This window comes from Thalassophryne amazonica, chromosome 13 (genome assembly GCF_902500255.1).
Source record: "Thalassophryne amazonica chromosome 13, fThaAma1.1, whole genome shotgun sequence".
NCBI classification, from domain to species: domain Eukaryota; kingdom Metazoa; phylum Chordata; class Actinopteri; order Batrachoidiformes; family Batrachoididae; genus Thalassophryne; species Thalassophryne amazonica.
The window spans coordinates 52,090,506-52,162,594 of NC_047115.1; the positions used below are offsets into that span (position 1 = coordinate 52,090,506).

General features: G+C 41.7%; 1 long non-coding RNA gene across 1 annotated transcript; it reads right to left on the reverse strand.

The window, feature by feature from the left end:
* Window positions 1-46,574: 46,574 nt before the first annotated feature.
* On the reverse strand, window positions 46,575-59,751 carry LOC117522838. The gene is made up of 4 exons (XR_004564347.1): window positions 59,679-59,751; window positions 58,909-58,913; window positions 55,792-55,801; window positions 46,575-46,585 (listed from the first exon to the last, which is right to left on the reverse strand). It is a non-coding gene; the product is annotated as an uncharacterized LOC117522838 (long non-coding RNA).
* Between the last annotated feature and the right edge of the window lie 12,338 nt (window positions 59,752-72,089).

Here is a 72,089-nt window from a genome sequence, read left to right on the forward strand (position 1 = left end):
AATAAAAATAGACTGTATTTGACAAACACCAGTTCAGAAAAATACTGGACCTACATTTCAAAAGGATTATTGTGACACAGATCAATTTGCTGACTGTATGTCATAAGTTAACTTACTTACTTCCATGTCACAACTAAGGTTGTGACATGGAATTATTTTATTACTGCAGTAATATGCAGTTAAAATCACAATTGAAATGACCTTGTTTGTCCTTTTCTTTTATTTCCAAAACCTCAACCTGACACCTACCAAAGCCACCACTGCTAGTACAGTATGCCAAAATCCTAAAGGCACGGTAATGGTAGTTGTGTTGTTTTCCACTTCAGCTACACCCTTTTCATCTGTACATCAGTTGAAGACATCTGGTTTAAAACTCAACTGTAACCCAATAAAATGACAGCTGCAATGGTGTGTGCTGGGATTCAACAATGAAATGAATAGCTTGGAGCCAAGCCAATTAACTGCTGCAATTAAGCAGCGCTGCAGACTTCAGCAGGTGGACAGCTACATCATTTAGAGAGAGATTGCCACCGTCAGTCTATTCTCCCAGTTAAGGATCCCCAAGATAACTATTTGAGTCTGTAACCCTGCAACACGTCTGTCAATTATTTAGTTTGATGTGGTTGATAATGTGTCCCGTTCTCCAGTGTGTATGAAAGAGGAACACTCCCTGATATAAAAATGGGTAAAAGTATTCTGTTCCAAAATGAAATGCAACATGTGTGTATACAGTAATGGCCTCTTAAGCTCACCAGCTGTATAATTAGCAGTGTCCTTCTCATACCTCATGAGTTTTGCGAGTTTCATAAATTGATACGTAGGTAATGATACATTTTTAGGCATATGTGAATAAAAAAGTGATGTTACTTCATGGCTATTTTCTGCAGCTTTCCTTCTCTGTGCACACCTAATCCTCTCAGATCTTAAAGGTTGTGCAGAGTTGGCCCTGATAGGTACTTGGCTGTGAGACCACCTAGGAACACTTGGAGATGCACGTTTCTCCATGTACAACTGGAGTTGCATCATGAAGTGCATCAGTCATAAAATGTGTCAGATCCCCCCACAAATCTCTACTGTTTCCACTGTGGCGTCACCTTTGTGGCTGTTTTCTGATTAAATAGAGAAATTGTATTAAGCTGTGCCATGCCCTCTGATTAGCTATAATTATTTGGGCCCTGCCAAAGGCCCTGACCCTCTTTCTGAGACAGTTACATTGTTGTTGGCAATCCACTGTCGACAGTGGTAAGGAAAAACTTCTCAATTTTTTTTCTTTTCTTTTTATTATCAGACATTATCTACACCTGGAGTTGGTCCCCAGGCACCGGACTATGGCTGCACATCGGTCCTAGTAGTTGGACTGTGTCTAACTGTAACTAGGAAGGGTTAAATGCAGAGGACAAATTTTGTTGTATGCATGTACAATGACAGTAAAGACCCTTCTTCTTCATCATCAGACAACTGGAAGCAACAGAAATGAGTTTCAGATTTGCACATCAAAAGGTTAGCATTCAGAAGGAAACAAATAGCTGTTGAGTATAGACAGATGTCTGAAAGCATAAGAATGCAACACATTTTCCATTGAAAATGACTTTATGTGGCCACTGTCTCAGGGAAGCAATGGGATGCTTTCAGACCAATAAGAGAATTGCTTTGCGATCGGAAATGTGATTTGAGCAGATTCATGGATTGTGTCAGTTCAGTTGACATGAACATGATTTTCAGGACAGAACAACAGGAAGAATCGCGTCCAAAGTGGACATAGAAAAAGAGAGTGTCAATTGAACAATTTTCTGCTCTTTGTAAGTCTGTTTTATTCAAGTTTAGATGTATTTGATGGCACTGGCAAGAGGAAAACACTGTCTGATTGCATAATTCTCTGTGTCTGCACTGTGCATTTTGAAGCAATTTTAAATCTCCCAGAATAAGCGACTGAATCCAGTTAGTCTTTTTGTTTAGTTCTAACAAAAGAGCAACAGGACATTTCCATGCTGAATGGGAAAATTAGGCAAGATGGTTTTTTTTTTTAGTGTTTCCTTTGCATTTTCAGTTTTCTGGATATAAAATAACAGGACTTTTGGTGTAATGTGAGTCATCCTGTAATTAGAAGTAATTAGAAAACTAATTAGAGTTATTTTACTTTGTCAGTTCACACCTTGTGTCACATGCATGCAGGAAATGGTGTCTAAAAATGTATATGTGTGGGAGGTACACAAAAAAAAAAAATTGAAAAGTGACCAAAAACTATACTGCAAGTCACATGGAAATGTCCAACAAACAGATAAGCAGGGAACAATCTGGTATGATTCTCTTCAGAATTGTTTGTAGAATAAACAGATGCCTGTTATAATATATTCCATGTGTCCTGTGATTCACAGGCAACCTAAAAGCTCTGCGGCTGAAAAGTTGCAATGATTTTACAACATTAATAATGGAGTCTATAAGTTGACGTTCTGCTTTGTGTCTGCCTGATCTCTGAAGTGAAGACAAACAACAACTAATGCAGATCATAATATTTGTTTATCTGAACTTATTTAATAAAATATTTTACAAAAATGTACATTAAGAAGTAGAAGGGGTGGAGCGGTTCACAAAACCCAAGGTTTGGACGGAATCATGGTTTTTAGTCAAGAATCAATTCATTTCTCTGGAAAAACGGGAACAATAATATCTCCTTATCTATTCTATGAAAAACAACTTAATAAACAATGAAAACAAGGACCTTTGGCCTGGATGCAAAGGTGTGCTATGTTTAAGTATTTTAAAATGAAATGCCTAATTTCTGTATTAAATTGCAATATGCACTGCAGTATAAAAAATAAAAAAATCTTTTATCAACATACATCATAAAAACAAAACAAACAAAACTAAAACAATGCAGACCTTAGCTTATTACTTCAAATTCTTTTTCAAAAAGGCAACAAAATCCACATTTTTTGATGAGATGATGATGGTAATAATATTAATGAATAATAATAATAATAATAATAACAAAAATAATAATGATAATAATAAAAATGGATATATGCACGAGTCTTACCAATCAGAAACAGCACTTGGCAATAGTTGGGGCAAGTAGTTTTTTCCCTCATGGCGCTCAGTGGACCCCTAGTCACTTTGGTTCCACCTGTGCTCGGCTCAGGATGGCACTGAGAACTCACAGCACACACTCACTTATCTGAATGATTGCAGCACAATCAGTACACATACTCTGTCCTCAATTCCTGATATTTCAGAGTAATTGTTTCCTTGTTATGAGCATGGAGTTGGCTGCATTGAGCCTAGCACAAAGTGGAAGAGGCTGCTGTTTTTAATGTGCTGCAATCACATGTATGGACAAGTGCTCAGTTGCTTTGATTCCACTGCGACCCTGCATTGTGATTTACCTGGTTATTAGTTGGGGGTCGTATGGTCCTCTATACCAGTGATTCTCAACCGGGGTGCCGTGGCACCCTAGGGTGCCGTGATCGATCGTCAGGGGTGCCGTGGGTATTTTTCATATTCACGATTATTTTTCATATTCGTGATTACCGTGAATTATTTATTTTATCCACAAAGCATAAAACGACAGAATCTGACGTCAAACGTGCTGCAGCCTCGCTCTCGTCTTAAGGCAGGACAATAACAAGGAGGCCGACGGCCGATTAAAACAGTGCCGTCTTCTTCAAAAGCCGTCTAAAATGCGGAGCTGTCGGTGTGTGTGTCTGCGCCTGTGTGTGCGCGCGCGCGGAGTTAACAGGCTGCAGACTGCGAGGGAGGGGGTGGGTGAGGGAGATTCCTGAATGCAGGCGCGACACGTTCAGTGCGCAGCGAGCGCGGAGCAGAGAGAGGATTTTAACCCGAGTGAACGTTAACAAAACGGAAACGTGAAGCTGCCTTTACTTCTCTCTGAACTTTCTCTAAAGGTGTGATTCTGCCGTTACCATCCTGTTCACACCATGTGCGCATCGTATGCTGAATTTCTGAGATCATGAGATGAAATAAATGGTCAAATATCTTTAAAAACATATTTAAAAAATGAGAATATATGAATGAACTGAGCCACAAAAAAAAAAAACAATGTTCAGACGCACAGATCACAAAAAGCAGGTGAGAACTTTAACAGCTGTTATTTTCCAAAGGTATTTATTTGTTCAATCTTGAGCTTAATGCAGTGTTTAAGCACAAAACGTGACTGATGAGGAGAAACAATTTCAGAAATGCAACAGAAACAACCACAAATCAGAAAAAGTTGGGACTGTATGTAAAATGAAGATAAAAATAAAAATGTTGCACCATTCCCAGTTTCTCCACTCACAGAAGCCAAACGTTCTTCCAGAGTTGTGTAATTATACTACAATAGTAGAATATAAAGAAGGGGAAAAAAAAAAATAGACAATATATTCGTCAATTGCAATTATTTGTCTGACAATTAATCGTCTCCAGAAATTCCTAATCGTGACAGCCCTACTTATCAACTCAGCTCAGATCAGAGCGCAAAATGCTTGAGGATTTTCGAAATGCGGTGTTTTCTGTATTGATTTTCTATTAATAATAATAATAATAATGATATTTGGGTTTTGCGCAAAACCAGAGGTAATAGCATTATAATATTATTTTGGTTGGTGGTGTGCCGCAGGATTTTGTAAATATAAAAAGGGTGCTGCGGCTCAAAAAAGGTTGAAAATCACTGCTCTATAGCACTATAAAAAGGCTTTTTATTCCTTAGCTCCTAGTAAATAAATGAAAGCTTATAAAACAGTCCTTATTGTTGTGACCTTGAACTTTGACCTTATGAATCCTTAATCATTAGGGTTCTTGGAATTGGTCTATGTAACATGCATACAGTTTGCTGACAGTCAGTTACATACACAATATTTCAGTCACAAACAATTTTTGGTTGAAGGAATGCTTTTGGTGAGCATGACATTTTTATCTTTTGAGCCGGAAATCAACAGATTTCAACATTTATCTGGTCTGGATATATCCTGAAAACTTCTAGTTGAGTATCATCCCTTTTTCAGCACATATGCAGAAAGCCAGAGACAGGCAGAGGGACATATGGCGTACATAATGGCAGTACCCCTCCAGCCATGGTGGGCTGAGATGTAAAAAGTGTCTTTATGCTTGGTCATACTGTTATCTCCAGCTTACATCTAAAAGTCTCTGACTGCACTGCTCTCCAGCCATTCTTATGTTTTTTTTTTCTCTTCCCAAGTGGAATTGCAGTCTGTATTTATGGTGAACTGTGTGATAGAACTGATACAATAGAAGACATTTTCTGTGAGGTGCAAAATCATTTTATTGGCATTAGAAAATCTAAATGAGCTTCAGAGTGAGGGACTTTCATAAGAATTATTACAACTGATGCAATTAATGTTAATACAAGTTCCATTATTTATCAAATGTCCAACGAGGTTGAGCCTGTCTTTAGAATCAATTTCATTATGCACATGTCGATTGGACTGACTTTTATCTTTATTTAGTATACCAGTAACGAATGTTTATGAGTGCAAATTTAGAATATTTGCATGAGTGACCAGATGGAACACACCACTGAACGAGGCATCAGCTTAGTTTAATAAAAATTTTTCTTTCAGTTGCATTAACGGAAAATGTGCAGTATTTGTTTTATATGACACCTAAGTAGATCTGCATCATTTTATTTATTTTATTATTTTACTTAAAATTAGAGTTATGTTTCTCCTTGGAACAGGAATTGGAGGGCAGGTAGACCGAGTAGTTCATGCAGGTTGGCATACGGCTTGTGTGAGACACCACGGTGTGTGGAGAAACATATCTGCTTTCTTAAATTCAGTGAAATATTGCAACAAGAACTAGCCCAATTCTTCAACTGACTGAGCTTCACCAGCCAAGAAAGATGTCCCCATGAACACTGCGTCTGCTGGATTTAGCTTCCTCATATTATGGGATCATTTTACAAAAAGCTAATAGAAGTATGCAAAATGGAAGGGGCAGAAATGCTTGGCAAATAGTACCAAAAATACGCTCTAGTGACATCACCCATGTATTGGGTGTTCCAGTTTTGTTGTAGAGTTTTGTGCATGTTCAAAACACCTTAGAGTCTGTGTTGTGTTAATAACTAGGTTAAGTGTCCTGGTGCACTTTATAATTTAGTTCTTGTGGATGATGCATTCAACATAGAGGTGGTTTGCAAACATTATTTGAAGTACCTTTCAGAAATGTTATAGCATCTAGGAACATTTTGTCCATAAGATCAAAAACATATTATTTCTGCAAATGTTAGTATAGCTAGGTTAGTGTGGCTATTCCTCAGTGGCAATGAAGATCTTGTACATAACTTTAATGGTGACTGGCAAACCTGTTGGACAGGAGTGTGTACCAGCAGACTGACAAAGCAATGAACTGAAAGTCCTTCATTGAAAATATTGAAAATATTTTTTCAGTAAATCTACAGAAATATTGGTATCAAATTATGCTTAAATACAACAAGTAGGAGTAATCATTATGTAGAATTGCACTTTTCAAAATCATATATATTACTGGATTATATGTATTGATTGTTGTATTTTATCTTCATAATATGTGGCATTTCTCACTTGTGTTCACCATGTGTTCATTGACATTGCACAATGCAAATACCAGTCAAATAAATTTAATAGTACAAATGTAGTTTCATCACTGTTTAATTAACAACAAATCAAGCTTGCCATTCTTTACTAATCGTGACAGCGAGGGATGTTGGAGCAAAAAGCCACAGTTTGGATCATTTTTTTACACCCCCACCCCTCCTTCCCCAAACAACAACAAAACAGTGTGAATGCGCAGTGGCTGCCCCTGTGCATCGAAATTGATAGTTATAACTTGACAAGAGATCATACTTATGTAAACTTCGCAATTAATCCACGGTTCCATGCTTGCCGAACTGTGGGGGAGCAGTCTGTTGTGTAACGGATCAACTGTGATCCGTTACACCACGTGTGAGAGCTGCAGCATTTGTGTGAATTATTTTTGCTGTGGTAAGGTGGGTAATATAGAGTATCAGTTCTAAACTTTTGGTTGAGTTGTTCCACCCTCATTGCGCCCAGTGTTCCCCAGAGGTGATTCTGTGCGACATAAACTGAGAACGTGTGGAGCCAGCGCTTACTTCACACATCACCTTGACACTTAGTACACTGCTGTGATCACACACTGGTGGGAATGAATTCTCTTAAGTGCTGGTTAAGTGCATTTTGCAAAGGAAGTAAGAGAAGTTGAAACACATTTAGTGTTAAAAAAGACTATGCACTCTTCCTTAATGCAATGTTCTGCACTTAAGCTATACCTTGGACTGACTATAAAGGGCAACACCCTTATTTCCAGGCTTCTGTTTTCTGCTGGGAGAAAGTAGTGAGATGTAAAAAGGAAGTGAAATCACACTTGAGTAACTGACGGTCTCCAATTTAATGCTGTCTTGGCTCCTCCGTCTGGAGAAACCCAAGCCATGTTATTTTGAATATAGTGAAAGAACTGTCTGGATGCCTGATGGGTGCCTAGCTGGGGGTAGTGGACTGTGAAGGCCCAGAGGAACCATGTGGGTCGTCACCATACCAGTTGGCCTAATCACCAGCAGCTGTAAAGTGAGTCTGATAAATCCAGAAATGTAGCTGGATAAATCCGCAATATGTAGCTGCTGGCACAAATCCTGTCAGAGCTCTCTGACTCTGGGCTCTTTGAAGTGTGCAATTAACCTCTTTTATCTCAACCACAAAATCATCATGTTTCTTCAGAGATGGCACAAATGTACTGCGGTGTTTAATGCAAAATATTTTAAAGTGTTATGTAACAATATATTGTGCCCAATACGTAGTTTCACTCTTATATTTTTAATTTCAGATTGTTTTTCACTTTATTATTTATTTATTTATTTATTTATTTATTTGAATAGGGACAATGCACATTAATGAACATCAGTATAAAAACAAATGTAAATATGCCAGATTATAGCTACAAAGCTAGTTTTCATCCGTAGTCCCTAGGCAGGCAAATACATAAGAAAGAAAATATACAAAATAAACAACACAAGGGAATGTTAAAAGTCTAGTGGTCACATGACTGGTTTGTTTTCAGCCATAGTTTGAGTTGAGCTCTAAACCTAATCAATGTAGGGCTCTCCCGTATGTGTAGAGGAAGACTGTTCCAGATGTTCGTGGCCCTCACAGAGAGAGTTTTCTGTCCAAAAGTTGTTCTCCTGTGGGGGACCTCACAGTCTCCTCTGGAGGAGGCCCTGGTTCTCAGGCCACTTGAAATCTTAGGTTTAAACAAGGTAGACATTGGAGGTGGGGCTAGTCCATGTAGCACTTTATAAATGAAACATACATACTTAAAATTTATAAAATTTTCAAAATTGAAAAGATTGTACTTGTTTAAAATATTACATACATGAAAAGAATTAGGTTTTCTGTCAAAAACTTTGAGATTTTTTGTACAGAGATTCAATTAATTTCAAATTGGTAACTGTGGTGAGAGACCAACTTGTGATGCAATATTCAATATGAGATAAAATCATTGAATGGAGAAACATTCTGGCAGCACCAAGTGTTAGAAAAGACCTGATTTGTTTAAAATTTTTAAGGTTAAATTTGACAGTATTGGCAAGTTTTTTAATATGATTTTTGAAGGACAAAGTGGAATCAAGTATCACGCCGAGGTACTTGAATTCTGTGACAAGTTGTAATTCTTCTCCTCTCAAGAATACTCCGGAACTTTTTATTTCTTTTGATTGCTTTGAGAACATCAAACAGACCGTTTTTTTGGAACTGAGAAGCAAACATGATTTCAAAAGCCAGTCATTTACTTGCTCCATGGCTGAGGTCAGAATAGAAGCCGCCTCTTTAACGCTCCTTGCATGAGTATACATTACAGCATCATCTGCATACATTTGGAAATTCACGTTATTACATATTTTGGGAAGATCATTTATGTACAGGGAGAATAACAGGTGACCAAGTATTGATCCTTGCGGCACACCAACAGAGACATCCAGGACCGATGATTTTACACTGTCAATTTGTACACATTGTTTTCTTGAGGATAAATATGATTTAAGCCACTGAATTGCCTCTGGCCAAAAATTGAAGTCTGTTAATTTTGTTAGAAGAATTTCATGGTTAACAGTGTCAAAAGCCTTTTTAAGGTCAAGGAACACTGCACCAACACAAGGATATATATCCAATTTACTTTTCACCTTTTCTATAAAGAAGCTGTTTGCTGATTCAGTGGAGTGTGTTGTGAAAGTGTAGGTACACGGACCCACAACAGGGGGCGCAATGAACGGACAATAGAGAAAGGTGAATAACAAGTTTTACTGTTGTGAACAGGGCACAACCAATACAACAATTAATACTTTGGAGTTGTAAGTCGAAATCTGCTGGTGTTGTGTGGGCAGGCTCGAAGGTAGGAGACGTCCGTCCCCGTCGAACCGGAACCACCCAGATTTCCTCTGCCACCGAAAACCAGGAGTACTGGAACCGCCAAGTCCCGAATTCCCAGGTGGCCACTGCCTTCGCTCGTCGGATCCGGTACTGCTGGCGGGAAAGAGCACAAACACACAGGTATGGGTGCGACAGCACCCAGTAGACGGAGAGGGGAGAAGCCGCCTCCACCTCTTGAAATAATGAAGCAGGAAGGTGAGTACTTATCCAAGCAAGGTGCTTTCTGTAATCAGCTGTCCTGAAATAGTTTAGCAGGTTTATCAGAGTCCTCAAAATATATACTAGCAGAGTAGGTTACCTTAATCTCAAGGCGATATCTCGGCACTGAGGTGGAGACGCTGTCCTGCTGATATACTCCGTCCTGAGTGCAGTCAGCTGTGTCTAGTAATGGGTGACAGCTGTCAGCCTGACAGCCTTCGTCGGCGGCAGCGCCCTCTGGTGCCTGGAGCCCGCACTCCAGGCAGGGCGCCCTCTGGTGGTGGTGGGCCAGCAGTACCTCCTCTTCAGCGGCCCACACAACAGGAGTGGTTTGCTCTGAACCCAAATTGCATAGCATGTAGATTAAAGGGACTATAATTTAAATGTTCATTTATAATATTTGCTACCCATCTCTCAACAACCTTGGAAATGACTGGAAGTATACAGATTGGTCAATAATTGGATATATTTGAACTGTCACCAGATTTAAAAATTGGGGTGACTGTGGCCAGTTTCCAGGACGATGGGACAACTCTCTGTTTAAGTGATAAATTAACCATGTGTGTTATTGGTGCAACAAGGGAATCTTTGCATAATTTTAGGAGATGAGTATCTAGTCCATGAATGTCTTTAGCCTTCGAATTTTTTAGTGAACCAATAATTTTGGACACTTCCAGCCCTGTTATTTCACGTAAATTAAAAACAGGCTGTGTGAGATCAATAGACCTTGGTTTGAGATCAGGAGATGGAAATAATTCACTTATTTCCCTCACAGAATTGAGGAAATAATTGTTAAATTCATTTGTCAATAGATCTGGATCAGTCACAGCAATATTGTTCATTTTTAGCTCATTTCCTTGTTTTGCTTTTTTTTTATCCTTCCCCATTAATTTATTTAAACTTTGCCAGATCTTTTTGGAATTTCCATTTGCTTCAGAAATTATATTCATAAAAAAAATTGTTTTAACCTTTCGCATAATTTGAGTAACCTTATTTCTTAGTGAGGTAAATTTATTCCTGTCTGTGATGAGATGGGATTTGATATATTTTTTTAGTTGCTCATCTCTGTCTCTCATCCATTTCTTACATTCATCATTTATCCATGGAAATAGATTTCTCTTTCTTTTGTTGTGGCTTCCCTTTTTGGTAAAATTTAACATTACTTCGTTAATTTTCTTGTGAAATAGGCAGCTGCTATTTTCAACATCTTTACTTTGAGTGATTTCGTTCCAGTCACAACTTTGCAGAGCTGCCACAAGATTTGGTAGTAATTTTTTGGGAATTATTGTTTTAGGTAAGACTTTTACATTTGGCCTATACGAATCATCAAAACGTTTTTTTGTAAGTTTTCTTGAGAAGAAGATGGCATTATGGTCAGACAACCCAGTCACGTAATTAAACGTTTTGATAATTCTTCCAGGTTTATTTACAAAAAGCAAGTCTATCAAAGTTTTGGAATGTGAAGTTATTCGAGTAGGTTGTTCTATTAACTGTTTAAAATTAAAATGTTCAATAACTTGTTTCAGGTTCTTTCTAGCTTTCTTATCATTCCAGTTTACATTAAAATCTCCAATAATTATAATTTATTTATTTAAATCACAATGATTAAGAAGAAGTTTTAAGTTGTTATAAAAATCCAATTTAGCAGATGGTTTACAATACAAGCAAATTACAATGAAAGACATTGCAGGTGAGAGTGAAATTTCTACACCAACATACTCAAGCTGGATTTCTTCTGGCAAGTTTATCCGTCTACATTTTAGAGTGCTTTCAACATAGAGAAGAACACCTCCACCCCTCCCATGTGCCCTGTCATTCCTATAAACATTATACTCTGGCATAGTTACCACTGAATCTGGAGAGTTGTGTGATAACCAGGTTTCAGAAAGCCCCAAAAAGTCAATGTTGGAGTTACAGAGCAGATGTTGAAGCTCTTCATTTTTAGATGCCATACTCCGTATATTTCAAGTGTCCACCTAACAAGCCTTTTGGTTTGGCTCGCGGATCCCAGATTGTTTTTGCCTGATTAAGTGTATGGAAAATCTTAGATGTCCAATGTTTTTTGAAAAGAGGATTTCTCTCCTTTTTTTGTGGTGGTGGAGGCCCGGTTAGCTGTAGCCCGGATGGTGAAGGCCCGTTTAGCTGTAGCCCAGGTGATGAAGGCCCGATTAGCTGTAGCCCGGATGGTGAAGGCCCGGTTAGCTGTATCCCAGATGGTGAAGGCCCGGTTAGCTGTAGCTCAGGTGGTAGAGGCCCGGTTTGCTGTAGCTCAGGTAATAGAGGCCCGGTTTGCTGTAGCCCAGGTGGTGGAGGACCGATTAGCTGTATCCCAGATGGTATAGGCCTGGTTAGCTGTAGCCCAGATGGTAAAGGCCCAGTTTGCTGTAGCCCAGGTGGTGGAGGACCGAATAGCTGTAGCCCAGATGGTGGAGGCCCGAATAGCTGTAGCCCAGGTGGTGGAGGCCCGGTTTGCTGTAGCCCAGGTGATAGAGGCCCGGTTAGCTGTAGCCCAGGTGGTAGAGGCCCGGTTAGCTGTAGCCCAGGTGGTGGAGGCCCGGTTAGCTGTAACCCAGTTAGCCCGGTTAGTTGTGGCCCAGATGGTGGTGGGCCGGTTAGCTGTAGCCCAGGTGGTGGAGGCCTGGCAAACTGTAGCCCAGATGGTGGAGGCCTAATTAGCTGAAGCTGTAACCCAGGCAGCTGAGGTAGAAACCAGGGTAGCTGTAATTGTAGCCTGGTTAGCTTAGGGGTTGGGCCTGCTAGCTGTAGTCCAACCCGGTCTGTGCTCAGAACCGGTCCAGGATTTATTTCAATATCACCAGCTAAAAGTAATATTAACACAAGTTCCAAAGCCCCCAGGGATGATCTAGATGTGAGTGAACGATCGAGTTTACCTTGAGGTGGCCTGGCATATCCAGCATTGAGAAATCTTGTGAACAAGAGGTATTGATTCCTTTTTACTGGGTATAGAGTTGAGTTATCCATTTTCCGAGGGCCCGATAAACTCCAGAACAGGTAACAACATATAGCAATGACAAATACATATGTTGATGGCACAATCCAAGGGAAATTGATGGTTTTAGAGTCTTTTTTTGGCAAAAACACAGGACCTGCCTGGCTGTGTGTCTGTGCCCTGGCGGCCATCTTCCCTCAAGCAAAGTACTCTGCTTACACATTGCAATGTGTCCTGTACAGTAGATGTAGAAATGAAACAAACCCTTGGGTTTTTAAATACTTTTATTTTTTTATGACATCAGATAATTGAGAATCATGCTTCATTACATGATTTTTATTATTGCAGTGAAAACAAATTAATACAAGATCTAAATGAAACAGAAAGCCAAAACTAAAACTAATAGGTTACATAAGAGTGCAAACCCTTTGCTATAACATAACTATGTTATGAATTTCACAGCCAGTTGACTTTTGATATGAAGGTAACATTTCCAGGTCACTTCCTATATGCTGGAGCTAATAGAAATTAATCAATCTGTAGAAACAGGAGGTCACTGTATGGCATATCTGTCTGGAGCAGGCCGTCCTCAAAAACATAGTGACCATGCAAAAATGAATTTCAATTCCAATTTTTGGAACTATTGGTGAGAGGCTTGTTCCTGTTCTGAGCAGAAGAACAGGCCCCTCATCAACAATCAGCTTGTGTGGACCTGTGTAGTGGAGAGTAGCCACTGCCTGTATAATTGGTAACTTCAAAAATGTATTTACGTTTACTGAGGTAAACATGCCCTTTTTTAACTTCTTTATGGACCCTCTTCAAGCCACCAGACACCAGGGTTCTTCCTGCATAGATAACTAACTGTGAGGCAGCCACATCACTTGAATTTTGTGGCACCTCAGTCTTGGGTTGCTGTCAACACTTGGCTTTGCCCGATGTAATGGCTTGGGCTAAAATATGTTTTAAGACAGCTCTGCCCAACCCTGTTCCTAGAGGGCCCCTGCCCTGCATGTTTTCTAACTTTCCCTGTTCCACTCCCAGGCAGTTAACTCTATCAGGTGTGCTCAGCCAGTCAAGAGCTGAAAGACACCACTTTTAAAAAACAGGTGTGACTTGAGTAGGTAGATGTAGAAAAGTTGCAGGGCAGGGGCTCTCCAGGAACAGGGTTGGGCACAGCTGGTTTAAGATGTTTGCCCAGCCTGGCACAAATAACTCAGTCTTCCTCGTTGTTCGGAGACATTTTATTGTTTCATGGCTTTAACATTATTACGGTTTCTAGAGACATCAGAACCACGTGAACAGCGATCTTGGAACCATTGCGATCTTGGAACCATTATATAAATCTTTTGAAAAATCTCCTATTTGTTTTTTTCTTTTTAATGTAATTTCTAACACTCTTCAACCCGTCTTAAAGTCCACTGCAGAAAATACACTGTGCTTTGTAGCGGTTCTGACAATGTAGTGGCACAGAGATTGTATCTGTACCACTGTTACCGAGGTTGTTTGGTTCTGAGGTCTCCAGTTACCAGTGGTGGGCACAGTTCCGCTAATCTGCTAATTATCAAAGCTAACTTTTTTGTTAGCGGAAACAGTGCTTCATGACACATAGTGCTAGTGGTGTCAAAGCAGCAGGTAGCCATGATACATATGTTTTTGTTACTAATATAAAAGATCAAAGAAAAAAGTCACAGAGTAGTATTAGATATGACTAAATGAAACTGTTTTGCTTGATTGTCAAAGCGAACGTGAAACATACTAATGCATTCTTGTTCTCTGTGCATTGTCGACACAGCACCCCATCATCATCCAGACATCAATAATTTATAACAAACTATTATAATGTTACAATTAAAAGTAATTTCTTTTGGCTGTTCAGCAAGTAATATTCTAGTAATTATTGTGTAGACATGTACATAGAGAGCAACTCCAAGTCAAGTAGCACTTTAATTAACTGCAGTAGGCTTTTCCTTTATCTATTGAACAGCCCTGAAATAGCAAGCATTGTGTTAATTTCTCAGTTATCTTCTTCTTACTTCAATTAAAAATAATTATATAGTAATTTAAATAAAATAATGTTTTTAAATTGAGGTTTTTAGTTTGCCCTGTCAGCTTACTCTGTATAGCTTTTTAGCCCTCAGTGTTGTTTCCGTTCAAATGTTGGTATGAAAACAATATTTTTCTCTCCAGTGAAAAGTTGAACCACAAAACAGCTAAAAACAAAGCCCAGGTTATAAAAAACTGGATTTACCCTGTATAAGTTATTGACAGGTTTGTGGAGTATTTCTGTGAAAATATGCAGAGCATTGCTTTGACTTGACAGTTAAGTAAAAACAATTATTTTTTTATTAAACAAAAGAACCAGAGAAGTTTATTTGAAAAAGTCCAGTATTGTTGTGTTTACATGTTGCGTGTTTGTATGCCTTATCAAATCAAAAAAAAAAAAAAAAAAATCATTGTTTAAAACCACAGCTGTGCTTTAAAAAACAAATAAATTTGATTGAGCAAACAGATAATGTTTTGTTTTTTCAGAGTGAAATAAATCACAGCCTGTTGTGACAAGCGTGCTGCATTTGTGATTAAGTTGGTAGCAGTGGATCAAACAATATGTTGTGATAAACCTTGCTCTTTCCACATCCCCCCCCGGGCCCTGCATCTTTATTCCACAGCCCCTGCAGTGAGTCTTTCTTGTTAATGTTGATCTGCTGTCTTGAGTAGTGAAAGTAATAATTAAGTGGACCTTTAATAATGAGAAAGTCATTTTCAGTGTCTAACTTTGGTGGCAATGACTTTCTCTTGGTGTCAACTTCACAAGAAATACAAACGTTCATTTTGCATAGCCCACCTACAGCGTTATTTTCTTGTAATTTCTCCAAGCACCCTTGGTGGAACTGAGGGTTGAGCAGATGCAGGTAGATGTATATTTATGAGGGGGGGGGGGGGGGGGGTGTATTTCAGGGAGAAAGCAGTGTTGTGAAAGGTGACCTTGTTAGATAAAAGGAGGGTTTGGAAGCCAAATGATGAAAGAGAATGGGATCATCCTGGGCTTGTTAATGTGGATTTGAAGGTCAGGTAATTATAACAATAGATGTGTGGGCTGTCTTTGGCATCTGGTATTGTTGCATTGTTATGAAGGTGACAAGCCTGCGGAGGAAAGGGATTAATCACTGTGACACCAGCCTGTTGTCACATTGATACATTCAGACATCATAAGACTACTGCTCCACTTCTTGAAAGAAGCTGGAAAAACAACATAATTTCCACCGTCGCCACTGTATGACAAGTGCTGTTATGAATATGAATAAGATTTAAACACGGCCCACAATCTTACAGTCTAAAACTAAGCTGAAAATAGAAGTCACATTGTTATTACAGTGACGTTGTACTGTTAAGTCCTCATATATTCTTTTACGCTGATCGAAAATCAAATACAGGATGTTAGATAAAGACGACTCTGGATGTAGATTGTATCCAAGAGGAAGGTTTCTTGTCCTTCTACAGGTATAATGAAGACAGAAATGAAGGCATATTGGCATCTGTCTGTGTGCAACTACACACACACAAAACTAAAAATGAGTCCAGACATCACTTTGGTGACTTTCAAAGTTACAGAAAAATGTTATATTTGTAGGACCATTTCTGAATTCTTTGATAAGCCCAATTTGAAGCATGGAGTCACATGTTCTGAATGAGCCTGACTGACATAGATACAGAGGAAAATTATCTCAGTTGAACACATTCTGATCACATGAGACCGATTACACGTGTATATCAAATAGTACAGAACTTTATTAAGCGTAGTCGATACCCCTTTATGATCAAGCACTGTGTGATGTGCTTGATTTCCAAAGCATCATGACAGGGAGGGGGGTCAGCTGTGACTTGTGGAAACGGCCGTATGTGATCACTCCAGGATTTGTAGTCATCACTTTGTATCACGTAAGCATTTCCGTCTAAGTGGAGCCAGGAGACAGACATTTAAATTGTGTTAATAGCACCAGCATTAATCCTGTGCAGAAAATCGGCGTACGTTGACAGAATACGCTATGCCTTTGTGTCACGAGAGAACACACCATGTCGTCTTTAGAAAAGGATTATGGGAGCACAGACAATACCCTGACTATAGACATTAATTTTTTTTTTTTTCTTTCAGCACCAGTTCTAAATATCAGTCATGCTTTGGTCATCCAAAAATAGTTTCTATGATATTTGTGAATATTAACACACTGATTCAAACAGTAATCTCCAGGAAACAAACTTACAAACAAAAAAACTTTTTATTAAATCCAGCTGTCAAGCACAAGAAAAATGACGAGACAGCAGACTGTACTTTTCCAGGCACATGGATGAGTAAATATCAGGATTGCTGAGGTCAAGGAGTGATATTGCTCTATGGATCTTGCTACACAACAACTATTTTTGTGTTGCAGCAACCCTAGCTTCAATTGTTGACATATGCTGACAGCGCTGACATTTGTTATTGTTCAAAAGTACCTAGAATCACTATGAAAATATTGACTACCACAATGTAAACGAGTGCAGTGTTACATCTAGTAGGTAAACATGACACAAATCCAGCATTGCTCTGTGTAAAAAGTGATACCATAATTCTCGAAAACCCAAATTGCTGTGTCTGATACACGTTAGTTAGTTAGCCTGTTTCTTGAAAAACTTTTTCAGACATGTAAAATTAGCTGAAGCTGTGCAGTAAGATCCTTCTAGTGTGTTGCCCGTGGGGATCCATGGTCTCTAGATTGGGTAGTGTTTATAAAATACTTAGCTGACATTTTTCAAGGGTGTCAATAAATTATGCAGTTTCTATAATGAGTTGGAATGCTGTTTGGTGTCCAGAATGTTTTTAGAGTCTTAGACTGCAACAGTTTTTAGAAAACAACTCAACCCTTTTATTTCCTGTTAATTATGTAAATTTTAATTTTGCAGTCTTAATGTATTTAGAAATTGTTTAGGTTATTATTATTATTATTATTGTGTTGTCATTTGATTTTTAAATATATCCGTGTCCATTGTTCAGTGTTGTTAGCTAATATATACAGTTTCTCTAAAAAATATTAGTCCTCTCAATGTTTGGTTTTGGCACCGTTCAGCCCTGACTCAAAATTCATAAACATACCAGACTTCAAATGTCAACTCTCCACAGTTTGTACGCGATCAAAATTGGACGCACGCACGCTTGGATTTTGGACAGATCCAAAACTTGTAAAGAGGTGGAAAAATAAGTAATTACCCAGGAAAACAGAAAGGGATACACTAAAATACAATCTGTGTGATGCCGCAGCGACATTGTGCCATTGCTTAGGGAGAGCCCTGGACTATAGATGTTTAAAAATGCAAAAGTAGTTTTTATCCGATTACTTGATTAATCACCAGAATAATTGATAGAATACTATATTACTAAAATAATCGATAGCTGCAGCCCTAGCAGCAGAACGATATTTTTTTATTCTTCCTTAGGTTTATGGTTACCTACTCTGTGGTTCTCTATGTAATGCGTATGTATCTGTACTTGTGTTTTTTGTTTTTTTTTTACACTTAAACTAGAAGCAGCTTTCCCTATTGTTTCTCCCATAATCTTTATTTTTCCGCACCTATTATTTGGTGCTGTGTGCAATTTAATGTAAAGTGGATTACGTTTTCTTTTGCTCAGCTGTGCTATAAAACAGAGTTGTGTTGTGTTGTCTGTTGCTGTTATATTTTCAAAAAAGTAAAATAAAAAAGGAAAGCTGCACATTGTAATTGGCATGTTGCACATTACAGTTGAATATGAGCTGTAATATTTCAAGATCTAATGTATCAGGTAAATGTGCTTGTTTATTGGTGCTTGGATAACTATGGTGCAATTTATTTTCTCCATATTTCCCACTGCTGTGTGGACTGGGATCTTGTTGCTTGCTTGTTTTTACTCCACTGCATTTTATTCGACATGACTCATGAGCCAGAGTTTAGTCTTTATTGTGTGAATGTTCTGCTGGGATCGCGCCACCTTTGCCACAAGTTTGCGTGCCTTGGTTGGGCTCCTCCAGGACCACTAGAAGCTATAAAGCATAAAAATGCCAGCCAGTATTATCAGGCGATACAGGGTGTGTGGTGTAGCATGCATTTTTAATGTGCCACAAAATAAGAAATACCACTGTTGCCTCTCTTCTCTGATCCCGCAACTAGCAGCTCGTTTGTTTTATTTCTATCTGGGAGAACTTCTGCAGCTGTTAAAAGGAAAAAAGAGCCCCCATCATTAAAGTTTAGAATTGCATCAATTTAAGGCAGATCTCCTCAGATTTGATGGGATGCTTTAAATATGAAATCCTGGCTCGAAAAGTTGTGCTGGAGTGTGGCCCAGTGGCATTGCTTGTAATGAAGGATGGTGAAATGGAAAAATGTGCCAGCAGTGACAGCCCAAACAATATCCAGAGACTTCAGCATCTCTGGACGAATTTGTCCACTCTCAGGGACTTGCTACTGAGGAGTTTTGCAGAGATGACGACGACCACAGTGACTATATTAGTCTTACTTCTTGCATTACTGTAGTATGTACACATGGGCTAGTTTCCTGTTCCATTGTAAACTACGTTTAAATAGAGTTAGCAGTTGTGAAATCACTCAGATTTCTGTCTGACAGTTTGAGGTCCAAAATAAAACCTGAGGTAATTCTGCTAGGTAATACTATTAAATTTGCTTTAGTGAGTAGCAGTAAGATGAGGTAATACATCACACATGATTACATACCGGCAGGAACACAATCCATTTTGTGAAATTTAAGGTAAGGTAATTTTCCATTTAAAATCCACAAGCAGTCATTAAAGCGATGGAAATTCATTAGGCTGGATAACAAGGCAGACAGTATGATAATTAGCATGCTAATGTAAATACATTTTTTTTCCTCCCTCCATCACTAACTTTGGTTTGTATTTATTTAAAAAAGTCACAGAGCCAGCAACAAGCTATTTACAAAATCAGGAAAGAGTCCTCAAATCAGCCAGTGGATGATGTACCGTATAGTGAACCTAAGATCGTTGATTTCTTTCTTTCTTTCTTTCTTTCTTTCTTTCTTTCTTTCTTTCTTTCTTCTTTCTTTCTTTCTTTCTTTCTTTCTTTCTTTCTTTCTTTCTTTCTTTCTTTCTTTCTTTCTTTCTTTTTAAGAAGGTGGATACAGACATATTGTGCTGGCTCAATGCTGTAATGGTGCAATATTTGTTTGTTGCGTCACCAGTCAAAGGTTCATGATGGAGGAGAAAATGCCTTCTGACAATCTGTATCTAAAATTTCACACCTTATTTTTAAGAAAATCCTGTTCTATTCTAGTTCAAAAATAACACTTTATAACCAGTAATTCCATAGACAAAAGTTGCACTATTTCCAGTTTATCCAAACGCAGCCACAGAAGACTGTAACTTTTTAAGAGTTGTGACTGTTTTGGTGGCTTCCCTCAATGGTCTCCTTGCACAGTCACTCAGTTTTTATGGACTGGCAACTCCAGACAGATTTATCACACATGATTCATGCAATTGAAGTCCAAAACATCCAGTGCACCTGGAAAATTTTCACAGGGCTTAACTTTTTCCACATTTTGCTATGTCACAGCTTTATTCCAAAATGGATTAAATTCCTTTGTTCCCCTCAAAATTCTACTCACAACACCCCATAATATATTACCTATATTTAACTAGATAAAAAGCCCATTGAGATCAAAACCTCTTTAACAAGGGTGACCTGGCCAAGAAAGGCAGTAGCACACCTCATAATAAACAAGTTAACAACACCAAGAGAACGTTAAAAACAAGTAAAATACAAGCAATTTACAGAGAAAACAATCAGCTTGGTTATAGTAATAATATATAAGTTAACAGTTAAAAATTAAAAAACACAGGCACTGTGCAAAACTACACCATTTACTGTCTCTTAGAGTAGAGCGGAAGGCGTTCAAGGCATTCAAAACCCAGACAGTTTCATTTTAGTTTGGAGGACATTCCAATCAGAGGGAGCAGAAAAACTAAAAGCTTTCTTTCCCATATCAGTGCGAAGACGAGGCACACAAAAGCACGTCATTGAAGTGCAACGCATAACGGCTTTCAGATCTCTGACACAAACTGGATAAATAAATCAGAACCAACCTAATGAGAGCCGTGTAAACCAGAGTCTTCCAATGTGTATATCGCCTTACATTCAAAGAAGGCATGCCAGCATTGGTATACAACTCACAGTGGTGGGTGAGGCGGCTACAACCAGTGATCAGTCTCAGAGCGCAATGGTACAGCAGGGTCAAGGACTGTAGACAACTGTTGAAGCGCACATATTTACGACATCACTGTAGCCCAGTACAGGCAAGGAGGTAGCAGTTATCAGGAGCTTCCAAGTTCCTTAGAAAAAAACATGACTTATTTCTATAAAAGTAGCCATGCTTCACCCTTAATTTGGAGTTCAAGTGTTTCAGATGAACCTTAAAAGAAAGCTCCATATCAGTAATTAGTCCCAGATACTTGTAGCTGGTGACTAGCTCAAGAGTTTTACCTCGAGCAGTTTTATTTAATGGTATATTTTCCAAGGAAACAGGTGACTTTAAAAAAATACATTAATTTGGATTTTTCATCATTCAAGACGAGTTTGTATTTCCTCAGATGGCTCTGCATTATGTCAAAAGCGGACTGTAAAAATTGAACTATATAACTGACTTCAAACAACAATAGATTAGTGTCATCTCCATAAAGATGATAAAAGGTGTTTGATAGATTTGCACACATAAATTGTGAGCAAAATAGGTCCTAAAACTTAACCTTGAGGAACTACTTTTGTGACATCAAGGGAGGTGGAACAAATACCAGCCAAGTAAATGAACTATGTCCTACTTGACAAATAATTAGCAAACCAAGGGACAGCATGTGTGGAAGCACTGTGTTTGTACAGAGTTTCTAACAATAGACTGTGATGCACAGTATCATAATGATGTGGTTGTTTTTTTTTCAAATTTATTAAAAATAAAAACCTAAGGAATCACATGTACGTAAGTATCCGGACCCTTTGCTCAATACTGATGGACCTTTGGCAGCAATTACAGCCTCAGGTCTTCTTGAATATGATGCCAAAAGCTTGGTGTACCTATTTGCACCTATCTTTGGGCACTTTTGCCCATTCCTCTTTACAGCACCTGTCAACTCCATCAGGTAGGATAGGGAGCATTGGGGCACAGCCATTTTCGGATCTCTCCAGAAATATTCAGGTCTGGGCTTTGGCTGAGCCATTCAAAGACATTTACAGAGTTGTCCTGAAGCTACTCCTTTGATATCTTGGCTGTGTGCTTAGGGTCATTGTCCTGCTAAAAGATGAACCGTCTTTCTAGTTTGAAGTCAAGGACGCTCTGGAGAAGGTTTTCATCCAGGATGTCTCTGTACATTGTCGCATTCATCTTTCCTTCAATCCTGACTAGTCTCCCAGTTGTTGCCACTGAAAAACAGCCCTACAGCATGATGCAGCCCTACACCATGTTTCACTGTGGGGATGGTGCCTGGTTTCCTCCAAACATGATGCTTGGCATTCACCCCAGAGTTCAATCTTTGTCTCATCAGATCAAACAATTTTGTTTCTCATGGTCTGAGGGTCCTTCAGGTACCTTTTGGCAAACTCCAGTGGGCTGCGATGCGCCCTTTACTAAAGCCCCAGTCACACGGCACTACTGAAAGACACCAAAGCCAAAACGAAACATGAAATATAGATTTACGTTGACTTTCGGAGACATCGTTTAACTGTCGTCCAGCTTCGTTCCTGTAGCTGGCGCGTCGTCAGAATTTTCAAATTGTTGAAAAATGTGAACGAATCCCGATGACAACCTCAGTTTGTCCGTATTCTGTATTGCTTTCTGTCTTGATGGTTCCTGCATAGTTAACATATCGTCATTGTTCTGTTTGATTGTCAGTCAACTTCGTCCAACCTCCCAAGTCCGACCTCTTGCACGAACATTGACGATATTGGAACGGATCAATAACTAAAGCTCAGATGAGCTGAACGTGACTCGTCTGTGTGTGGGATGAAAAGCAACATTGTCATACAGAAACAATAGCGGCAAGAATGTTTTATCAACTACTGTAACTATTTATGCCAGTTCTAGTAGTCTGTGTGTGGGACGTGCGTGTGCCCACACCTTGTTGTAGTGAAGACAAATCTGTTGTCAAGACAACCAGATCTCGCACCTGCAGGTGCTGCAGACACCCCAGGCTGGCTGCAGAAATGACCACAGGCTGGCGCTGGGTCTGATACCCACTGTCAAGTCACGTCATCATGAATGTTTCATTTTGATTTTGTTTAAAGTGTCAAGGTCGCTGTTTGCTTTGGTTTTCTTTTGTTAATTTTGGTTTTGTTTCATTCTTTTATGCGCTCTGGATTCACAGGCTTTTTGGTGATGGGAGAAGTGCAGGCTCATTCATCCACTTTTTCCTCAACAATTTGTGACTTTTTGACTTTTTTTTTTTTTTGCCTTCGTTCAGCTATTGTCATGTGCCATGTGACTGTGCCCTAAGGAGTGGCTTCTGTCTGGCCACTCGAGCATGCAGGCGTGACTGCTGCAGAGATGGTCTTTCTGGGAGGTTCTCCTCCCTCCCTCCAGAGAAAGGGTGGATCTCTGACCATCGGGTTTCTGGTCAAATTCCTGATTAAGGCCCTACTCCCCCGATAGCTCAGTTTAGACAGGTTGTCAGCTCTAGGAAGAGTCCTGGTAAATCTGAACTTCTTCCTTTTATGAATGATGGAGGCCAATGTGCTCAATGGGACCTTCAAAGCAGCATAAATGTTTCTGTACCCTTCCCCAGATTGGTACCTTTCCAAATCATGTCCAATAAACTGAATTTACCCCAGGTAGATTCCAATTAAGTTGTAGAAACATCTTGAGGATGATCAGTGGAAACGGGAGGGACCTGAGCTGAATTTTGAGTTTCATGGCAAAGGCTGTGAATAATTATGTATGTGTGATTTCTTAGTATTTTATTTTTAGGAAATTTGTGTACATGATGGTTATTTTATTTAAACTCTGGTGGTGTACAGGGGCAAACTGGCAAAAACTATCACTCTCCAAATACTTGTGGAGCTGACTATAACCTTTAAGACCTCTTTCAAAAGAGAGCAGAGTTGCATTGAAATCCGCTGATATGAAAGGACTCACAGTTGATCAAGTTCTTTCTGTTACTGTTCATTTTGAGGAAGGTAAGCATGTGAAAAGCTTGAAAATGTCTGCTGGGTTTGCGGACACGGATAGGCTGGTCGCATTATGTTGCACTGATGGCCTTTGGTTGCTTTGAAAAGTAGCACCAAGGGATTTTGTTTTGACTAAGCAAACCAATCTATTAGCAGCAGACAGCACAACCTGAACCATAAAACTTTGTTTTTTATTAGTTTCTGTAACCCACCTTTTATCCCGGTCTTGCAGCAGAGTACACTATTAACCTCTAAGCTGATTGTGTATGAGGCTGGTGAGGATAAAGTACGAATGCATTCACCAGAGCATATTTAAAGGGTTCAGCTAAGGTGGCAGAGAGCAGAAGGTAGACAGTCGATCTCTTTACTGCCATGAGGTTTTGTGGTTATGTGCAGTAACCCTTACTCTTTAACTGTGGGATCTTGGCATTCAAATACATAAGCCAGATCCAGACCTCATTGCCCTCTGACAAAGAGCCCACACAACCTAAATTTATGACTTCCACAAATATGTGGACAATCTAAGACCTGCGGTTGGCTTTACCTGTTGACTTTTTTTTCTGTTTGTATGTAGGCAGCTTTTTCCTGCAATCTACGATTCATAAAATGTTTTCTGGATTCTCATGCCCTATTTGTCTTAACAGTTTTCTTTCTGTAAAAAAGTCTCACATTGTCATTGTGTGAGGGATAATCCATCAGCTAAATAAATTTGAATCCTGTCCATGGTACCTGTCTGTGTCCTTGGACAAGACACACAGACCTTGTTCAGACTTCCAGTAAAAAATCTCATTTATATGCATGTCCAGTTTGAAATTTGATTCTCTGTTGCAAGTCTGAACTGCATGAAACCCATTTCTTCATATTTGTTTCTAGCCTTGTTCATAGGTGACTTGAAATGTAATTCAGATTGCATTTGTTTTGGTCTGAATGCTCAAATTGGATTCTGTGTGTGTTTTGTTGTGTCAGTAACTCAAAGCTCACGGTTAGAGCTGAATGTGGTGAGCTTTTAGGTTTTTTATTTATGGTTGCCATGTACACCCACAACCCCTTTGCTGTCTCTGCTCCGTTAAATTTTCAGAACAAACTGAGCATATCAGAAATAAGAAACCCCTCTTCTATGCCAGGAAAACATTTAGGTTGGTCGGCCACTGACTCTGATTCAGGACAGAGGTTTCAGATTTTCACTGAATGTTTTTAACTTATCATTCTTGACATGAATTGTCCTGACTGCTTTTTAAAACTGCTGTGGTAAGACCCCTTCTTAAGAAGTCCAGATAGGATCATGGGGTATTGGAAGTTCTACACCTGTTCCTAATCTAATATTGCTGAACCAAATTTTTGAGAAAGTTTTTGCTAATCAGCACTTATCTGACCAGAGCAACAAGTACTGGATTTGAGTACAGTGTTCGATACTGTTAATCTCTCTACTGTTAGAGAGAACTGAGAATTATTTTGGACTTTCTGGTCAAGTACTGTCATGGCTGAGGTCTTACCTGTCAAGTTGGTTATGTGTTTCCAGAGTAGAAGGTTCCCTGACAATTCTCCATGTAAGGTGAAGTTGCATCAGGAAGGGCATCCAGCGTAAAACTTGTGCCAGATAAACATGCAGATCCATTTCTGATTTCCTGTGGCCAGCCAGAGTGAAAAATGGAAAAGCCCAAAGAACTTGTTAAACCTGGAGTACCCCAGGGGTCAGTCCTGGGCCTGTTATTTTTTGTAGCACCACTTTGTCAAATAATACATAGTCACTAAATTGACTGTCATGGCTATGTTGATGAAGCGCAGATCGACGAACAGTATAAATTGCTGAATGGATATGATCTTTCTGATTTTACTGAAATCATTAAGTTGTATGTGCTGCCACATGCCCTGTGGTCTCAGGATGCTGACCTGCTGAGTGTTCCTGACTGTGGAGCCATTGGGCCCCATTTCTGTGGAATAGTTTTCCAGCCAATATTAGGCAAGAAACTTTGCTAAAGTCTTTAAATCAATGCTTAAATTTTTTTTTTATAATTTTCTTGATCCTTGTGTGTTAACCTTTGTTTTAGACTTCTGATGTTGTTTGAACTTTTATAACATGTTGATTATGCTTCTGAAAGTGCTTTATGAATAAAATTTGATTTGTGTTCATTGGCATTCCAGGCCTTTTGGTGTTGCTTAGCTCACCAGTCCATTCCTTCTTTTTACAAATGTACCCGTCTTGATTTGCCCACACAGTTTTTTGCTAACTGTCGGAGAGGGGCTCCCCTCTTCATCTTAACTATGGCCTCCTTCACCTGCATTGATATCTTTGGACATCATATTAAAAATCCCAATGAACATCTGTAAAATGCAGTTTAAGCAGTTGGAATCTATTCCAGACCTTTTATCTGTTTAATTATTATGGCATAAAGAGTGAACAAGCCATACCTGACCATGAAACTGCTTGCCATTCAATTGTGCAAATCCTTATGGCCTTTGGGTTGGGATGAATGAAAATCATTGGTCAGTTAGTTGAGTCCACTGAGTTTCCAACTAAAGGTACTCAAGTAGTGGAGTACCTTTAGTTCCCAACTAGTTGATGACTAATCTTTACAACAAATGAATATGGTCAAATTTTATTACTGAAACTCCAAATTGATTTTAATGAAAAACACAACAAAACATGGCATTAACACAGTGAAGTACATGAAAATGATGTTTGTGGTAGGACTTGATACACAATTTTTGTTCACTTCCTTTTAACAAACAGAGTGGTGACTGCTTGTGGATGTTGGCCAGTGTTTGTTGAAAAGGTCTGATAGAACTGAGGTGGATGGGTGACAGCTGTGATTACTTGAAAAATATTTAAAATATTTTTTGTCAATGATTTTCTTTTGGTTAGTAGAAATTAACATTTTGTCTGAACTACCCAACAACTCAGTGAGGGAAAAAAAATTAGTTGACTCATAAGGTACTAGCAAATCATAGATGATTATTGCAGCTTGTCATCCCACCACCAGTAAAAATGGCTGCAAATTCAAAATGGTTGTGATTTTTTGTCAAATCCCTGGAATTAGAGCTGCAAGTCAGCATTGCGAGAACATCTGAAGTGCTGAAGTGTGATTCTGGTGCTGTTAGATCTGTTTGATACAGTGGATCACCATGTTCTACTTGATAAGTTGGAGAATACTTTGGGATTACTGGGAATGTCCTTGCATGGTTGACATCATACCTAACCAGTCGTTCTCACTGTGTCTTGTATAAATAAACCTGTAAAACCTTGTAATTGTTAGAATGGCCTAAGCAGTGGGTCACCCATTTGAGTCTGGTCTGCTTAAGGTTTCTTCCTCAATATCATCAGAGGGAGTTTTGCCTTATCACTGTCACCTGTGTGCTTGCTGTAAGGGTTGGTATGGTTAGACCTTACTTCTGTGAAGCGCTTTGAGGCAGCTCTGTTGTAATTTGGCCCTGTACACAAAAAAGTGCTTTATTTTACAAAGGCAAAAATACAAAAGTTGTCACCGTCCAAACACTTCTGTGTCCGTCTGTAGGAGACTACTTTGGAAGGCTATGGGTTGAAATGGCAGAAAGGAAGTGGGTATTCTCTCAGTTACAGTACAGATATGTCAGATGGCCCACCCTAATGCCGTGAACCACAAGTTCCTAATGACCTGCCATGTCTAGGCTCTCTTGGGAGTCCTTCCACTGAGCTTTTTGACCCTTATTGTGGTTACAACTAAGATGACTTTCAACAGCAGCCCTCACAAACACCACGTCATAGCCTTGTCATTTCATTTTTGTCTCTCTCCTCCTGAACAGGACCACTGCAAATTTCAGTTTAGTTTAAACTAGTTTACTGCTGGTCTTTACTAATATGCATTTTTACTGAAATGCAGCACCATTTTCTCACACATGATGATCTTTTCAGTTACTTGAACACATAATAGATAGAGGATGAGCCGATGTGTATGTGGAGGAGAATCTCAATTGAACATACATTCAAAGAGACAACTCCACATGCAGGCTCTCAGCGGCTACAGAAGATTCACATAATGGCTTTTTGATATTCCTAATTGTTGGCTCTCCCACTGCTTCCCTCAAGGCAGAAATGTGTTGATCCACCACACGATAGCGAGTCCGAGCCCAGGGCAGGCACAAACAGCAAGGAGAGCTACTTTATAATTAATACATACTATAAAATATGCATTAGAGAGTGGATGTGGCCAAATATGGATTTCCATTTTGATTTTCTCTCAGGATAATTGAAGCACTTCTCGATCTAGTCACACTGAATAAGGCATAAGCTCACAGCCTTTGGTGCCAAGAATGTAGTGCCACTCAGTGTGCTACCATAGGTTAGCATTTTATCCATCTGCTTCTTATTTATCCTCTTGCTTCTTGGTTCTTAAAAGATGCTGTAAAATTGAGTTCTCATCCATTTGGGTTTTTTAATACCTCCCCTGAAATGTGTCACTGTGCGCTGATTTCACACATTGTGATGGTTAGATATCTTGTGCGCGCGCGCGCGCACACACACACACACACACACACACACACACACACACACACACACACACACACACACACACACACACACACACACACACACACACACACCACAGTGTGCTTTATGATTAACTGCCAAAACATGTTATATGACATTCAGGTCATTATAAGAGAAGTTGCAGGGAGAGGGGAAATAAAAAGGCGTAAACTTGAGTTCTCGCCTCTCCCTACTTCCATATTTATCAAACCCACCGTGGAGATGAGATAGCTGTCAAGTGCGCTTCATCTCCCAGTGGGTTGTCGCCGTGATCACACCAAATCAAATGTGGATAGAAAGCATGTAGGATCTACTGCCTTCACTACATGCCACCACACCCCAAAAATGCAAATGCAGAGAATTGTGTCAGACTGATTAGTAACCACATCTCCAATCGCTGATTAGCTGTGAGTAAATGAAGCGCCCCCCTCAGGTATGCATTTCCATAATGTCAGGTAATTAAGCCCCAGTGTTTTAATAAAGCAGGAATAGGAAGGCTCTCTGGGAGACTAGACAGTGATGATAGACTTTGCTTAAAACGTAGTGTACTATTAGTTTGCTTTGAAATTGCAGTAATACTGTTTCAGTGTACTGCAGTGTTTTACCCTGGACTACATTGTGGGACAGATGGTCAGACCAACAAGGCAGCACAATGGCTTGGTGGTTATCACTATTGTCTCACAGCAAGAAGGTCCTGGGATCACTTCCCGTCTGTGCCTTTCTGTGTGGAGTTTGCATGTTCTCCCCGTGTCTGCCTGGGTTTCCTCTGGGTGCTCCAGTTTCCTCCCACAATCAGAAACATGCATATTTGGTGTCTGCTCCTTTCTCTGCTCTGACCAAATCAGCGTCTCTACATTTTGAGTTGTTTCTGTGGCTGCTCATGGCTTCTAGTGGTTGGATTGTGTAATCAGGATGCAAAATCAATGCAGAGGACCAATTTTGTTGTATTTGAAATGCCGTCAATTATATCTTAAATTTTCTGTCATGAATATTGATGATAGATGATAGTTTGAGCCAGTGTGGGCACATATAGACAAACAAACACATTCGCACCCGTGCACACATACAGGCAAAAAAAGGTTCCAGTCTGCACAACCTGCATGTCTTTGGATGTGGGAGGAAGCCGGAACCCATGCAAAGATGGTCGCATCTCCTCCTCTCTCCTCTATCTCTGCTCCAACCTTCAAAGTCCCTACTTCACCAGACTAGGAATTCTTCAAAACTATATTGGATTAACCATGGAATTGATCAGCTGGTCTCTGAATGCTATGGGCACCCTTTTTTTCTACAAGAAGATCAGGGGTGGGGGACCCTGCATGCCCAGATGGAACTTACCCTTCGTGCTGTGTTCTTGACGCCTGGGAGACGTGGCTTGTCACATGCTTTGCGCCATTCTCTTTGGTGGATGTCGAGGATTTATTCATATTTGGTTTCATAGTAGGAGGGCTGGTACTTATTGGCTTAAGTGCTGCCCTGACCTACCAGAAAATTGGCAAGACGGCTGCCGCCAAAACCACAACCCCTCACTTGTCCGTCATGATTAATGAGTTGGGCAAGGCAATGCATTCTCAGACTGCATTAACCCTTGAACTCAGACGCAAGTTGCATAACATCTCGGAGGAAATGTGCACCTTGCAGGGGAAGGTGAAGAAGATTTCACAGACCAGGGAAATATTCATAATTTGGGATCTGGTTTGTTCATGTCAACCACAAACACGGCAGGCTTATCATCCTCTGGAGGACAAAATGTCCCACTGTTTTCCTCCAGAAGAATTTCTACGGCCTTGGAGAACATTGGCTGCCTCCTTATCTCTCTGACTCCAGTACAAGGACAGACTCACACATGGACAAAGACTGAAGCATGCTCCACTTTCCCTCCTACCTCCCCTGCTGCCTCCCATCACGCCACCCCTTCTCCCCTCCGGGGGCTGAATGGTTTTAGCTGCGGCAGGTCCCCGTTCCCCCCAAGCTGGCTGCGGGGCGACTCCTGTTGCAGCAGCCACCACACACTCACATCGGCTCAATTCGGAAAACGGACTGTTTCAAGTTTAGTGCACATAAACAATGTCAAATGTATATGTGTTGTCTTAATTGTGATGTGCGCCATTATTACAGTAAACAAGTAATAATTGTGGATTAATTGCTGTATCTTGTCTGTGGAAATGTGAGTGTGGACGTAATCTTGTTGTTGCTGCACTTGTAATGACAATGACAGTAAATCTCATCCATCCATCCATTGGGGGTGCTGGAAAAAATTGATTCACGTCCGAATCGCGATTCTTATTTATTAAGATTCTGAATCGATCCAAAATGTCCAAGAATCGATTTTTAAAAAAATTTTTTTTAAACATTTTCTTACTTACTCGCTGCATGTACTGTTTGTCAGGCAACGGCCTCCGTACTACAGCGTCCCTACGAGGGGAGGGTCTGGCGTGCTTCAAACATCCGTGAGCTGCAGCTTAGCATGGCGGACGAAGAGCTAATTCAGCCAGTACCGTCTTTGCTGAAGGGAAATGTTTGGGCGCATTTTGGATTTTATTATTTGCTGCATCAGAAAGAGCTTGACATGACTTATGCAGTGTGCAAAATCTGCAAAATGAAAGTCAAGTACTTCGGAAACACTTCAAATTCGCAAGCCCACATGCAACGCCATCATACGGAGCGAAAAGAAGCGGAGCAGCGGTCTCTGCCAACTGCTGACCAGCGCTTCGCTACACGGCCAGCCAACTCTGAACGAGCAAAGCAGATAAGTAAATTTACATCTTTAGAATCACTTGATTAACCTTGTAAAGCTCCACTTTCTTAAACATAAACATTTTAAAGTAATATAACTGTTTCTCAGAGCTCTTTCAATCGAAAATTGATTCTTAATTGAATTGTCACCCCAAGAATCGGAATCGAATTGAATCGTGAGTTGTTGTAAGATTCACATCCCTACCATTCATATATATATATATATATATATATATATATATATATATATATATATATATATATATATATATATAGTTTTAAAGTTTGAATTATAGTTCAAACATTAAGTAATCCCACATGATTTTATTTTTTAGTAATGTAATCACACATTCCCACCATTGCTTATGCTCCTGAATACATTGTACATGCAGTGCTGAAGTACTTGCATGGTCCAGACAAGGAGATTTGCAGTGAGGATAATTTTATTCAACTACTACACATGAAAACATTGTCATGAATGTAGAAAACCTTTGCTTGTGCAACAGAGTGCTTCACTTTGGGGTTTCCTGCTGTTCTTTTGAGTCATGCTCAAAAGGATCACATTGAGATTGTCTGATACTTTACATGTGAATCCTTTTTAGACATGCACCAACATGTTCTTAAACAAAATTTAACTACCATTCATTTCCAAATGTTTGCATGCAGCTTGTGAACCACCTTGCTGAGAATAATCTCCTTGAGCCACTGCAGTCATTTAGAACATATTCCACAGAGACAGCTCTCACTAAAGTGGTAAATAATCATGTACTTGCAATGGACTCAAATACCACTATATTTCTGTTGTTTCTGGCTCTGTTAGATCGTAGCGCAGCGTTTGATATGATTGATCACCGTATTCTACTTGATTGGCTGGAGAATCATTTTGGAATTACTTGGAATGTCCTTGCATGGTTAACATCATACCTAGCAAGTCATTCTCATTGTGTTTTGTACAACACTAACAATACTCGTACTCCAACCTTGGTGACATTAAATATGGGGTTCCACGGGGGTTTGTCTTATGCCCCTTGCTTTTCTCCCTTTATATAGCATTCCTTTGACACATATTGTGGCATTTTGGGATTACCTATCATCGCTATGATGATGATCCTCACTTGTACATGCCGATAACTGCTGGCATTCTCATAGAAATAAAGTCCTTAGAAGATTGCCTTGTGTCAGTGAAACGCTGGATGTCCAGGAATTTCTTACTTTTAGACTTGAACAAGACCTTAATGATGGTTCTTGGTCCAGCAAGTCATTGGCATCAGTTTGATCAGCTAATGCATAGCTAAGACTCATGTGTCGTACATCACATTTACAAAGTGAGTAACCTTTGGGTAATTTTTGATCCCACGTTGTCCTTTGACATACACATTAGACATATTACAAGGACTGCTTTTGTCCACCTGCGAAATATAGTGAAGATTTTTCCCGTTCTGTATATGGTTGATGCAGAGACCCCGATTCATGCATTTGTCTCTTCTAGACTGGACTACTGCAATGTTCTAATTTCTGGTTTAATGTAGTCCAGCATTAGGGGTCCACAATTGGTTCAAAATGATGCTGACAGACTCTTGACAGAAAGCAGAAAGTTCGACCACATTACATACATTTTGGCATCTCTTCATTGGCTTCCTGTCTCTGTGAGGTCAGATTTTAAGGTTCTGCTATTAACCTATAAAGTTATTCACGGACTAGCACCTCTCTACTTAGCACATGTAATTAAACCGTACGTACCAGCCCAAGCTCTGCGTTATCAGGGCACATACACTCAACAAAAATATAAACGCAGCACTTTTGGTTTTGCTCCCATTTTGTATGAGATGAACTCAAAGATCTAAAACTTTTTCCACATACACAATATCACCATTTCCCTCAAATACTGTTCACAAACCAGTCCAAATCTGTGATAGTGAGCACTGCTCCTTTGCTGAGATAATCCATCCCACCTCACAGGTGTGCCATACCAAGATGCTGATTAGACACCATGATTAGTGCACAGGTGTGCCTTAGACTGTCCACAATAAAAGGCCACTCTGAAAGGTGCAGTTTTGTTTTATTGGGGGGGATACCAGTCAGTATCTGGTGTGACCACCATTTGCCTCATGCAGTGCAACACATCTCGTTCGCATAGAGTTGATCAGGTTGTCAATTGTGGCCTGTGAAATGTTGGTCCACTCCTCTTCAATGGCTGTGCAAAGTTGCTGGATATTGGCAGGAACTGGTACACGCTGTCGTATACGCCGGTCCAGACCATCCAAAACATGCTCAATGGGTGACATGTCCGGTGAGTATGCCGGCCATGCAAGAACTGGGACATTTTCAGCTTCCAAGAACTGTGTACAGATCCTTGCAACATGGGGCCGTGCATTATCCTAGTGCAACATGAGGTGATGTTCTTGGATGTGGCACAACAGTGGGCCTCAGGATCTCATCACGGTATCTCTGTGCATTCAAAATGCCATCAATAAAATGCACCTGTGTTCTTCGTCCATAACAGATGCCTGCCCATACCATAACCCCACCGCCACCATGGGCCACTCGATCCACAACATTGACATCAGAAAACCGCTCACCCACACGACGCCACACACGCTGTCTGCCATCTGCCCTGGACAGTGTGAACTGGGATTCATCTGTGAAGAGAACACCTCTCCAATGTGCCAAACGCCAGCGAATGTGAGCATTTGCCCACTCAAGTCGGTTACAACGACGAACTGGAGTCAGGTCGAGACCCCGATTAGGACGACAAGCATGCAGATGAGCTTCCCTGAGACGGTTTCTGACAGTTTGTGCAGAAATTCTTTGGTTATGCAAACCGATTGTTTCAGCAGCTGTCCGAGTGGCTGGTCTCAGATGATCTTGGAGGTGAACATGCTGGATGTGGAGGTCCTGGGCTGGTGTGGTTACACGTGGTCTGCGTTGTGAGGCTGGTTGGATATACTGCCAAATTCTCTGAAATGCCTTTGGAGATGGCTTATGGTAGAGAAATGAACATTCAATACACGAGCAACAGCTCTGGTTGACATTCCTGCTGTCAGCATGCCAATTGCACGCTCCCTCAAATCTTGCAACATCTGTGGCATTGTGCTGTGTGATAAAACTGCACCTTTCAGAGTGGCCTTTTATTGTGGGCAGTCTAAGGCACACCTGTTCACTAATCATGGTGTCTAATCAGCATCTTGATATGGCACACCTGTGAGGTGGGATGGATTATCTCAGCAAAGGAGAAGTGCTCACTATCACAGATTTAGACTGGTTTGTGAACAATATTTGAGGGAAATGGTGATATTGTGTATGTGGAAAAAGTTTTAGATCTTTGAGTTCATCTCATACAAAATGGGAGCAAAACCAAAAGTGTTGCGTTTATATTTTTGTTGAGTGTAACTACTTTGTATCCCTAGGGTGAATAAAAAGTCCATGGGCCACAGAGCTTTCTTTTATTGTGCACCTGTTTTGTGGACTGATCTTTCTATGGAGATAAAACAGTCTGATTCTTTAGAGACATTCAAGTCCAGACTTAAAACGCATTTATTCTCACTCTTAAATGGCTAGCATACTCGCATAGTATGGAACAGTGTTTCCTGTTGGGAAGGTGTAGTGACACGGACCCACAACAGGGGGCGTGAACGGACAATGAAACTGCCAAAAGATAACAATTTAATGTTGTGAAAATGTGCATAACAAAATACAGATACCACTTTAGGAAACAGTCAATTAAACAATAGGTGACGTGTGGGCAGGCTCAAGGATAGGAGATGCCTGTCCAGAGAAGAGTCGGCCCCCACACGATTTCCACTGCCAGCAGAGACCTGCAACCACCAGAGCTGCCAAGTCCTGAGTCCCCAGGTGGCCACTGCCTCCAGCTGTCGGATCGGGTACTGCTGGCAGGAAGCACAAACAGATTATGTGGGTGTGTGAAACACCCAGCAACAGTCAGCAACTCACAGTTCTTTCTGGAGTGACAAGTCCTTCACTCTCAGGTAGCATGAAAACTAGTTCGTGCAGTGCCTACTGAACTCGAAGAAATTTAGGAGCGGAATCGCCGACTCCTCCAAATTTCCAACACACCAGCTCCAAGCTGTTAGTTACAGTAGGTTACGACTGCAAACAGGTTAGCATTCAATATGTGCGTACGGCACAGAGAAAGGCTGAGAAGGTTACCTGTAGGGTAAGCAGATTTCTCGGCAGGGATGTGATGTCACTGCCAGGTTTTTATGGAAGATGGTATGATGGATGATTGATGACAGCTGTCAGCTCCGGCTCCTGGGGGGCGACTGCGCCCTCTGGTGCCTGAAGCCCGCCTTCAGGCAGGGCGTCCTCTGGTGGTGGACCAGCAGTACCTCCTCTTCTGGTGGCCCACACAACAGGACCTCCCCCTCAACGGGCGCCTCCTGGCGCCTGACCAGGCTTGTCGGGATGACGGTTGTAGAAATCGGCCAGGAGGGCTGAGTCCAGGATGAAGCTCCTCTTCACCCAGGAGCGCTCTTCGGGTCCGTAACCCTCCCAGTCCACCAGATACTGGAACCCCCGGCCCTTTCGACGGACGTCCAGGAGCGGGCGTACTGTCCACGCGGGCTCCCCGTCGATGATCCGGGCAGGAGGCGGCGCCGGTCTGGGGGCGCAGAGGGATGAGGTGTGGTGAGGCTTGATCCAGGAAACATGAAAAACAGGATGTATCCGCAGTGACGCTGGCAGCCTTAGCTTCACCGTGGTAGTGCTGAGGACCTTGATGATGGTAAAGGGTCCGATATAGCGGTCCTTGAGTTTCTGCGACTCAACCTGTAGCGGGATGTCCCTGGTGCAGAGCCACACCTCCTGCCTGGGCTGGTATGCAGGGGCCGGGGTACGCCGGCGGTCTGCATGGTCCTTAGCCCTCGTCTGGGCTTTAAGCAGGGCAGAGCGGGCAGTGCACCACACCCGACGGCACTTCCTGAGATGGGCCTGGACCGAGGGGGCCCTGACCTCTCCCTCCACAACTGGGAACAATGGGAGCTGGTACCCCAAACACACCTCGAACGGGGAGAGACCGGTTGCTGATGATACCTGACTGTTGTGTGCGTACTCGATCCAGGCCAGATGGTTATTCCAGGCCGTCGGGTGTGCGGAGGTTACACACCGGAGGGCCTGTTCCAGTTCTGGGTTGACCCGCTCTGCCTGTCCGTTGGTTTGCGGGTGGTACCCAGACGAAAGGCTCACAGTGGCCCCCAGTTCCCTACAGAAACTCCTCCAGACTTGCGAGGAGAACTGGGGACCACAATCCGATACGATGTTCGTCGGGATACCATGCAGATGCATGACGTGGTGGACCAGGAGGTCTGCAGTCTCCTGGGCCGTCGGGAGCTTCGGGAGGGCCACGAAGTGGGCCGCCTTGGAGAACCGGTCCACTATTGTCAGGATGGTGGTCATACCCTGGGATGCAGGGAGACCTGTGACAAAGTCCAGGCCTATGTGGGACCAGGGGCGACATGGCACGGGCAGCGGCCTTGTTCCTTTTTATGTACTGCCTTGCCCCTGCCACAGGTGGTGCAGGCCTGGACATACTCCCGGACGTCGGCTTCCATCGACGCCCACCAGAAGCGCTGCCAGACCACTGCCACCGTTCTTCGCACCCCGGGGTGGCAGGAGAGCTTGGAACCATGACAGAAGTCCAAGACTGCAGCTCTGGCCTCTGGTGGGATATACAGTTTGTTCTTCAGTCCATCGCCGGGGTCCGGGTGTCGTGTCAAGGCCTCCCGGACGGTGTTCTCCACGTCCCAGGTGAAGGTTGCGACAACAGTGGACTCTGGGATGATGGTGTCCGGTGGATCCAACAGCTCTGGCCTGACCTCCTCTTCATCCTCCCGGGACAGTGCATCGGACCTTTGGTTTTTGGTCCCGGGGCGATACGTGATTTGGAAGTCAAACCGACCGAAGAACAATGACCAACGGGCTTGCCTGGGGTTCAGACGCTTAGCGGTCCGGATGTACTCCAGGTTCCGATGGTCCGTGAAAACCATAAACGTTTCCGCAGCTCCCTCCAACAGGTGTCTCCACTCCTCAAGGGCCTTCTTCACCGCCAGAAGTTCCTGATTGCTGACGTCATAGTTCCTTTCGGCCGGGGTCAACCTGCGGGAATAATAGGCACAAGGATGGAGGACCTTATCGGACTCCCCGCCCTGGGACAGCACGGCTCCTATCCCTGAGTCAGAGGCATCCACTTCAACTATAAATTGGCGATTGGGATCGGGCTGCACCAGAACTGGAGCAGTCGAGAACCGGCGTTTCAACTCCCTAAACGCGGCTTTGCACCGATCCGACAGGTGAAGGGGACTTCAGTGGAGGTTAGGGCCGTCAGGGGGCTAACTACCTGGCTATAGCCCTTTATGAACCTCCGGTAGAAATTTGCAAAGCCGAGAAACTGCTGCAATTTTCTACGGCTCGTTGGTTGGGGCCAATCTCTCACCGCCGCAACCTTGGCTGGATCAGGGGCGACGGAGTTGGAGGAGATTATAAACCCCAGGAAGGACAAAGAAATGCGGTGGAACTCGCACTTCTCGCCCTTCACAAACAACCGGTTCTCCAACAACCGCTGCAGGACCTGCCGTACATGCTGCACATGAGTCTCAGGATCCGGGGAGAAGATGAGAATATCGTCTAGGTATACGAAGACGAACCGATGCAGGAAGTCCCGCAAGACATCATTAACCAAAGCTTGGAATGTCGCGGGCGCATTGGTGAGGCCGAACGGCATGACCAGGTACTCAAAGTGACCTAACGGGGTGTTAAATGCCGTCTTCCACTCGTCTCCCTTCCAGATCCGAACCAGGTGATATACATTTCTAAGATCCAGTTTGGTGAAGATTTGGGTTCCATGCAAGGGCGTGAACACTGAATCTAACAGGGGTAACGGGTATCGGTTACGACCTGTGATTTCGTTCAGCCCTCTGTAGTCAATGCTTGGACGGAGTCCACCGTCTTTTTTGCCCACAAAAAAGAAACCAGCACCCATCGGGGAGGTGGAGTTCCGGATCAACCCGGCAGCTAAAGAGTCCCGGATGTAGGTCTCCATTGATTCGCGCTCCGGACGTGAGAGGTTGTACAGCCTGCTGGACGGGTACTCAATGCCCGCGATCAAATCAATGGCACAATCGTACTGACGGTGTGGGGGCAGTGTGAGTGCCAGATCCTTGCTGAAAACATCAGCAAGGTCGTGGTACTCGGATTGCACCGCCGCCAGATTGGGGGGGACTGGAACCGCCTCCTTAGCTGTCACGCCGGGTGGAACCAAGGATCCTAAACACTCCTGGTGGCAGGTTTCGCTCCACTGAGCCACAACCCCAGACGGCCAGTCAATCCGGGGATTGTGTTTTACCATCCATGGAAAACCCAAAATCACCCTGGAGGTAGAAGGTGTTACATAAAACACAGTCTCCTCCCTGTGATTCCCAGACACAACCAATGTCATGGGCTTTGTCTGGTGTGCGATTAGTGGGAGAAGGGTGCCATCTAGTGCCCGTACCTTCAATGGTGAAGGTAGGGCCACTAGAGGGAGCCTAACCTCCCTTGCCCATCTGCTGTCCAGCAGATTTCCTTCTGACCCCGTGTCCACCAGTGCTGGGGCGTGAAGGGTTAGATCCCCACTCAGGATCGTGACTGGGATGCGTGCGGATTTATGGGGTTTCCCCGCTTGAGTGTTATGGCCCACCCTTAACCCAGTCTCTAAGGGCGGGCATTGTAGTTTAACCGCTTGGGGCAGTTCTTTTGTATGTGCTCACTTGAGCCACAGAAAAAACACTCCCTGCGGGCCAGCCTCCGTTGTCTGTTATTTGATTTTACTTTGGCCCTGCTCATGTCCATAGCTTCATCAGCAGGGGGAGCTGTTGCCACACGGAGCTCTCTGGCTGTGGAGCGTGGGGACGGCGGCACCCTTTCAGACCCGGAAGGAAGAGGGATGGCTCGTGCCCGGCCATGCCCTTCGCCCCGCTCCCGGCGATGTTCTTCTAATCGGTTGTCTAACCGTATGACCAGGTCGATAAGCCCGTCAAAATCCCGCAGCTCGTCCTTAGCCAGCAGATGCTCCTTCAGGACCGAAGACAGTCCGTTTATGAAGGCGGCGCGGAGTGCAACAGTATTCCAGCCGGACCTCGCTGCCGCGATGCGGAAGTCGACTGCATACTCGGCTGCACTCCAACGCCCCTGTCTCATTGACAGCAGCATGTTCGAAACGGTCTCGCGTCTATTTGGGTGATCAAAAACCTGTTTGAACTCCCTCACAAACCCAGTATATCTTGTTAGGAGCCGTGAATTCTGCTCCCAGAGCGTCGTAGCCCAGGCGCGTGCCTCTCCTCGAAGCAAATTTATCACATAACCCACCCGGCTGGCGTCTGACGCATACATGACGGGACGCTGCGTAAAGACGAGCGAGCACTGCATCAGGAAGTCAGCGCACATCTCGACACAACCTCCGTACGGCTCCGGAGAGCTTATGTATGCTTCAGGGGACGGGGGGGTTCGTTGAACTACCACTGGATAGTTCTGTATTCGGCACTCGGTCAGCAGGAGGAGGTGCTGCAGCAGCGCCCTGCGCATGCCCCTGCACCTGAGCAGTGAGATCCTCCATCCTCCGATTGAGTATAACGTTCTGCTCGGTTACCAAATCTAACCGAGCAGTGAAGGAGGTTAGGATTTGCTGCAGCTCACCTAATACGCCTCCTGCTGGCGCCTGTGCACCTTGCGTTTCCATTGGTGGTTCATTCGATGGTTGACGCCCCTCGGGGTCCATGACAATTGGCCGAGAAATCCTGTTGGGAAGGTGTAGTGACATGGACCCACAACAGGCGGCGTGAATGAACGGACAATGAAAATGCCAAAAGATAACAATTTAATGTTGTGAAATTGTGCACAGCGAAATACAGATGCCACTTTAGGAAACATTCAATTAAACAATAGGTGACGTGTGGGCAGGCTCAAGGATAGGAGACACCTGTCCAGAGAAGAGTCGGCCCCCACACAATTTCCACTGCCAGCGGAGACCTGCAACACACCGGAGCCGCCAAGTCCTGAGTCCCCAGGTGGCCACTGCCTCCAGCTGTCGGATCGGGTACTGCTGGCAGGAAGCACAAACAGATTATGTGGGTGTGTGAAACACCCAGCAACAGTCAGCAACTCACAGTTCTTTCTGGAGTGACAAGTCCTTCACTCTCAGGTAGCATGAAAACCAGTTTGTGCAGTGCCTACTGAACACGAAGAAATTTAGGAGCGGAATCGCCAACTCCTCCAAATTTCCAACACACCAGCTCCAAGCTGTTAGTTACGGTAGGTTACGACTGCAAACAGGTTAGCATTCAATATGTGCGTATGGCACAGAGAAAGGCTGAGAAGGTTACCTGTAGGGTAAGCAGATTTCTCGGCAGGGATGTGATGTCACTGCCAGGTTTTTATGGAAGATGGTGATGATGGATGATTGATGACAGCTGTCAGTTCCGGCTCCTGGGGGGCGAGGGCGTCCTCTGGTGGTGGACCAGCAGTACCTCCTCTTCTGGCGGCCCACACAACAGTTTCCCATCCTTTTAAATTAATTTTATTCATAATGGAACTGGTATTGGCCTGAACTTTGTCTAAATTCTGGGGGTCTGTTAGCGAAGCTTGGGGCTAGTGGCCGTCAATCACCTTGGTATTTCTCTGCTTTCCTGTCGATTGACTGCTGATGAATTATACCTTAGGTGTAGTTTTTCCAGCTGACTGATTCTCCTCTTTCTCTCTGTCCGAGGTTTGGAAGGCATTTTACGGGATTGGCGTCTGCGGACAATGGCATGCTGGACTGACTGTGAGGTGCCATGCCAGAAGCTGATGCAGCAGATGTTGCTTTGATTTTCTGTTTTCTGTTTCTTCAGCTTTGTAAAACTTTGTAAAAACCTTGTAACTGTTAGAATGGCCTAAACAGTGTGTCACCCCTCTGAGTCTGGTCTGCTTGAGATTTCTTCCTCAGTATCTTCATAGGGAGTTTTTTCTTACCACTGTTACAAGTGTGCTTGCTCTCGGGGTTGGTAAGGTTAGACCTTACTTGTGTAAAGCATCTTGAGGCAGCTCTGTTGTGATTTGGTGCTATATAAATTAAATGAATTGAAATTAAAATTGCATGCAGAGATATATTTCTGGCATTCACAGTGAAGGTTTTTGCTGTTTGGCTCCTGCTGTTGATTTGTAAATTTTAAAATACTGTTATTGTTCAGCACATTCAGATAAAGGGTTTGAAGCAGCAGTTTTACTTATTAAACTTTACTACCTGCAGCCAAAGAGGCAGAGCTGTAAGTTCTCACTTTGCTCTGGTAATTTAAAAGACGCTTTGTGCAAAATTCTGGCCTGGAGGCTCTTTCCTTGGGATGAGTAGTTCACTGGGCCAGTGATTCGTAATGTAATATATACATAGATAGATAGATAGATGTGTGTTCTGGTGAATGTAGCACTGCTGCTAACCTGAAGTGGCATACTCCATGCCAGTTGGGGAAAACCTGTTTTGCTATTGTAGATAAATGACTAGATACTTATTACCTCCGCCAAGGAGGTTATGTTTTCGGTCGTGTTTGTTTGTTTGTTTGTCTGTCTGTTTGTCAGCAGGATAACTCAAAACGTTTTGAACAGATTTTGATGAAATTTTGTGGAGTGGTTGAAAATGACAGGAGGAACAAGTGATTACAGTGTAACATAGTCAAATGTTCTATCAAACAACAAAGTTTGGTGATGATCGGATCCGGATTTCAGATCTGGTGATCCAGAATATGCAAAAGTATAGGGAAAATGGAAAATGTGTCAGTGTGAGGTGACAAATGAAGCTGGAGATGCACAACTAACACCAAATTGTAGCTGAATCTGTACTGATTCAGTAAGGTGTCATCAGATTTGATGTAGCTTCAAATGTTATGGAGCTAGCGCCAGAAGAAAACCGCCATTACCGAAAAATCATTTTTATACAATAACTTTTGAAGTAATAAAGACATAAAAGTGATTCCAAGTTCTAGTGGTATGTTTTCATGGTCAAGGATGTCAAATATAAAGGAAAGAAAAGTGTATGTTTCATAGTTTTGGTTGTAACACTGAATTGTTGAATAGATCACTGTGCCAAGGAGGGAATCTCTTTAGGGTCAGTGTTTAGAAAAGTGTTTCATTAATGTAAAAAAAATATATATATTTGCAGTTTAGTTGAATAATAAATTGAATTTTGTCTCTTATTTGCTTTTGTCTAGAAGCACATGCAATATCAATATCAGTGCTCAGATGACAGTAGCTTCTGGGAAAGGTGCAAGTTGCAATAAACTGTGATGCCAAGCGCTAAGGATACATGCTATCCAGTCACAGCAGATGAAACTTTTTTACTACTGAGCAAACATCATTGTTAGACTTTTTTAGGTTCAATGATTCCACAGCATGTAGATGTTATGGCGTCAGTGACCCCATGGCCTTGGCAGAGGTTTGCACTCTCTGAGTGCTTCTAGTAGTTCATGTTTCCATGCACATCAAAGATACCTGGAATAATGAAGCTTTTTCTTTACATTTTCCTTTCTTTGTTTCATGCATTTAAAACCAATGAAAATAAATATTTTCAAACCCGTTAATAGATGTTTATGTTGAAAATATTGCAAATTTGGGCTGTGGGCTGTTATTAGATATTCCAGAATGGAACAAAGGCTCAGACATCACGAACATGTTTTTCATCAGAGAGAAAGAAGCCCTTCGATATAGACTGTTGTCCTGTCCAGTGTGTACCCCGTGTCACGTCCTATTACTGATGGGATAGGCTCCAGCCCCCCAGTCCTCCCCCCTTCCCCGTTACCCTTAACTGGAGTAAGGGGGTACAGAAAATGGGGGGTACAGAAAATGGATGGATTGAAAAACCTGGAGACAGTGCTATTGTGAAGATGACATTGCTCTGTCAGTGCACCCTATTTGAGTTTTTTTTTTCTCTGTGTGTGTGTGTGTTTGTGTGTGTTTGTGTACTTTATGCTTGTACTGTAAGTGCTCGAACATAACAAAAGCCCTTTGGTGAAACAAATTCTGCAGCGGGAGAGCTTTCTTTGTCCTCTTGCACACTCGAATGTGTGCTGCTCATGCAAACTCAATGCAAAGTCCTGATGGTGCCACAGAAAGGTGTGGAAACTGAGGGAACGCCACCATGTCCTTTGCACAATGTTTAAAAAGAAAGATCCACACGAGTGCATTGTGATTGGAGAGCACTTCTTAAAATGACATGATCATTATCTTTTGCTTATGCACTAAAACCATTTTGAAAAATAATTGACTTTTAATGGCGTGGCGTTCGCCGCTAATGATAGTCAATGTTGTAGCTGGAACTGAAGATCATTACAGGGAGGCTGCAGCGCATGATTCTTCCTGTGCCGGCTGTATGAACTACACTTCAAAAACATACACTACCTACTTTCAGTACCATCCAAATTAACAGATGTACGTAAAATCCCCTCTAATCTATCCCTCTCTCGTGTGTAACAGACATTTTTTACTGACAAGGATGGAGCAAAATGAAATGGGTTTCATTTTAATGATACCCCCTCTGCTTAAATAGCTCTGGGACGTTACCTTCTGTCAAACTAGTAAACGACAGCTGAAGTTACACATTCACCGGAACATCGCACAGCTAGCTCTCACTGTGTTTGTGAACTTAACGATCTCAGAGTTGGGAACAGAATAGCAATGAGCCGAGCTGTGATCTGGGGAGTGTTTCATATAGTGGTGTCATATGTGACTCCTCTTTCAGCGAGTCGTAGAGCAAAATTGCACTATTTATGATCACAGGCCTTCAATCGAAGAGCTTTTTTTTTCACAGAAAAAATAAAATCCAATAGCACACAAAAGTGGTGAAATTTCTTTTGTGCAGTAGCGGATACAGCTGTCTGGGACGACAGGCCACCGTTAATTACTTTTAATGAACTCCATGTCTTATTGAACCTAACCTCTGTGATGTTGCCAAGGAAGGAATCTGCCAAGCAGTCTATGTTGAAATTAGCTGCTGACTAAATGACACATTTTATGCCAACTTCATCTAATTTAATATTCAAAGCAAAACACTGCCACACATTTGCCACAGTGAGATCTTTCTGTCATTTTCAGAGACGTGATGAATAAACTATTAAGCGACATTCTTTTCATGTGCTCCTTCTGATGTCTGCTCTCGTTGGAGGCTATTATAAAACGGCAACATCTTGTATTGCTAAATTAAGCAATGCAAATGTGTTAGTGCAAATTTAACCAAGGACAAGACAAACAAGCTGAGCCGTTGTCACTAGAGCCAGCTCCGTGTTTATTTTGGCAATCTATTCTGATGCTGTCCTCCACCACCTTCTCCATATGTCTACTCTAGCAGTGACTTCTCCAGTGGCACAAACAAAACCAGCACTTTGGGCTGTGAAGTTTTGAGTTCTACTGAAACATGATGAAGTATTCAGTTGTTCTCAATTCAGTTCAGTTTATTTATATAAGGCCTAATCACAACAATGCTGCCTCAAGGCACTTCACCCCCCGAGCAAGTACATAGGCAACAGTGGTAACTGGGCTGTTCATGTTATATAGTGTAAAAATAACAGAGAGTTTGGGCCACATGTTGTTTTTGTTCCACTTGGGGTTGTATAGGTGCAGACCAAATTTGAACTCAATCAGATAAGATTTAGAGGTCCCCCAGAGTGACACTTTGCTGGCAAGGCAACGTCACCCTAATGGGAGAAGACTCTGATCCCATTTTTCTTTTCCAGGTACATGTGATGGTTTCTAATCACACAAAGTGGTGGTTGATTGGTCACCCAGAGGAGAACATTACTGGAAGTCATCTCCCCTTCTTGCTTGTTTGGGCAAAATTTTGGCTTTGTGATGGACCCCTAAACAGTGTCCGATTACAATAAAAATTTGGCACAGATCTTTTATTTTATTAGTGGAACAAGAACATGTGGCCCAAACAATTTGTAGCATTTGACATTTTGAACAGGTATAAGTGAAAAGGAGCAGCTCCCCTTGGCAATTTTGAGGAAGAAACCTCAAGCAGACCTAACTCACAGGAGTGACCCACTGCTTCGACCTTTCTAACAGTCATAAAGTTATTACAAAGGTGAACAAAATGCAGAATAAGCAATTTGTATAGAGTCCGTCTCAGGGGCAGAGCCCATAGAGTCTTGAGTTTGTGATTCCTGTTGAATGTTGATGCATGCAGCATCAGCCTCTTTTCTCCAAAGTTCCCACATCCAGCAGAGGCACCTCAGACAGTGAGAAAGTGAGCAGAATCATTTGGCAAGAAATAACAGCACCTAAAGCCCCTTTCACACCAGGCCTGCTTCAAGTTGCTTCATGCGGCGTCATGATGACGCAGGAATGATAAGATAAGACAAGATAAGACTTTATTGATCTCACAGTGGAGAAATTCACATGTTACGTCAGCTCTTAAAAAACACATAAGATGGGTGCGAGTAGAGGAAAATGTGCATCAAACAGTGTGTGCAAGGATAAGAAATAATAATAATAATTGTAACAATACAATAAAATAAGAAAATGAGGTAGAAATGTGTGAAGAGTGAAGAAGAGGGGTCTTGTTCACGAGTGAGGGACGGATGTAGCGTGAGATCGATAGACGGATCGGTGCAGCATCTGCAGTGATGCGGTCGCTGTATCGGACCGTCGTGGTGAAGAGAGAGCTGAGTAGGGGGGCAAAGCTCTCGATTTACCGATCGACCTACGTTTCGATCCTCACCTATGGTCATGAGATTTGGCTCATGACCAAAAGAACGAGATCGCGAGTACAAGCGGCCGAGATGAGTTTCCTCCGCAGGGTGGCTGGGCGCTGTCTGGGCGCTCCCTTTTTTGTCCTTTATTTAAAACAATTATGAGAGAGTTTGAAGGGAGAGGGAGGAACTGCCTGCAGCCAGACAGTTTTTTTTCTTTTAATTGTTCACATCTGCGCGCACGAACGAATCGTCCATGAGTGGACTGGAGATGTCCGGACTTTTTACTGAATATGGACATGTCCTGCCTCTGGCAATTAGTCTGTGAGCAGGACTTTTATGGACTTTATTTAAACACAATTGTGAGAGATTTTAAGAGCGAAGAACTGCAGCTCTTTGAGCGTGTAGTTTTACTGCATTGTGTACACACACATGGTATAAAAGCAATCTCAGTGATTTCTCAATCGTGCTGTTTTAATATATATTCAGACATAAAGTCCAAATAACATGGTGGGAATAGTACTTGGGTTGGTGTCTCCAGATGGTTAACTTCTGGAACAGATTAGTCTAGATCAATTAAAACACATTATCATTACATTTCTGCCACCAGTGTGGCTAGAGATTTGATTAGAAGCTAATACTTGCCGGTAAAGTATTTGTGATCAATTTTTGTAACTGACTTCATAATGAAATAAAAATATAAAGTAAAAAGAAAGCCTGACATTCAGTGTGTTCATCAGCGCTCTGATGCCTTTCATTTGCTGTTTTAAAATAACTGACTTTTCTTTTTGTTTCTTTTCAGCAAACTCCAGTCTCTTGGGAGGAGGCGGTGGTGAGTAAATTCCTTCTTTGAAATTTAATATTATGCTGTCCTCTTCTTTCTTCCTGTGATATTAAGTGATTTCAGTGTCCATTTCGCTTTACATGTTTTTGTTAAATGAGAGTGAACGTAGGACACAGCATTAAAGTGCAGTGAAGAGGTGCCTCGCAAAGTGCCACACTGAGAGGCGGTCATTACTTTGGCAGCCTGCCGAAGAACATCATCATCAAAGTAATGCAGGAAATCTGAGGCAGCCAACCGTGGCATGGGAATAATGGTTAAGGAACTCCAGTTGAACTGCTGCCCAATCCCACTGACTTTTAGTGACATGATTGAAATAATCATTCTTCACCACAGCCATATTAAGGTAAAATGAACCCAGTTAGATATGGGGTGTTTAATGTTTGATCCAAATGGGAATTTTCAATGATGTTGCATGACAAAAAAAAAAAAAGGGCGATTTGGTCAGCCTTATCTGTGTATCCATCTGTGTTGGTTGTCGCTTTATAGAGGACAATTTCCAACCAGTACATTCAACATAAACTGATCTTTCTGTCCGTGAGTCTGACTGCTGTGATGATGTCTTTCATACAAAAATCATTGAGCTATTGTTTTCTCTTTAGATCACTATAGAAATAGCATTTTTGAGAGACACTGATTGGCAGATTTGTTTGGTTTAAACTCACAACTGATTCCTCATTGAGAGAAGCACTGTATGAGATCTGATTCCATCAGTGAGGAAGGTTTTCGAGAAATTAACACATTTTCAGGTTTCTCTATCACAAACTCACACATTGAAGAAAAAGAACAAGACAAAAGAACATTACCTTGGAAATGAAATTTTCCCAATACAGTCTTTTTCTTTATCATTTTCAAAAAGTGTTACATAAACATGGCAATGATTCAAGAAATATCTGTGTCAACACGAAGCCAGTGAAAATATCTGAAAACATATGCCAGGCCTGTAGGTGGCAATGTAACAAAAAAACAGAGAAGACAGGGGGCATGCATATAACGCTTACACCCTGTAAACAAACCTACAGTCTATAGGAGGCATGTGAATCTCATCACTGACAATGATTCGATACGCACCTCAATATACCACCAGCAATACGATACATATAGCGATACATGACGATACTGATGATATGACACAATACGATTCACCCTGTTCCCAATTCGATGCAATTTGATGGCGATTCAATTCCTCACAATGCGATACGATGCAATTTGTTGTGATACAGTTAGATATGGGTATTGATATTGATGCCATTATCGATCTGATTTCTTTACTGGTTGCTTGATCAATACCTCTTGTGAATTTTCTGTGTACTAAAAGTATGCTTTACAAGTTTTCTTTGTCAACAACATTTTACTCAGTCTTAAAGTAAATAAATATGAAATTGGTCACTGGATCCTTGATCTCTGGACATAAATAAAAATCAATGAAATCTGTAGTTTTTGACAAAAGCATTTCCTTCCAGATGTCAGTGACACAAATGTAACTCCAACGACTCTGAGCTGCAGACTTGCAGCCGGCTGGCTGCACGTAAGGATGTAATTCATAAAAAAACAGAGAACATCTCATTTTGGGGAAATTTAACAGAGAACCATCGTGTACGGAAAACTCTGTTGTGGAACCGAGGACAATTCTTGTTTCTTGCCTGCAACAAGACAAGAGTTCCTGACTTTCATCCACACAAAGGTGACTCACGATTGACATCTTTAAATGGCTTTGAGAAGCTTAATGAAGAAATTGCGGACTTGCCGCTTCTGAAAATCAGTGAAGGAGATAACTAGCAACAGCGGGTCAACGCGCTGCTTTGTTGCTTTAGGCTTCAAGCAGACCCGCTGCAGTCTACAATCAACATAGAGAAATAAATATTTTTCCGATAAACACCCTCAAAAACAATGACCGCTCTGGTGTACCAAACTGAAGGACTGATAAGGGGATTGTTAAACAAAAAGGCTATTGATGTCATCATTTCTGTTGTGGTAGAAATGTGTTTTCTGGCTTTTGTCCATGGTGCATTCAGTGTGCCTCGGAAAAAAAATCGATGCAAGCAGGCAGCGAGCGATGTTTCTTGATTTCACCTGTTATTTGAATAGATGCACACTGAATGAATCGATGCACTCGCGTCGCACATATTTGTATCAAGATACCGATTTGTATCGATTAATCTCCACATGCCTAGTCTATAGGCACCTTGACACACATTTGATCCCCGCACTGCTGTGCAATTCACCATGCTAATGCTTCCTGCTTTGTCCCGCTTGACGCTATCAAATAATTAATCATTTTGTAGCCAATGTCGCATTTGCTCTCAGACATTGGCTGATGAAACCATTCAGAATCAGAGAAAAATTATCTACAGCTGCAGGTTGTTTTGTGCACATTGTGCAGCAGAGAATGTATCTGGAATCTTGTCTCAAAGGTAATTATGTATAATATATATATATATATATATATATATATATATATATATATATATATATATAGTATTGGATTGGTAAAGCAATTTCATTTTCATTCCTTATGAGTTTGATAATGCATCAAAATTATGTTTATTATACAGGTAACATCTCCCCATAATTGTTCAGATGCCCTGTGTGCAATGACACACATTAACATGCAGTGTTTTCAAATAAATTGTGCACTGATCATGACTAGTTCACGAAATTAATGTGTTCCATACGTTTTGAACGTTTCAAATTGTTGGGAAGGTGTCGTAACACGGACCCACAACAGGGGGCGCTAATGAACGGACAATGGATAAGGAAAGGAGTAACAATTTAATGTTGCACAAGTACACAACGTAAAACAAACAAAGGTTCTGCCAATCACACACAAGAGGATTGCGGGCAGGCTCGAAGATAGGAGACCTCAGATGAACGAAGAGCCGGGACCCACACCGCTTCCACCACCAACGGCCTGAAGAACACCGAAGCCGCCAAGCCCCGAGTCCCCAGGTGGTCTCTGTCCTCCGTTGTCGGCCCTGGTACTGCTGGCAGAAAAAACAGAAGGTAGTGAGTGTGAATCCTCACACCCAGCAACCTTGATTATTGATTCTTGTGGAGGGAGAGCCTCCACCTCCAATCATACACACGTGCAGCTCCGAAAATCCAGTCAAGGAAATACCACCAGGAAAAAACAGCTGCAAAACAGATCAGATTATTTTTGACATATAAGTCAGCAGAGAGATTACCTTGTATTGTAGGAGATTTCTCGGCGAGGAGGTGGAGTCGCCACCCGGCCTTTATGGTGATGGTGATGATGAGATGATGAGTGACAGCTGGTGTTGAGGATGATTGACGGCTGTCACTCCCAGTGGTTCTGGCGCCCTCTTGTGCTTGAAGCCCGCACTCCAAGCAGGGCGCCATCCGGTGGTGGTGAGCCAGCAGTACCTCCTCTTCGGCGGCCCACACAACACAAATTTTTCTTTGCGCACAGGCATGCAGCTGCGCACCGTTAACGCACAGTTTACAACAGTTTATGATGGGTTTACTCAGTGGCACACCAGATTGCATCCCAGTACGGTGATCAAATTTGTCTCACGGTGCCTTATGAAACAAACCCACCAAGTTACAATGTAACAGCAGAAGTGAGAACTTTGCAAAGCGGCACAGTGAGTAAATATGAAGTCTTTTATCCACGCCAGAGGACGCTGCCACTTGTCCCGCCACCATAAGAATGAAACATAGCTTATTATAAAAGCTGCAAGTCTTTTCTGCAGTTATTTTATTACAAGGTCAGAGAAATGTTTTTGAGCCTACTGGTCAGGACCAGTAGCACCAATTTTGTTACTGGTCCAAGATAGTGGCCCAAGGTTTTTGGAAGCTCAGAGCCTCTGACAGTGAGCCTCAGTGCCTCAATGCACATGTATTCAATCAACATTGTTATTGTAAATCTATAGCATGATAGAACGTTTTCATTTTGTATTGAATGTATGTAAAGATATGCACTTTTTTAACATGATCCTCTGCTTTCATGTGAATTTACTGTGCACCTTATTCTTTGCTTATCTGTAATTCTGGTTTCTGTGCTTGTCTTATGCAGCCCAAACATAGCTTTTAGCTCTATAATGTATTAGGGGACGTGATGGTCTAGTGGTTAAGTGTTGTGCTTGAGACCAGAGGATCCTATGTTCAAACCCCAGCCTGACCAGAAAACCACTAAGGGCCCTTGCAAGGGCCTTATCCCTAGTTGCTCCCCGTGTAGTGAGCACCTTGCATGGCAGCACCCAGATATTGGTGTGTGTATGTGTGTGTGTGTATTTGTGTGTGTGTGTGTGTGCGTATGGGTGAATGTGAGACATAATTGTAAAAGTGCTTTGGGCGTCTGATGCAGATGGAAAAGCACTACACAAATGCAGTCCATTTATGATCAAAATTTTATAATTGTTGAAGAAAATCATGTTATAGTTTCACATCCCAATCAGATTTTGTAGCAAAATGCAAACATTTGACCTAAGTTAACTTTTTATTTTGTTTGACCAATCAAATGATTTATTATTAAAACATCACAACACACACATTAAACACATGATGAAAATAAACCCCAATAAGGATCGACCAAGAACAAAAAGTAAGCAGATACAACATATTGTCCATTATGAGTGGTAGACACTCATAATAGTAACTAAACATTTTTTCTTGTTGTTACATGACATCTGGGATAGACAAGTGGGGCTATGACATCATTGTTTCACAAAAGTTCTGTTTTGTTTGTCCACACAAAAATGCTAATACCCCCGTCACACATAGCCGGAATCACGCAGAGTGGCGTCGGTCTTATGAATTGGCGTACATCCAAAAGGTGTTGGATTTCAGTTCCAAAACATTCTGACAGCCATCTGCGGAAGTTGACACAGTTGGGTAAAATCGGCCGGCTGCCCCGAGTGTGAATCAAAAGGTTCAAAACTCTACGGGCGCCGTTGAGATGGGACACCTATCCGACAGTGGTCCATGGGTTATCTGAGGACCATCTAACTGCAATTTACATATTCCGATGGCGGTAAAATGGGATTGGAAACGATTTGAGGTTCCCTCGAGATAGATCTGGCATGGTATGCCTGTCGGTATGACCTGCACTTTCCACGTATAATAATGTCCACCCCACCCAACCCGTAGCACAATGGAACTGTTGAAATGTATGTGGCACGCTTCATCACAATAATAATTATAAATTATTATCAGGTACAGTGAATGTAAACAACGGCTATCAAACCGAAAGCTCCGTGCGCTAATGCGCGCATGCTGCCACAAATCTGAACAGGCTGTTATATCCACAGTAGACCTTACAGTACAGATATTTGTCCATTCCTTCCCATGGGAGATGTAAATAATGTGAACTGTTGTCTCCATCATAACACAGGTAGCTGCGCCTCTTTATGGTATGCCGTAATGCATCATTGCACGCGTCTGGCTCGGAGCTGGATGGATCTCATGCTATAATAAATTTAATAAATGATCACCTTCTAACTCTGGAGGAGATATAACATGGAACTTTTGCCAGGCCGATACACCATTAATAAACATGCCTCTTACCTCTAACAGTGGTCCAGGAGTGTTTCACAGCGCACACTTGAACATGAAGCCAGAACAGCAGCCTGCAGTTAGAATCCTCTCACCCAAAAGAAATTAATTCCATGTGATAATCCAACCATTGCGGTGTCCAGATTTGTGTTGTGTTCCTGAAGTGTGCAAACAAGAAAAAAGTTTCCTGGAAAGGCTCCGTCTGAGGGACTGCATGGCCCAATTGCCAGCAAACTTTGGAGCGAAGCTGTCCAGTGGCAGGTGCGCCGCGCGTGCACGCTTAGTGGCCCATGCAGCGTTATGGATACACATACACAGACACGCACACACACACTCACACGGCTGAGTGATAATTACAGCCCCACAGCGCTCCGGTCTGCCATCCAGTCATTTGGAGATCGGGCAGTCTGCAGTGCCTTTTATGGCCATCTGACAAAAGTCTGTGTTGTCTACATACACTCTGGATGCGATCTGACAGGTGTGGATGATGCAGTCTGTCTGTGCTCCAACACTGCTGGCCACACCTCTTTTCCTTCCGACTGTGTCAGAATATTTGCAGTATCGGGCATGCTTCCGGCACATTCATGCTATGTGTGACGGAGCTTAAGGCACCATTTTCAGATTTGTTCACTCTGGGACGGGTTTTCAAAAATATTGTTTTCAGCCTCTGAAAATACTGATACTACTGTATGTTGATGAAACGGCAATATGATACCAAACCTTTGCAGCTGTACCTAAACTGTCTCTGTGTGGACGGGATCTTCGTCAGAAGTTTCAGCAGCACAGTGACATCAGTTGCACTTTTTAGATTAAATCAGTGAACATTTTTTCAAAAAACTGTGTACCCTTGTCAGTTTGTGTTGGTTGAGCCATTTTTCACTGTCTGTCTTGATCATTTTTCAGAGCAAAGGTTGCAATCTGCTCAGGTTTTGTTGTATTCTTTAACTTAAATCATGTTTACGCCGTTGACGACTCTCTTCCATCTTCCTGTCCACCCAATGTAACATTAATTACTGTAAAATAAAGTAAGCACAATCACATGAGGCAGTATTCAAACTGATTTTTCAATTCAAACCTCAGCATTAGTGTGTGCCTGTTCATTTTTAACCTTTATGATGGAAAAGCAGCTGCAGAATTATATTGTATGGAAAGGGTGCAGATATAACCACAAAGAAATGGCATACTTAAATGCTCAGCTAACATAGTGTCTGCTAAAGTGTGCACAGAGCTGTTGATATTTTATTCACATCCAGTCAGGCTGCCTTTGCATGTCCCTCATCTTGTCAGATAACATTTTTAAAATGGCTAACTTTCCTGCCGTTGTTGCATGGCAGCACTGCAGTGTGTGTCAGTGACACACAGAGACCCTCTGCGCTCAACCATCTAAAGAACGTCTGTGATTGAGGTGAGAGGTCAGAAGCAGGTGCCTCCATAACTAAGCCAGGCCCTATAAAGCAGATTATACTGATTGATGTCTCTCTGCTTCACTTGCGTCTTAGTATTGATTTACATCATACAGAGAAGAACAACATGCAATTTTCTTTTCCAATATGTTTTCATTATTGTTGTTTTGCAGCAAATCACCATTTTACAGTTCTTCGGCGGTGGAAAACCCAGTCTTGTTGATTGATCCTGCTTCTTTTTAGGCTAATAATCAGGGTTGCAGATTGCCCACTTATACCACAGAAAAGACTATGTCATATTCACCGTCAGCAGTGGAACTCATGATCACATGTGGCAGTTGTGTCGTATTTGAGCATTTAGATTGGTGTGGAAGTGTGTGTGTGTGTGTGTGTGTGTGTGTGTGTGTGTGTGTGTGTGTGTGTGTGTGTGTGTGTGTGTGTGTGTGTGTGTGTGTGTGTGTGTGTGTGTGTGTGTGTGTGTGTGTGTGTGTGTGTGTGTGTGTGTGTGTGTGTGTGTGTGTGTGTGTGTGTGTGTGTGGACCAGCTGGGTCAATTTTCAGCCATCTTTATGGGAATATTACTTGGGTTAATATCTCCCCTACCAATGTGGCCAGAGATTTCAGCAAAACCTCAAATTGATCAATAAAATATTTGTCATTGGTAAAAGTGACTTCATAATGAAGTCACAAAGTAGTCATAATGTAAAGTTATATATATATATATATATATATATATATATATATATATATATATATATATATATATATATATATATAGTTTTAAAGAATACCTCCTTTTACTTGACACAATATCTCTGCAACCAGTGTAGCTACAGAGATGATCTGCAAATATTTGTAATAAATTAAGTCATACAGAAGTCATTAGCAAGTCAAAAACCTTTACAGTCATATATCTGCTCTCAATGTGGTAGCAATGTGGTACTTAATGAAAGCTCACAGTAATCAGATCAGTGTTTGGTTTTGAATTGTATCACATTGAGAAACACCCGAGAAGACCTTATGGAGCCATGCAAGAGAATGATGGTCCAAGTCTTTGGTGTCCTGGTATTTCCTGTCTTAATGTGTGGTTGAATGCTAACCAGTGACCTGAGGGAACAACTAGACATCTTTGGTACCAGGTCTCTGTGGAGGATCATTAGGTTCTGCAAGAATGACTTTGTATCAAACGAGTTGTAACTTAAGGAGACTCAGATGTGAAGTGTCATTTGCATTGTGTTTGAGCATCAGTGTCGACATTTTGGCCATGTGGGACATACATTTCTTTATGTATGCTCTATCATGCAGTTGCCTTTATGTGGAGGACCCCAATGCTTGGGTAAGTCCTAGGGGACACTGACTTTTCACTGCGTCATATAGATGGTTACTTTCGATGGATGGACTGGTTGTCTGCCTGGGTTTTTGCTATCAAGGACCCAAGGTGGTTCTGTGGGGTTGTGGATGCGGTGATGCCTGACACCAGCGTTGCTCCCAGACGACTTTGTATAACTGACGTTACTATGAAGTCAAAAGAAGTCCTAATATGAAGTCATATCATAAAATAAAGCACTGTTTCATGATATCTCCACAACCAATTTAGCTAGAGAGTAAATGTAAAGCTCATATAGAGCAGCAAATACTTTACCATGATTTTCTCCTAATTAAATCATAATAAAGACATTAAGAGGTCATAAAGTTACCTCACAGCCCAGAAAACACATTTTTGAAGTGTGCATTTTATAATGAAAAGAATGTATCTCCATGTGCAGAGCACGCAGGGTGTGCATCAGCTCTCTGATGCCTTTTACTGTCATTCTCTTGTCAGGCTTTTTTTTTTTAATTATTAACTGCCATCCAGCAATGCAAATCCTTCCAATTAACTCTAAAATGCTAAGACTTCTATTTTGTCTCATTAGTAGTGACCACAACGAGCCCAAGTTAATCTGTTATGGCTTTGTTTTTGTGAAGCCGCCATATGTTTGACTGTGCTAAAGGAAGAGGAGATGATTGTGTCCAGCGATTGCTCATCATTTTCTACCAGGAAGCTAAAAATGCAATTTGGCCCCAAGAGCAAAACGGTAACATATTTGAATTTTATCTGGGCAAGGCCAAAGGGGGTTTAAACTGCCACTGTCTTTATCACTCTAAGGTGTCTGCTAAACCTGCAAAGCTATTCTCTGTGTTCTCACCCTGGCTTGCCTTCTTCCTCTAGCTATGCTTTGGCATGTGAGGACCTCCTGCCTTGGTGGCAGCAAAGATCGATGTGAGGAGGAGATGTGCTCTCATATGGGGCTCTCCTTATCTCCCGGCTGTCTTCTCGGGGTTCTACAGAAGGGCAGCTTCACAACAGGATGATCCATCATGCTGGCTTCACACACCTGAGCCATGTTTAGTTCTCACAGTCTTGAGGCAGGCCTCCCGCCAGGAACACTGGACAAAGACTTCACTGTATGTAGAGAAAAGTTCCTTTGCCACCTACACTTTTTACGAACTTCTCATGACTTTGTGTGGCTCCAAGGAATTTTTGCAATTCCCTTTTATCTGGAGACATCTTTTGAGGGGTGGGAAAAAAAGTTTCACCTCTGTATATGGTAATTAAATGGCTATACGTAGCCGTAGTCAGCTAAGTATAAACTTTTTTGTTGGTGCTTGTTTTGCAGGCTTGCAGCAAGAGCAGTGTGAATCTGAAGAAATAAATAAAATTAATTCCCTGGGTGAGGTTAGAACTGTACCAACTTGCTGTATTCCTAGTTTCGAGTTATTTGGGGGGGGGATCTTACGACCCAGCAATCCATTAAATCCTTAGAAATTACTGATGGGAATTCTCTTACGTTGTATATCTTCAGACTGGTGTACACAATGGGGTTAACCAAAATAGCACTGTTATCTATGTTAGACATGTTGGTCTCGGTGGGATCCCACACTTACAAAGAGGGAAATAACAATGATCTCTGATAATAGCACGCTAAATGAGGCCTCTGTGAATAGAGGGCAATTATGGATACTACCAGGTTGCTCCACGATGTGTGTCACAGCATGACTTGATGCTAGCACAATCCCAAAAGAGTAGATCTAATGTAAATATTTTGTGCTTCCCCCCACCCCATGTGTTACCCACATGTATATACACTCTACAACACAAGAGAGGGCGCTCCACTTTTCCTTTGATGTCTCCATCCAGCAATAGAATTTTGCTCATTAGCTTTTGAACCAGAACTATTGGATGCATAGCGCTAGTTTTTTACTAGACCACCCAAACAAACACAGTCCTCTGGTTGGGTCTCATTTTATCGGTCCAGACAGACAAAGCTGACCATGCACACTTGTTTTGTGCATCCCTACTCCTGCTAATTTTACCACAGGCATCTGGGGCTACTCATCGTCATGCTTACAGAACACAGGCTGTTTGTGCTCCCAGATCACCTCCTCATACATTTCTTAAACACCGCTGAGAGTTACAATAAGTACCGCATCATTCTAATATATGGGATTGATTATGGTTGTTGAGATCATTGCAGCTGCCACTAGCAACTTTCTTCATGTCAGTTAATTTGCCAACTGTTTTTACCAACGAATCGATTGATCGGAATGATTAATTTTCATCCAAAAGAAAATCAAACTGAACATTTAATTTGCTTTTATTTTGACAACAACGAACTATATTTTCACCGTATAATGCAGCAAGAACACATAATAAAATATAAATGTGTGCGCATCACAGGACAGAATTGCAGCTTCAGTTAACATGAATTGACAATACTGACGGTGGTTTTACCTTTTCTTCAAGTTCATAATTCAGACTTGCACTTGTATGTTTACCCTTCAGCTGTTCCTACATAGTGCTGCTGTAGTTGCCAATGAAAGCTTGCACAATGTACTCAAACCTTTCTTTGAGATAATTAGAAATAATCACATATTTTTGATGCCTTCTGTCTTTGGGAAATTTAGTAACAGAGTCCAACTCTGCTGTAGCCGATATGATCCCTCCCCAAAACTGGAGCCAAGCTGACCAATGACTGGAGCCATAATGTCTCTCGTCATTCACGCAGCAATCATGTTGTGGCGTTGAGGAATAACATTTGTTGAGTGAAATTGGTATGTAATGGAAAACAAAAAAGGTCAATTCATAAATATAATTTTAAAATATTCATTCATTAAAAATGATGATTTTCAGCGTCTATGTCATCTATTTCATCGACAAATTATGGCAGCCAGATTTATCATGTTTGACTGTGGTACTTTGCCCTTCTCTGCAAATACAAATGTTTAACTTGTATAAATTTTCAACACAAAAAGACAGCACATTGTGGAACTCCAGCAAAAGTCATGTTTAGAGAAATATACAACAATTTGCTGTATGATATTCAAGCTTATAGTAAGTTGTTTATTTAGTCGCAAAATTACAAAGCAACAGTGCATTTCATTGAAACTATATAGTGCCTATGGGGTTAGAATTGTGTGTTCCTCTGTGCTTAAAACAAAAAGAAAATAGATCCACTTTTGGACATGTTTGTTCAATACTTTATCAGGATCCCTGACTGGTTCAGTGTGCTTATCTCTGTCTTCATTTGTTATGTAAAGAGCTCTGTTTTCTTTCCCTGTCACCTCCAGGTGAACCATTATCCTCTGTCTGGGTCTTGCCAGAGGCTTGTTTATTGAACAGACTAGAGGGGACCAGGGCATGGTGCTCTGTCAGGAGGGGAGGAAGGGCTTGACATATAGGATGGTGTTGTATGACGGTTTTTACTGGATGGCCTTCTGTCCATATCACTGTCACTTCAGCTGTCTGAAAGCCCCAGAAGTCTTTATCGGTTTAGTTAATCAAAAACGACACATTATTCTCATTATTCATCGGTTGCACACGCTGTCTGACTGATGATTTTCAGTTCACAGATGGTAGTAGCAGTCATTAGCATAACTTATGACTGAGATAGTGGATTTCCCCATGGAGTAGCCTAAATAATGTAAAATGATAAATTGAATGCAAAGAATCTTCCGTCAGTGCAGTACCCACAGGATTTGCTTATCTCTTCATTTAGCTGGTAGTTAGTTACACTCTGATCTAGGTCCACTTAATATTTGTGCATTAATGTTCCATGCACAAAAGACATCTTTGATGTAGCAAATTCCAAAATCATGTGTCTTGTCTTTCAGATGACACGGTTATCTTGATATTTGTGGTTTACAAGATGAACACAGCACAGAATTCTCGCAGAAGTTAGTATTCTTCTGTCTGCATAGTCCAGAATACCTCTGCGCAGTCAGTTGTGGGGCATAGCAGGCATTTACAGGCATACTGTCTTATTCATTTGGAGTCTTAAATGAGATTGTGCTATTCATTCAATAATTAAAATAGGAAAAAAATTATTAACATTGACTTACTTAGTAAAATTATAATTATTTTGATGCATTTGCACTGTATTCCATTATGCCACAGAAGGGCCACAGTGCCTTTTATTGAACATGCATTCTCTTATAATAATGTAGGCATTAATGTAGGCGTTCCTTTTCCATAATAAATTAGAATAAGCCAAAATTATTGCTTACTTTAAAATATCTACTCATAAAATACAAAGGATCTTCAGGTTTTAACTAGTGTGTGCAGTACATTGGCGATGCCTCTGTTGGTCTTTTGTTCACCACCAGAGGCAGCACCACATAGAGTTGTTGAAAGTGCAGCATAAAAGATAAGCTGTTGTTAACATGAATATCATAGCACAACTTTCCTCTTCTGAAGCAGTCTGACATTATTAAGAAATTGTAAACTGAAGGTAAAGTCCAAACAGGTATATTTTCAATTCTATGTATTTCATTTATATAGCGCCAAATCACAGCAAATCTGCCTCAAGGCGCTTCACACGACTAACATCTAGCCTTACCAGCCCCTAGAGCAACCACACAGGAGACACTGGTAAGAAAAAAGTCGCTCTGATGGTGTTGAAGAAGAAACCTCAAGCAGACCATACTCAAGAGTGTTGACCCACGGCTTAGGCCATTCTAACAGTTACAAGGTTTATACAAAATTTTGACAAAGCTGAAGCACCAGGAAAATGAAAACCAAAGTAACATAAAAACAAATTGTATTATTGAGATGACGACACAAGCATTTTTTTTTTACCACAGGAAGGGTGTCATCCAGCATCCTGGTGTGCAAAGGCAGCATCCATCCATCATGCTGTCAGTGGGCCTGTCAATGTGGTACAGTTTATTCCAAACAGTGTGCTGCGTCAGCTTCAGCCATGGGATCTCGTGGTCAGTCCAGCGCCCTGTGGTGTGCAACTGTCAGCCTGTCGGCTAGAAAAACTAGCCCTAAGCTTCACTAACATACCCAGAATTTAGATGAAGTGAAGCCGAGACCTGTTTTGTTGCTAATATGATGAATTAAAGGGATAAGAACCATAGTACCATTCTAGGCTAGTATGCCCAATTGGAGAGCGGCTTACAGGTGGCTGTCTGTAAATAAGTGTTGCCACCATGTCGAATAGGAACTTTGAACTATATTTGTTCTTGTTAATCGTATCAGAGCAGTAGGCCTGCTTTGTAGCCCGTATTGTCTGTAATGTCCGTGAATGATTTGCAGAGCGCAGAAGGTTTATTTATATGAATGTTGAAGTCACAGAAAATCAATAGGTTATCTGCACGGGGTGCCATGTTAGAGATAAACTCACCAAATTCATCTAAGAATTCAGAATTTGGGCCCAGGGTCCTATATACTGTGTCAAAATAGCATGGTTGATTTTTATTCTTCTGGCCTTGGTTATACGTAGTATCCTGGGCAGAGCAGAGATTCAATTGTTCAAACATATTATATTTTAGACCCCTAACAGCCAGGAATCTAAACCTAGATTTATGAATTAGAGCAACGTTCCCCCCTTGCTTTGTATCATGAGGGATGTGACTAAATGTGTATGCCGGTGGGCAGGCTTCATTTAAGGGGAGGACCCATGGGAATTAAGTAACAGTAACACAAAATCATCACACTGACCCAACAAACTTATATTTAGGTCACTCGGCAAAATTGTTTCTGGCTATGTTAACGAATGTTATTTGGGTAGAAATACTTTCCATAATTTTATTATGTTCACTTAGCAAATTAAATTTTAAGTTGTTTGCATGTTATGTTAAAACAACATGATTTGAATGTGTTCACCCATAAAAATGTATTTTATATCATAGAAGCTACATGTTAGAATTACATTCAAATAACATAAAAACCAACAGCACCCATGTTGGTTTTTCAGTGTAGTTTTTACTTGGCACATTTAACATTCCTGTGACCAATCTTGTAAGAATCTTGCACTGACCTTTGAACTTTTACAAGAGTTTGAAGACGCGGAAGTAGCAATGAAACAAGATTAACTAAACCAGTTTATTTATAATGTTGATATTGAGCCATCAAGAGGTTCACAGTACATTTAAATCAATTCAGGCATCTGTGTATCAATGTAATAGCTGTTACTTTAAACTCAATTTTTGATTCATGTTAGCTAAATGTTGCACCTCTATTGCATATCTTTTTGTGTTATATCAACAAACAAATTCACATTGTTTCTATGATACTGACTTATATGTTGTTTTTTATGTGCAACATATCTTGACACTGAAGGAGTGCATCAGTCTTTATATTGGAAAATTATCACATAAGTAATAATCACTTGCTGTCAGTGAGTATTACTATAGAAATGATGTATTTATAAAGGAATTTGTTAAAATTATTTGAACAAAGTCATAGTATGGAGTACAATTCTTCATATCACAGTGATGGAAATTTTATTTTATCTTAGGCCTTCTTTCTACTGTTGTCCCACTGCTGATAGAGAACAGTCACAGAGAACACTGCCTCGGCCCTCCTCCAATCAGCAGTGATGGATGGACTAATTGATGCATAGTGATTGGGCTATTCATTTTAGCCTGCAACACTGACTTCCATATTTAGAATTAGAGGTGTACTATAATTGGAAGGAAAAAAAATACTCAGGTAGCCTTTGAGCTCTATACGAAAGCAACAACTTAGAAAAGAACCACAGGAAGAAGAGTAGAGAAAAGGCAATGCTGACAAAAGGGCAATTTTCTAAAAAAGACTCTGTGACATGACATGATACTTTCACAAGATTTATTGAGAGATGTGTATCTGGGAAAGCCAGTTGGAGAAGGGGGCATACAGTGGTCTCAGTTCCCAGTATCCTTCTCTTAGCCCATAAATCATTGTTCTCAGTCCCCATGTATAAATCAAGCTGCTGATCATCACCTGCGGCGGACATTTCATTAGTTAGTTGACGGCACACTTGATCTCGGGCACTGCAGTGTAGCCTAGGGAAAGGCCCTTCGTTGAATTGTACGCATCAGCATATTATACTGTAGAGTACCGTCTGTAGGTACCAGGACCACACAGACACTGCTATATGCACATTGACCCTTCTCCCCTCCCTCTTACAGGTGCTTTGTGCTAACAAGTTGAGTTTCCTAGAACCCATTCTTGAGCAAGCAAGGCGGAACTTGTTAATTGCTGCTAATAACCACCCCTAAATTTGACACTGTACCTCTAAGATGTTTTGGATCTCCAAGCAGTAAGCATCAACGGTTCAAAATAAGGCCGACCCGCAACAAGAAAAAGTTGAAAGGAGCAGGTTCTCGTTCAAGTCCATGTTAAAATGTCCAACTTTAGAGCAGAAATAAACCTGCTACCTGACAGTTTGGGTCTCTATAGCTAGGTTTCCCCTTTCATGACAACTGTCCAGGTGGGTGAAATTTTTTTTCCTCGAACTCCTGATTTTAAGACTTTTATGCCATAAAGTTTTACGTGATTAGGGGTGTAGTCCTTTTGCAAGATAATGTGTTTTGTCGCTACTGAACTGTGATTACGAGCACCGCTTTTCCAGAGCCTGTGAGCTGTAGCCTCTTGATACTGTAGACAACCGTGTCTGTTGTTTGAGTTTTTTTTATTATACTTACCTGCACTAATATGTCTTGTTGTGTGGTGAATTGTTCTGTGCACCAGTATTCCCATTCTTGTATCAGTAAAAGTGAAATTTTTGTCTTATCTAATACTGTATACTGTATTATCTAATACTGTATACTGTATTTGTAGTGGCTGTCAATAGATTGGTGACATTAGGTCCAGTTATTCCAGGATTACTGAGGAAATAAGTGGGCCATAATTTTTAATGCCCACACCAAAGCCACACATTATGAGAACCATCATCAGACAGTCCCCAAAATTTGATTTAATAAACCGGATATAAGGTTAGCGTGTTAGCTTTCCTTGTTTGGCATGTTCAGGCTGCCTAGTTTATGTAGAGTTTCACCGATGTTCCACCTCTTTAACCATTTAGGGGTTGTTCGTGACATAGTCAGAATAAGCACTGCCAACGTGACAACACCCAAACCAGCAGTTTTTAGGCTTCAAACAGCTCTTCAGGGTCTCTTTAGAAAACCTATGGGTGATTTCACAGTTTTTCCAGTGTATATAGGGTGTCTCAAAAAATGTACCCAAAGCTATCTTGACAGCACAGAAAAAAACAGTCAGAAGTATCAGACATTTTCTGCATGACCATGTAGCCAGAGTTTGTAATTTTTTCTCCCCAATGCACAGTTTTTAGTTCAGTCTTTCCTTTTTGATGTTGGAACCTTTATTTTTTACCCCACATGATCAATGTAACCTCCTCGTCTGAAGTTTCCTAAGAAATAAATCATCCGTCTCCAGTTTTATGGAAAACCATCTAGCAAATTCAAGTCTCCTTGCCATTTGCTGCAGAGTTAGTTGCTCTGAGTCTGAATTTTGTATGGAAAGAGATGCAAGTCAGCTCTTAGGATGCACTGCACAGAACAGCGATGAATGTTAGTTTCTGCAGAGACGCTGAATGGATTTTCTCAGGCTTCGCCCACCTGACTCTCACAGTATCCACATGTTCCACTAAACAGCCAGTTCTTCTTCGACCACTGTGTCCTTTGTTCAGATTGCACACAGTTCCCAAAGTGGAAAACTTAGCAACAGTTTTGCTAATTGTTTTTCGATTTGGTGCGTATATGTACAGTGTATATACATGCTACAGTTATTTTGCTGTGTGCAGTAACAGATTCTACTGAGCACTGTGTGAAACTTGACTGGAGATTATGGTCTTTTTCTTTTTTGGTCTTTTTTTATCCACCTGGTATGAAATACAGGGGGACATAGTGATCGGCATGTCTGTCTTTCTATCCGTCCGTTTTCGCTTGTTAGCACAATATCCCAAGAACCAGTTGACCAATTTCATTCATATTTAGCAAAAGGGTGTACTTCGGTGATCTCCTGATGCCAATCGATTACAGTGACCTTGGGGTCAATTTCAAGTTCACAGTGAGACATTCATGATATTATCATTGCCACCCTTGTTAGTGCGATATGTCAAGAACTAGTTTACCAATTTCATTCATATTTAGCATAAGTGTGTACTTGTGTGGTCCCCGACACTTTGTATTACTGATTTTTTTGGGGGTATGTCTTCTCCTGATGACTTTTGAGGAAGCATCCTGTTTACATTATCTTAGCCCTGCAGCTAATCATACATCCTGTATGCATGAGATAAAATAACTCGAGATGACACAGACGTTAACCTAAGCTGGTTCTTTCATCTGAATAGTAAAACAGAGGCAGGGTTACGACTCAGAACCATGTTCCAAAGTAGAACCGAATCCCAAATGGCAAGTTGAATGTATGTGTGCTCTTGTGTGTGCGTTTTGTAATTTCACGAATCATATTTAACTGCCAGGCTGAGTTTTCTTTCAGTATACTATTCAACACAGAATTTTTATTTTATTTTATTTATTAAATTTGATATAAAGCCTTTCTTCCTTCATATTAAAGCCAACCAAAGCATGCTGCCTCCAGCCTGACCTAGCTTGCACTGCATTTAAACTACTGTATGTTAAATTGCCAGAGCGATACAGATTTTTAGGACTCCACTTTTTTGGAGTCTAATGCAGACTCATTGCATTTTACAGCTTAGGCTTAATTTTCGGTGCAGTGCTTCACTTCCGTCCTATCATACAGTGAATGGGAGGACTGCGATTTGGAGCTTTATCTGTTTGAAATGCAAACTCTGCCAGCTGCAGTGCTAAATCTCAGGGCAGTTGCCAAAACTTGCTTAATGCAAACCTACTGGGAAAAGATTAACCAAACCCTCAGGGCAGTAGCCATTCCCTCCCAAGGGAACCGTGCTGAGAGCTGCAGAACATAATCACAGAAGTGTCTTCATGATGTTGTCTTTTGGCTTCCAGATTGTGTAAAGCCAATTTTTGTGTGTGTAAAAACCTATCATGTATTTAGTTAACTTTGTTTTGAAGTTAGTGCTATGTACAATTATTGCATATGTTTTTTGAGTGCGCCTGCAAGGCAACAACGTAAGCAACCAGCAGGCTGTCTTGACTTCTGAGAATCATTACATGAAAATAAATATGGGTGATATTGCAGTCGGGTCCTCTCCTTCCCTCAGGGCTGCTGCTGTAAACATATTGCTGGTGCTTGTTTTCTTTTGTGTTTGACCTCTGTAGCCTATCTCTTTCCTTCTCTCTCTCTCTCTCTCTCTCTCTGGTCTGTATTCTTTCGCTCTCGCTGTAAGAAAAAGAAAGTGGCCTTTGACTTCAAACAGGCGACAGGAAGAGTGATATTTTGCAGTCCCACAGTACATTGTGCCCCTTATGTGTTTTTAAACCACTTAGTATTTCACATACTTTTGAACAACAGAGAACTTGCACTGAAGTTTAAAGATTGTTACCTTATCCTGTCACTCTTTGTGCAAAATTAAAAAAAATAAATAAATAAAATCAGCACAGGGCTGCAAAAGGAGCAAGAAAACGTCAATTTAGTTCTCTTACACACTGCCTCAAACTCGACCTGCCAACACTCTCCAAATCCCCCTTGATGCAGAAGCATTTCTAGGTCAGTTGTTGAGATTTTAGACAACTCAAAGTATTACTAAACCTAATGTCATGACACATTTGCATCCTGCATGAACTTCATTGGAGCATGGTGGGTGTTTTTTTTGTGTGTGTGTGTGTGTGGTGGTGGTGGTGGTTGTGGTGGATGCTGCAGGTCTTACCATTTTAATTGCATACATGTGTCTTTGTGTATACCCCTGTGTTTGTGTTTTTGCTGTGGAATAACAGGATGTTGAGCTGTCTTGTTATTTGACTCAGTGGTCAGTTTTGGTTCCGTTGCCCCGAGCGCTGGAACAAACAGTAATGAAAGAATGATAAGCAAAGAGAGCTGACAGACTGGGACAGTTCTTAGCAAGACACAACCCCATCGCTTAGTCTGACCAGTCATGGTAGCGCGATTACAAGGCCATCATAGGGAGCTCTGAGAGATGAGCCACATGCCGCACTCAATATGACAAAAAAAGGTTAACATGCCAGTGTATTAATGATGGGAAACAGATTTTTCAAACAATTACTGAGATTGTTTGGTTTTAACAAGCAGACGTCTTGCTGTGCACAGTCTTCAAAGAGATGGTTGGGCCGACTGGTTGTCACAGTCAACTTCAATGAACAAGTACCCGACTAATCAGATAATTCAGGTTTTCCAACACAGGTTCAAGCAGGAACCAGCTCAGTTCAACATCCACCAGCAGCCTCCACACCCACTTAAACCCTTTGAATAAATATCTTGCATCTTGTAGTATCACAAACATTGTTTCAGTGGAGTTCACTGTGTTAATGCCTAACTTAATATTTGGAGTTCTATAGTTTTTAAGTCAGTGTAGAGTTGTACTGCATCGATTTGACCTTAATAATAACTTCACTCAGTGGTAGCTTTGCAGATATCTTTTCATTTCTCATCCACCTGGATGAGATTTAAGCATACGAGGTCTGTTAGAAAAGTATCGGACCTTTTTATTTTTTACAAAAGACTGATGGGTTTGAATCACATGTGCTTGCATGAGCAAACCTTGAACCTTCGTGTGCATGCGTGAACTTTTCCACGCCTGTCGATTGCATCATTTTCTGGTAAGCAGCCTTTCTGTGGGATGTGTGTCGTACGCGCAGTGTTTTTTCATTCCAAGGAAAAAGACAGAACGACTGGAGCAGCGCCACATCAAATTTTGCCAGAAACTGGGCGACAGCCAGGTGAAAACCATTCGGATGATTCAGACAGCTTCCGGTGACTTTTCAGTCGTGTGACTATCCGAGAAATTGTGGAAGAGGTGGGCATGTCACAACATGTCCTGTGAGACCAACATGGAGGCGCTTCTGCTCTGCCGTCAGAAGCTTCAGGAAAGAATTTCACAGCCACTCTTTTCATGGCAAAATCTTCTTTCACAGTGGAATGTACCGAAAAAGTGCTGATGTCCACCTCTTCTGCAATTTTCGGATAGTCACACGACGGCCCCGCATCACCACAGCGTTCACTTTGGAAATGATCTGGTCATTTCAGCATGTTGATGGCCTACCGGAGTGCGGCACGCTCCCCAACCGTTGTGCGGACGTCTTTATACCGGTTGTACTGCTCCTTAATCTGTGCGATGCTCATAGCATTGTCACCGAAAACCGTCTGAATAATCCGAATGGTTTTCACCTGGCTGTCGCGCAGTTTCTGGCAAAATTTGATGCAGCGCTGCTCCAGTCGTTCTGTCTTTTTCCTTGGAATGAAAAAACACCGAGCGCACGACACACACCTCACACAAAGGCTGCTTACCAGGAAATGATGCAATCGACAGACGTGAAAAAGTTCACGCATGCGCACGAAGGTTCAAGGTTTGCTCATGCAAGCACACGTGATTCAAATCCATCAAGTTTTTGAAAAAAACAAAAAGGTCCGATACTTTTCTAACAGACCTCGTATCTTCCATTGTCAATTTCTGGCACCTGATTTTTTACTTTCATGACTCAAAAAAGTAATTGGATACCCAGGCAGGGTATGCTGTAGCTTGTGATCTGTGTTAATAGCAGCTTTGCAGAATGCTGTAACCTGTCATGATTTTTTTGAAAAAGATCAAAACAGTTGTGACATTGTGTGACATTGTGAGACTTTGTGACCCACAAAAGTGAATAATCAGATTTGATCTGTATAAACAGGGGGGAATATGCCTTTTACTTTTATTTTACAGGTGACGTTGGTTTTTATTTTGTTACTGCATCTTGAAATAGATTGTTTCTTGATGTAGATTTGGCTACTTGGTCACTTAGATGCCAAATTAAAATTAAAGGCTAAAATTAAAATGCAATGCACATTGTCTACTGTTTTGGAGCAGAGAGAGAGTTCACTGAGCTGAGTGGGCAGCAGAGCGCAGCACAGGTGTCAGTTTGTGTGGATACACATTTGTGTTCATAGACTCACTGTTCACTGATCTCTTTAAATCTCCTGTGGAATATAGTGTTCATCCGTAATCTCATTAAAGGAATGCTGTGCTCTTCAGCAGAAGACAGTTTTCAGATGTAAACAGATACATTTTTGTTGTGTGGGCCGCTGAAGAGGAGGTACTGCTGGCCCACCACCACCAGAGGGCACCCTGCCTGGAGTGCGGGCTCCAGGCACCAGAGGGCGCTGCCGCCTCACAGGAGCAGCCGGGGTGACAGCTGACACTCATCACCTATGACAGCTGTCACCACTCATCTGATCAGCATCGGTATATCAGCAAGATGTCATCTCCACCTCTTTGCCGAGATATCGTTCTACCTGGAAGGTAACGTACCTCAGCTGACTGTTTGACAGTATTCTTTCGTGACTTTGTGCGTTGTATTGTGGACTACTTTTCCAACGAGAGGTGGAGGTAGCTTTCCTGCCGTACGGATTCCTGGGTGCAAACGCGCCCTCATTTAATTGCTTTTTGTTCCTCGCCAGCAGTACCAGGTCCGACACGCGGAGGCAGTGGCCACCTGGGAGTTCGGGACTTGGCGGCTCCAGTATTCCCGGGGTCTGGTGGCGGAGGAAATCGTGTGGTTCCGGTTCTGCTTTGGACAGGCGTCTCCTATCTTCGAGCCTGCCCACACGACACCTTTGTGAATTAACTCTTGTCTATTGTTGTAATCTGTTGTATTTGTTGTGCACATTCACAACAGTAAAGTGTTGTTATTTGACCAACTCCATTGTCCGTTCATTTGCGCCCCCTGTTGTGGGTCCGTGTACCTACACTTTCCCAACACATTTTAACTTTATAGTAGCATAAGTTATGTAGTTAGAACTATATAACTTATAATCAGTTATATGTTAGATAGTTATAACTATCTAACTTATAACTGATTATAAGTTATATACATTATACAGACATTAGCACATTCAGCACATACATCAGTGCATAGACTGCACACAGTACCGTGATGACCATGCCCACTAGGTCTCTTGTCATGGGCTGCGTTCAGTGTCACTTGTAATAGGCATTAAACTGGTATATAATCAAACATATAGAATTATGTACAACACACAAATTTAGGCTGCTGTTATGGGTAATCGTGCCTGATTACCCCATTTTTTGAAAGTGGATTTTAATTGTGGCTGAAAATCATCAGTGGAAGACTGGCCTTACTTGCTAATAACACAATGCAGTTTATGTAAATGATCAAAAATAAATAAATCAATAAAAAAATACACCAGGCACATTATTGTAGAGCAAGGACTTAAAGCCTGCTACTGGAGATCACCTCCCCTCCATGTTTTCTATGTGTACCTGCTGCAACTGCAAATGATTAGTCAAGTCTCGTGTCCCAAAGTGCTTGACTCCCTAAACACACTTGAAAAGTCAAAATTCGTTGAAAAAAAGATGGACGAAAGATCACCAAAAAGCCTGTGAATCAAGCAAACTCAAACAGAACTTTAAAGGAGACCTGCATTGAAATAAATGTGGTCAGATTTCAGAAAAGAAATAGCTGATATGTATTTATAAGACCCTTGTGAATGCAGTAAAGTAAATCTGTAAGCCCAAATTTGTAATTCAGCGGAGAAATATTCGTTTAAAAATGACAAATTTGCAGGTAACATTTAGCCCTCTGTGAAAACAGTTTGTACATCCGGATCATTTCCATGACGTCGGTGACAAGACGACGCGTTCCCGCCTTCAGTCCGATCCCGCATTGAAATTGATTTTATCTCTTAGTAATGTTACTGTTATACACATCCTGGTTTCAACATCCAAAAGTAAGCTGCAATGAATGTGAGATACAGCTCTGCTTGCTCAGATCCGGGGATCAGATCAGCGGCGGCATCGACAGCGGGCGACATTATTCCCCGACGCCTCACTCTCACTGCCCCCGATATGCTTACCGAGTGCATGCGCTCGTTAAGTTCCGCCGCGGCACTCACACCCCTGTGTCTGGTGTGCAGCCAACACCACCTCTCTGTCTACTGAATGGAGTTGCAGCCAACTTGGCACAAGTCCAGAGACTACGCTCGCCGTTTTAATGCAGTGCGTGCGGTGAAACCTGTTGCTCACAAGGACAGACTTCTTGCTGCAAAATCCGCAGCGCCATACGTCTCGGTAATCGGAGCCACAGAGCTCCGTGGCCGCTGAGAGAGGTTTATATGTTTTTAAAGGAGACCTGCATTGAAATAAATGTGGTCAGATTTCAGAAAAGAAATAGCTGATATGTATTTATAAGACCCTTGTGAATGCAGTAAAGTAAATCTGTAAGCCCAAATTTGTAATTCAGCGGAGAAATATTCGTTTAAAAATGACAAATTTGCAGGTAACATTTAGCCCTCTGTGAAAACAGTTTGTACATCCGGATCATTTCCATGACATCGGTGACAAGACGATGCATTCCCGCCTTCAGTCCGATCCTGCATTGAAATTGATTTTATCTCTTAGTAATGTTACTGTTATACACATCCTGGTTTCAACATCCAAAAGTAAGCTGCAATGAATGTGAGATACAGCTCTGCTTGCTCAGATCCGGGGATAAGATCAGCGGCGGCATCGACAGCAGGCGACATTATTCCCTGACGCCTCGCTCTCATTGCCCCCGATACGCTTACCGAGTGCATGTGCTCGTTAAATTCCGCCGCGGCACTCACACCCCCGTGTCTGCTGTGCAGCCAGCACCACCTCTCTGTCTACTGAATGGAGTTGCAGCCAACTTGGCACAAGTCCAGAGACTGCGCTCGCCGTTTTAATGCAGTGCAGTCTACTTTAAACAAAATCAAAACAAAACATTCACGATGATGTGACCGAAAGTGGGTATAAAACCGAGCATGTACACAGGCACACGCAGGCCACAAATGGTTGGCGTGTGTAAATAGTTAAAGTAGTTTATAAAACGGTTTTAACGTTATTGTTTCTGTATGAAAATGTTGCTTTTTTGTCCCAAACATGGATGATTCATTGGTGATACAAAGATGTTTCGTTGAGTTCATCAAAGTTTTAGTTATTGAGTCGTTCAGATGTCGTCAACCTTCATTCAAGACGTCGGACTTGGGAGGTTGAACAAAGTTGGACTTAAGTCAGAGCAAACGCTAACATTACAAAAACTAAGGAAATGATAACAAACCATCAAGAACAAAAGCAAAACAAAATACTGACAGATTAAGGTTGACGTTGGTATTCCTTCAAATTTTTCAACAGTGGAAAAATTCTGACAAAACGCCAGCTGCAGGAATGAAGCTGGACGAAGGTCAAACAATCCCTCTGAAAGTCAACGAAAGTCCAGATTTGGAGAGTGGTCCAGATTTGTTGTTTCATTTGGACTTTACTGTCCTTTGTTAATATTGTGTTACCGGGAGTTTAGTTGATTGTTCTCAACCACCAATTTAAATTTTCTCTGTAATTTGCTAATGTAAATGACAGTTTTTACTTCTACACTGCTGCAGATTTGATCCACATTAGGATTGTGGGTAATCCCAGTGTCTTTTTTTATTCACACCCTGATGTGCATCCTGAAAAAGTTACGTTGTGCTTCATTTCTAATCCATATTTTAAAAAGCTAATTGCTCTTCTCCTGCATAGATAAGGTGGGAGGCTTGAACCACAACAAATTAGCAGCATGGAGAGTGTTTACATCAAATACTAAGAAGCACAGCTGGCTTTGGAACACGTCAGGATCCTCCACGAAGAGTTGGAAGACTTGGCCGAGGATAGGGAATTGTGGGGGGGCTGCATGGACTATGAACTGTGCTAAACCAAAAGGGTGAAAACTGTTTCACTTGTTCTGCTACGTTTTCTGGTACTAGCATGGAGCACCCCCCCCCCCCCCCAATAGTGCTATAGAAATATAAAGACAACAAAGCTACAATCAAGTCAAGACAGCACCACTGTCCAGCAGCTTGAAAGTGAAAGAGGTCATAGGGCCTGAGATTGTAACGATCATCGGCGATAACGGAGAACATCGATAAGCAACTCTTGGTGGTTTATTGGCACTTCTTGTGCCAAGACTAACCTACAGTGGTGCCAACTAGTAAAACTGTCACGCTGCATGCATCTCTCAGGGGGCAGTGTAGTTAGCGCTGTCTGACAGGCTGCTTCCCTACAAGTGAGGTTTCAGCCCATGGAGGGCAGAGCATGCTCCAGAGAACACCTGTCATCTTTTTGTCAAACCACAGGGAAGAGGAGGAGTTTCTCTCTCTTAGTCTCTCTCTCTCTCTCTCTGTCTCCTTCTCTCTCTCTGAGTCTTTATCTGTTGTTCTCTCTCTGTCAGCCTGTTCTCCCGGTGAACATCCTCACT